We start from the raw sequence: 72,089 nt of genomic DNA on the forward strand, positions 1-72,089 counted from the left end.
TTGCTGTGAAAATGACATGAGAGTAGCACTTGCCAAGGTGAAGCCGCGCACATCTGAACTGGTCTCTCAAAAACAACAGCAGAAGTCACACTGATTTGCAGGTATGTAATTTGTTGTGAGTTCATGCACTGTGTTGGTTTTGTTCTTTGATCAAGGTGATGTTCATGCACGGTTCATTTTGTGTACCAGTAAAAAAAACATATACCTATGTCTTGAATTTGGAAAAAAATCATATTTGATTTATCACTAAAGAAGGGTTCGGTGAATGTGCATTTGAAACTGGTGGGTTCGGTACCTCAAACAAGGTTAAGAACCACTGATTTAGAATGTGTTTCCATGGTGTTGAGGAGGCATATCGGGCCACATATCTAGTCTCTGTCATTTTACAGGGACTCCTTATTATTGCTGCAGTGTTTCATTAACATCCTTAGACCTATAGTCCTGACCGTTATAAGCACTAGTCGCCCGGAGTGGAGCAATATGCAATGGGTGGATCTGAAGGAAATAGCTTGAAGTAGAAAGCATGTCAAAGAAAGAATTAATTAGGACCTGTGCAGCAAGAAAGGGAAGAGGGAGGGGGAGACATTTCCCTGGGATGGATAGATTGTTACATTCATGATAGACACTGGAGCAGCCTGAACAGTATTAATGCAAGAACACAAATCAGATATACTGTCCCCCGAAGATGTACTTTGTGAAGGAGTAGAGGGACAAGCTACTAAATTACAAATGACTCAGCTCCTCCGACTGAATTTGCATGATTCAATTTCAATTGTGACCAAGGTTTTAGTTTCTCTGATGAATCTTTTAATTTGTTAGGGGCAGAAGTGTTGCAGAAAATTGGAGAGCCTGTATAGAATTTGCTCCAAATGGCCCCAAGATGATTACCCCCTTATTCGAAGGCATCCTGTGTAGTCTCTTGTCCCTGACACTTCCTAAAGCCCTGGACAGTACACGCTCTGAACCCCATTCCCTACATACTTGGTTTGAGAACATAACCAGTCAGCTGTGGGCATGTTCCAGACTTGATTTGCGAGAACTATCCATTCCCCGGTGACAATAAAACTTAAACCATGTGTCTATCCCCCCGTATAAGTAGCACCCTATAAGTGCTGTCCAGAATGCGGTGATACATGATAACATCCGAGAGCTCCAGAGAGGAGGTCTTATTGTCCCTATAATCTCCCCGTTTAATATTTCCCCATATAACTATGAAACGCCGTAATGTTCAAAATCCAGCTACACTATTACCAGTGGATTTAGAAAAGGAAGGAGAATATCAGGATGGGATAGAGGGACTGTGAGCCAAAACCTGTCCCTGCTTTTCAGACTAGCAGATGAGGAAGCTCAGTGTGACATTGACACATGAACATGACTGTCAGGCATTGATGGATGCATCTTGTTAGATATCATTGATGTGCCCCTCACTAACCCGTCTGCTGAGTATTTTGTAGATGGTTCCAGAGCTTGGGACAGTTATCAAGGACGGTTCATCACCGGGTATGCAGTAGTCCACAATGGTAAGGCAGTAATAAATGAACCACTCTCCTCCTGCTGCTCTACGCCAGAGGCTGAGCTGAAGGCGCTCGCAGCAGCTTCCAATCTGGGAAAAGGTAAAGAGATTTATGTATTTTCGGACTTGAGATGTTTTAATGGGTTGGACATGACTTTGGCGCCATTTGGCGAAGCCATAATTTTCTGGCCTCTGCTGGCAAACCCATGAGGCAATAGAGCATCTACTCACAGAACCCACCCTTCCCCGAAGGGCAGCTATCAGCGCACACACAGGAACAAACTCCCCTTGCAGAAGGGAATGCCTTGGCTGACCAGGTGGCTAAGGAAGCAGCACAACTACCTCTGACTGGAATACTGATCAAAGCAGATATGGCCCCGCTAGGGGACTCAGTGACCAAAAGTGTGGGAAACCCCCTTTTCACAGAAAAGACTGTCACCGCACCGGCCCCAGTGGTCGTTGATCGTGAACTACTGCAGGTCTTCCAGACCAAGGCTCCACCACACGAGCAGAACACATGGGCCAAAGCGGGTGCTGTACGGTCAGAGTCAGGGGTATGGCAGGTAACACCAGGATTTGCATCCCATGCTGCCTGTTCCCCATGATGGCTGCCATAGCACATTCCCCCAGTGCACAACACAAAGGGTGTTATTTGTGCAGTAGTGCTACAAAACTGGTGCGCCCCTGGGTTCCTGAACACTGCTACAAAGTATGTCTAGTTTGTGCGGAACATAACCCCGTTAGACCTATTCGAGTCCCACAAAAATGCAAGCCAAAACCAGATTACCCGTTTCAGAGACTGCAGGAGGACTACATACAGCTACCTAAGGTGGGTACTTATATAAACCATAGAGAGTGACAGAGACACTCACACTTCACTGGAGGACTGATGAAACAGATCATGGCCATTCTGGGGATCAAACAGGTTTTCCATGTTCCCTATCACTCACAAAGTAGTGGGAAGGTGGAACTCCTTAATGGTACTCTGAAATTAAAAATCCAGAAGTGTATGGAGGAAACACATTTGTCCTGGGTAGATTGCTTGCCCATTGCATTATATTCAGTGAGGACCGCTCCAAGGTGTAGCGAGAAGCTGTCTCTCTATAAAATACTGTTTGGTAGTGTCCCTAAGACAGGGTTGTATTTCCCATAGCAGTTGCAGGCCTCCTACAGTTCCCTCACTGAATATGTCTTGGAGTTGCACAAATATCTGTTACTCATAAGCGTGTTCTTTCCTCCATCCCAGACCCCAACTGTATAAGCGGCACACACATTGGTACCAGGAGACTGGGTCGTGGTCCAGAGACATATGAGGAGACCACTGGAACCCAGATACAGCGAGTCATTTTAAGTACTACTGACCACTGCCACTTCTGTCAAGCTCCAAGGCAAAGACACTTGGATCAACGTCAGCCACTGAAGAAGGTCCCGATCCCTGGCAACAGCAAAGATGATGATCCTGCCCCTTTGGACCATGCTGATAGTTAGGGCAAGAGATGCAATTGCCATCAATGACGTACTAAAGGAGGAGAGGGACAACAAACTGATAAGTATCAGCAAGTCCTGCTTTGAGACATACTTTCTAAAGACATTCCTAAGAACTGTGGGATATGCACCCATAGCTTAATATCCTCTGATACTATATCATATCTCACAGTGACCCTAACACCATATGACACGTAAGGTGTAGGAAAGACTTAGTGCAACACAAAGGGAAGAGGGAAAGGAAGCCCAGACTCTAGGGAAAGGTGGGAGTGGAGACCTCCTGGCTGATAGAATATCACCCTGTCTCCCATGACATCCCTATATTGGCTCTTCACTAATCGCTGCACGAGTTCCTTTCTGTCTTTCCCTAGCGTTTGGCTAAGGCTAGGGAAGGGAGGAGATGAGCACTAGTCGATCCCCACTGATCCTAAAGATAACAAGGGGGGACAAACAAAGGGGAATTGCTTAGCTTTAGACGACTCTAGGCAACTGTTCACACGTCCTTAACACCAGAGAGGAAGAAGTACTGCTCTTCCTCAAGCCTTCACAAGGAGTAATGACTAAAGTCGTCACCTCCCTCTGAAACACAGCAGGTATTTATACACCCAGGCCAGGGTGTTAATTAACCAGAGGAAGGTAGCCGCAGGGTCCTAGAGACAGCCTCTAAGATGTTTGTAATGCCAAACGTAAAGATCTCCTGTAACCAACTGCAGGGCGACTGTCACTTCTGAAACACCCGTGACACCATATGAGGCTTTCAACTATAGCTGTTTCCACAAAGAGACTTTTGATACTGCCCATTATGACAGAGGAAACCTCACCAGCAGCCATGTTGTACCTGTCCAGATTGTAGGGTGGGTGGAGAGCCCACAGGTAGCTTAAAACATTGGCATGAGCCGGACCTAGTACAAGGTAAATTTATAACACACAGGGCTAAGAAGTTTCCAGTAGGTGAAATTCCAGTAAAAGAACTGAAGTTAAGCTTACGATGCCCACTCTCCGAGGACTGGAAAAGGTGTGAAAGCATTTCTATGATTTTTGATGTTCAATGTGTTCAGAAAAATAACCATGGAAATTTGGACAATAACGAGTTGCGGTTTACAGACTTCGCCCAGACTTGTGAACGAATTGACCCATTTAATTACCCTTCTAAGTGCAAGACATGCCAAAGAAATGAGGTTGGTTTCCAAAACAACCGAACTTTGTTATGCCAAACCTCCGATGTAAGGACTTTTGACTTCTATACGTTGTCTTGGGAGACTCAATGACATAATGCTCTGCATATTGCCTAAAGATTTATATCTGGTATGTGGTCACCAAGCCTATAAATGGCAGAGGGAACCTGCACCTTACCACGCCTTATGCCTGCAACCTTCGGACTTCCGCATGGTGATCTAGATACAAATGCTGTCCCCAAACATTACCTACAGTGCATTGTGAAATTATTTGGCCCCCTTGAACTTTTCTACCTTTTGCCACATTTCTGGCTTCAAACAGATATAAAATTCTAATTTTTGGGGGAAGAATCAACAAGTGGGACACAATCGTGAAGTGGAACAAAATTTACTGGATATTTTAAACTTTTAAAAAAAAATAGAAAATGAAAAGAGGGGCGTGCAATATTATTCGGCCCCTTTACTTTCAGTGCAGCAAACTCACTCCAGAAGTTCAGTGAGGATCTCTAAATGATCCAATGTGGTCCTAAATGACTGGTAATGATAAATAGAATCCACCTGTGTGTAATCAAATCTCTCAGTATAAATGCACCTGCTCTGTGATAGTCTCAGGGTTCTGTTTCAAGTGCAGAGAGCATTATGAAGACCAATGAACACACCAGGCAGGTCCGAGATACTGTTGTGGCGAAGTTTAAAGCCGGATTTGGATACAAAATGATTTCCCAAGTTTTAAACATCTCAAGGAGCACTGTGCAAACGATCATATTGAAATGGAAAGAGTATCAGACCACTGCAAATCTACCAAGACCCGGCCGTCCCTCTAAACTTTCATCTCGAACAAGGAGAAGACTGATCAGAGATGCAGCCAAAAGGCCCATGATCACTCTGGATGAACTGCAGAGATCTACAGCTGAGGTGGGAGAGTCTGTCCATAGGACAACAATCAGTCATACACTGCACAAATCTGGCCTTTATGGCAAGAAGAAAGCCATTTCTCAAAGATATCCATAAAAAGTCTTGTTTGAAATTTGCCACAAGCCACCTGGGAGACACACCAAACATGTTGAATAAGGTGCTCTCGTCAGATGAAACCAAAATCGAACTTTTTGGCCACAATGCAAAACGATATGTTTGGCGTAAAAGCAACACAGCTCATCACCCTCAAAACACCATCCCCACTATCAAACATGGTGGTGGCAGCATCATGGTTTGGGCCTGCTTTTCTTCAGCAGGGACAGGGAAGATGGTTAAAATTGATGAGAAGATGGACGGAGCCAAATACAGGACCATTCTGGAAGAAAACCTGTAGGAGTCTGTAAAAGACCTGAGACTGGAACGGAGATTTATCTTCCAACAAGACAATGATCCCAAACATAAAGCAAAATCTACAATGGAATGGTTCAAAAATAAACGTATCCAGGTGGTAGAATGGCCAAGTCAAAGTCCAGACCCGAGTCCAATCGAGAATCTGTGGAAAGAGCTGAAAACTGCTGTTCACAAACGCCCTCCATCCAACCTCAATGAGCTCAAGCTGTTTTGCAAGGAAGAATGGGCAAAAATTTCAGCCTCTCGATGTGCAAAACTGATAGACATACCCCAAGCGACTTGCAGCTGTAATCGCAGCAAAAGGTGGCGCTACAAAGTATTAACTCAAGGGGGCCAAATAATATTGCACGCCCCACTTTTCATTTTTTATTTTTTTTTAAAAAGTTTAAAATATCCAATAAATTTCGTTCCACTTCACGATTGTGTCCCACTTGTTGTTGATTCTTCCCCAAAAAATTAGAATTTTATATCTTTATGTTTGAAGCCAGAAATGTGGCAAAAGGTAGAAAAGTTCAAGGGGGCCAAATACTTTCACAATGCACTGTATGTAAATAAGCTGCAGACAATCTCCCCAGACCTGATATAGTGGAAATGGGGATAGGCAATAAGAGTATATTGATTTACCCTTTCATTACATAAATGATGGTATTACTAGTGTATGTAACCGCAAGAACTGGTGTATTTTTTATGATGAGATTTGCAGACAAGGTATCTGTCAGTGAACGGGATCTGTCCCCTCCAGGCTCCCATAGCATGGGGAAGTAGCTGCTGGATAAATAGTCTGTAAATAATAAAAAGGGAGGAATTGTTGTGGTAAATATTTATACGTTTGCTTTGATTATTATTTTAGACAATTAAATCTACATATATATATATTATATACACACACACACACACACACACACACAGTGTTCCAAATTATTATGCAAATAATATTTTCTCAGATTTTCCCAAATTACTTATATGAATTGCAGTCATTGTAATTTTCCAGTCAAATAATTATTAGGCTATGTGTCCACGTTGCGGAAATGAAGCAGAAAATTTCTGCTTCATTTCCGCATGTCCTCTCCCAGAAAAACGCATGCGGAATTCCACAAGCGTTTATCGCGCGTTTTTCACGCGTTTTCGACATGCGGAATTGCCTTGCGCTTTTTCATGCATTAAATAAGGCAATTCCGCATGCGGAAACGCAAAATTAATGAACATGCTGCGGATTTTTGAACGCAGCATAAACACTGTGGAAAAATCCACAGCATGGGCATAGAACTTGCGGATTCTCATTGGGGACCATGGGGTGCAGCTTACCAAGCGTTTTACAAGCGTTTCCGCTGCGGAAATTCCGCATCAAAAACGCTTGTAATCCGCAACGTGGGCACGCAGCCTGAAAGTACAATTGAAAGGTTTTTGTACAAACTGCCTATGATAACAGTATATTTTTAAAAAAATAAAACACTCAAACTGCACTCAAAATGCATGTTCCAAATTATTATGCACAGCAGAGTTTTCAACCTTTTCATTTTAATAAAGAACAAAAAAATGGTCCTTTTTGAAATTATAAGCATTAGCAGGTTATTACAAACTGAAATCAAACAGTTTTCAACTCAAAACTTTATTCTAGGTGAGGTTACATTTGCACATAGGACCCCTTGTTCGAAAGGAGCTTCTGAACTCTCTCGTCCATTGAATTTGTCAGGTTTTGGATGGTTTCTGCTTTAATTGTTTTGCATGAGGACAGAATACCCTCCCAGAGCTGTTGCTTAGATGTGAACTGCCTCCCGCCATCATAGACACTCCTTTTGATGATGCTCCAGAGGTCCTCAATGGGGTTGAGGTCAGGGGAGCATGGGTGCTACACCATAAGTTTGTCCCCTTTTATGCCCATAGCAGCCAGAGATGCAGATGTGTTATGTGCAGCATAAGACTGGGCATTATCATGCATGAAAATGATCTTGCTGCGGAATGCACGGTTCTTCGTCTTGAACCATGGAAGGAAGGGGTGTTTGAGAAACTCAACATACATTATGGAGTTCATCTTTACCCCTTCAGGGATCCTAAAAGGGCCAACAATCTCTCTCCCCAGGATTCCAGCCCAAAACATTACTCCACCTCCTCCTTGTTAGCGCCATAGCCGTGTTTGCATGGGGTGTCCATGGACCAGCCATCCTCCACTCCATCCATCTGGACCATCGAGATCATTTCATGCATGATAATGCCCCGTCTTATGCTGCACATAACACATCTGCATCTCTGGCTGCTATGGGCATAAAAGGGTACAAACTTATGGTGTGGCACCCATGCTCCCCTGACCTCAACTCCATTGAGAACCTCTGGAGCATCATCAAAAGGAGTGTTTATGATGGCGGGAGGCAGTTCACATCTAAGCAACAGCTCTGGGAGGGTATTCTGTCCTCATGCAAAACAATTAAATCAGAAACCATCCAAAACCTGACAAATTCAATGGATGAGAGAGTTCAGAAGCTCCTTTCGAACAAGCGGTCCTATGTGCAAATGTAACATCACCTAGAATAAAGTTTTGAGTTGAAAAAACTGTTTGATTTCAGTTTGTAATAACCTGCTAATGCTTATAATTTCAAAAAGGACCATTTTTTGGTTCTTTATTAAAATGAAAAGGTTGAAAACTCTGCTGTGCATAATAATTTGGAACATGCATTTTGAGTGCAGTTTGAGTTTTTTATTTTTTTAAAAATATACTGTTATCATAGGCAGTTTGTACAAAAACCTTTCAATTGTACTCTAATAGTTATTTGACTGGAAAATTACAATGACTGCAATTCATATAGGTAATTTGGAAAATCTGAGAAAATATTATTTGCATAATAATTTGGAACACAGTGTGTGTGTATATATATATATATATGTATATATTTTAGATGATTTAATATTTTAAATTAGTGTTATTCATAAAAGCGATAACACAGCATTGTATGTTATATACAGCTGTCTTTCTGTTACACTTTCCTCTGTTTTTTTAAAGTATAGTTAATTGGACAGAGCTAGTTTAGTTCAAGGACATCTGCATCAGTTTCCATAATGTACAACGTTATTTCCAATTATACCTTCTGTATTAGGTAAGGCACGTAGCCATACCCTTACTTCTGGGGGTCTAATAAAATACCTGTTGCTTCGGCTCTGAGGGCAGAGAAGAATAGTACACTCAGACACTGGAAGTGTGTTATTTTCTTTCTCCGATGCATCGTATTTATTTAATTTGAACCAAAAATAGAAGACAGATTTAGAGATAATTTACAGTGGGTACGGAAAGTATTCAGACCCCTTTAAATTTTTCACTCTTTGTTTCATTGCAGCCATTTGGTAAATTCTAAAAAGTTCATTTTTTTTCTCATTAAAGTACACTCTGCACCCCATCTTGACTGAAAAAAAAAAACAGAAATGTAGAAATTTTTTAAAATTTAATAAAAAAGAAAAACTGAAATATCACATGGTCATAAGTATTCAGACGCTTTGCTCAGTATGGAGTAGAAGCACCCTTTTGAGCTAGCACAGCCATGAGTCTTGTTGGGAGTGATGCAACAAGTTTTTCACACCTGGATTTGGGGATCCTCTGCCATTCTTCCTTGTAGATCCTCTCCAGTTCCGTCAGGTTGGATGGTGAACGTTTGTGGACAGCCATTTTCAGGTCTTTCCAGAGATGCTTAATTGGGTTTAGGTCAGGGCTCTGGCTGGGCCAGTCAAGAATGGTCACAGAGTTGTTCTGAAGCCACTCCTTTGTTGTTTTAGCTGTGTGCTTAGAGTCATTGTCTTGTCTCCCATCTCCCTACTGCATCTCTGGAGCTCAGCCACAGTGATCTTGGGGTTCTTCTTTACCTCTCTCACCAAGGCTCTTCTCCCACGATTGCTCAGTTTGGATGGTCGGCCAGGTCTAGGAAGACTTCTGGTGGTCCCAAACTTCTTCCATTTAAGTATTATGGGTGCAACTGTGCTCTTGGGAACCTTGAGTAATGCAGAAATAATTTTGTAACCTTGGCCAGATCTGTGCCTTGCCACAATTCTGTCTCTGAGCTCCTTGGGCAGTTCCTTTGAGCTCATTATTCTCATTTGGACTGACATGCACTGTGAGGTCTTATATAGACAGGTGTGTGCCTTTCCAAAATCAAGTCCTATCAGTTTAATTAAACACAGCTGGACTCCAATGAAGGAGTAGACCCATCTCAGGGAGGATCACAAGGAAATGGACATGCGATTTAAATAGGAGTGTCGTAGCAAAGGGTCTGAATACTTATGACCATATGATATTTCAGTTTGTTTTTTAATAAATTTGCAAAAATTTCTACATTTCTGTTTTTTTTTCAGTCAAAATGGGGTGCAGAGTGTACTTTAATGAGAAAAAAAATGATCTTTTTAGAATTTACCAAATGGCTGCAATGAAACAAAGAGTGAAAAATTTAAAGGGGTCTGAATACTTTCCATACCCACTGTATATCGCAATACAAATTGGCTCTTCTTGAAAGGGCTACCAGGACAGGGTCACGGCAAACCGGAACACTGACGTGTCATATAAAACATCAACACTCCAATATTGCCATGTGAAGGACCAGGCCCCAAAACGTCATCATTTCTACTGCATCTACAGGAGTCCAGTTTCAAAATGATGAAGGGCGGTTTTGTGCCAAAAATTGCTTAGCGTACAAATTAGTTTGGGCCACCATGAGGTTTACAAAATCCTCAGAGAAAAAGACAGTCTTCCAGGGGGGGGGGGGGGGTCAGTAACGGTGGGCACTGGTTCAGTTTCTGTCCTGGGGCGTCTGCGTGGCGGTTCAGCATCACTTAAAGAAGAGGAGGAAAAATAAAGGAAGGTAGGATCCTCTCCCTCACTATCAGTGTCGGAGGCAAGTAAGGCGTATGCCTCCTCCACTGAATACAGTGATTGGGACGAGCTGGACTTTTTCTTTTTTTTTTTTTTTTACATATGTGGTGTTTGTGTGAGTACCAAATTTTATTCAGGTCTGTGTGGGTGTTTGTGTGAGTGCTGGGGGTAAACTTATTTAGAAAACAAAGAGATAAGAGAGAAAAAAGGAACAACCAGAAGTTGATCACGTAGGTGTGCAGGGATCAGCACTCTATGGCTGTAGGACACACGGATGATTCTAACCCAATTCAGTAAAAAAATACTGTAGTAGACAACGATTACTACGGTATATTTTTGCTGTCCTTAATCTATTTTTTTTATCCTCTTATCACAAAAAAAACCCCAACAACCAGAGGTTGAACACTAATGTGTGTCAACGATCAGCGCATGACGGCTGTAGGACGGACACATAGATGATTCTTTTTTTTTTCCGCGCTGACACCAAGTCAATTCAGTAAAAAGTACCGTAGTAAAAGAATAATACGGTATATTTTTACTCTTTACTGACACTATCTCAATTCAGTAAAAATACTGTAGTAGATGACGATTACAACAGTATATTTTCACTGTCTCTATTCTAGTTCTATCAACTAACCAAATGATTTTTTTACTTTTTTTTTTGTGAAAAAAGAACAAACAACTGGAGGCCCTTTAGTAATGTTAGTCACCAACCAGCATTCGACAGCTGTAGGACGCACACACTGATGTGGTGCAAAATGGGTTAAAAAAAATTGACAGGAAAAGCCTTAGTTACTTACCGGTAACGGGATTTTTCGGATCCCATGACAGCACCACGTGAGAGAGAGGATCCGCCCATCAAGGACAGGAAACCTACAGGTTAAAAAGGGCGGCCCTCTCTTCCCGCCTCAGTTTAGTTAACAGAGCATGAGAGTACCGCCAAGGTTAGTTATAACAAAACATAATCACATTAAGTACATTACTTTTCATCAATTTCCCACAAGGGTGCACAAAAAGAAATCAAATCTACAAGAGTGCACAACACCAGTGAAGGGAGGGAATACAAAGGTGCTGTCATGGGCTCCGAAAAATCCCGTTACCGGTAAGTAACTAAGGCTTTATTCGGTTGTCCATGACAGCACCACGTGAGAGAATTACAGAGACGAAGGAAATTAGGGAGGGACCACAGCTTGAAGCACCCTTCTCCCGAAAGTGAGATCTGCAGAGCCACCCAGATCCAATCTATAGTGCCTATAGAAAGTAGAGGGAGAAGACCAAGTGGCAGCCTTACAAATCTCCTCAATGGAAAGCCCTGTCTTTTCCGCCCAGGAGGTTGACACCGCTCTGGTAGAATGTGCCCTCAATCCCTCCGGTATCTCTTTATCCCCTGAGGAGTATGCGAGAGAAATGGCCTCCTTGATCCATCTAGCGATTGGAGCCTTTGAGGCCTTACAACCCTTCCTAGCCCCCTGATAGCAAATAAATAGGGACTTATCCTTTCTAAAGCCATGTGATACTTCTAAGTACCTTAGTACGCACCTCCTAACGTCTAAAGTGTGAAGTCTCTCCTCTTTTTGATTTTTGGGCGGAAAGCAAAAAGTTGGGAGAACTATTTCCTGGGTTCTATGGAATCAAGTGGCCACTTTAGGAAGAAAGGCTGGATCAGGTTTTAATATAATCCTATCGTCCAGAATTTGCGTGAATGGAGGGCATATTGAAAGGGCCTGTAGGTCACTGACTCTCCTGGCTGAAGTTAGGGCTACTAACAGGACAGTCTTTAGGAAAATAATTTTGGGGGAGACTAAATCTAGTGGCTCAAAAGGAGGACTGGTCAAGGCATCTAAGACAAAATTCAAATCCCAGGGAGACATCTTTGCTTTGGTAATGGGTCTACACCTAAAGGCAGGTTTTATAAAACGGCCTATCCAATAGTTATCGGCAATATTGGAAGAAAATAAAGCTCCCAACGCCAACACCTGTACTTTCAAGGTACTGGTAGTGAGACCTAATTCTAAGCCTCGCTGCAGAAATTCCAGAATTTTCCCAATAGGGGGCCCCTCCTCCACCTTAACTTCTGCAAAGGACAGAAACTTCCTCCAGGTCCTGGCATAAATACGGGTGGTAACAGGTTTTCTGCTAGCCAGGAGAGTATTCACTACATTTGCGGGGAATCCTTTGTTGGTCAATAACACCCTCTCAAATTCCACGCCGTCAAATGTACACTCGGGGTTGGAGGATGGGAAAGTGGCCCTTGAGTGAGGCGGTCCGGAATCTCCGGAAGAACCCAGGGATCTGATATGGACATCTTCCGGAGACAAGGGAACCACGGTCTTTTGGGCCAAACGGGACATACGAGTATCACTCTGGACCGGTCTGCCCTGATCTTTCTTATCACCGCTGGGAGCAGGATCATGGGAGGGAAGGCATATGCCAGAGGAAATCTCCAGGGAACCATAAAGGCGTCCACTGCCAGGGGTCCTTCTCTGGGGTCTAAGGAACAAAAATTTTCCACTTTCCGATTGGCTCTTGTTGCGAATAAGTCCACAGTCGGAAGGCCCCACATTTCTACGATTCTGGAAAATATTTGTGTATTTAGGGACCACTCTCCTTCTTTTACAGAAGTATGGCTGAGGAAATCCGCTGTGATGTTTTCCTTGCCTTTTAGATGAGTAGCCGAAAGAGAGAGACAGTGATCTTTGGCTTTCAGCAGAAGTGCATTCGCTACCCTCATCAAGTTTCTTGAGCAGGTTCCCCCTTGGTGGTTTATGTAAGCTACCGTGATTTGATTGTCCGAGAGTACACGGACATGCTGGTCCTGAAAATATATAAGGAACTCGTTGAACGCATGCTGCACCACCAGAAGCTCCTTAACATTTGATGACAACTGTTGCTCACTGCTTGACCAGGTTCCCTGCACTAATTTCCCTTCAAAGTGAGCTCCCCAACCTGTAGCACTTGCATCAGTGGACAAGACTGCAGTTGGACTACATTCCCAGGGAACCCCTTTAGCAAGATTGTCTTGTCGTAACCACCAACGAAGGGACCATATGGCACGAGGACCTACCGTAAACTTACGGTCTAGATGCCCCTCTAAAGCTGCGTTATTGTACAACACATCCCACTGAAAGGCTCTTGAATGCAATTGTGACCAACGAACCGCAGGAAAAGTGGAGGTGAAGGTTCCCAATAGTGACATGGCCTTACGGAGTGACATAGAAGGTTTACGTATACATTGTTCTACCAACTCCCGGATTCTATCAATTTTCTCTTCTGGAAGACAACATAGCTGTTTCCTGGAATCTAATATGACCCCCAGATATTGTTGTACCTTGAGTGGAGATAGTCTAGACTTTTCTAAATTTAGAAACCACCCCAAACTCTTTAAGACCGACATGGTCTCCTGCAGGTGGGTCTCGCATTGAACCAACGAATTCCCCACTATCAGGAGATCATCCAGGTAAGGGATAATTAGAATGTCCCTTTCTCTTATATGGGCCATAACTTCCGCCATTACTTTAGTAAAAACCCGTGGGGCTATAGCTAAACCGAAGGGGAGTGCAGTGTATTGGAAGTGTTTAACCACCCCGTCTATTTCAATGGCCAGCCTCAAGTATTTCTGGTAATCACTATGAATTGGGATATGGTAATACGCATCTTTGAGATCGAGCACTACCATATAGCAGTGGGGAAAAAGTAACTTTATTACGGATTTTAAAGACTCCATTTTAAAGGTGTGTATTTTAAGGAAATTATTCAGGGATTTCAGATTTATAATTGTCCTGAAACTTCCATCCGGTTTCGGAATCAAGAAGAGCAGGGAGTAGAAACCAAGACCCTTTTCAGCTTCCGGAACCTCAATCAGGATGTGCTTTCTTATTAGGGTTTGTACTTCCGAAACGAGGGCAGCCTGGTGTTCTGGGGAAGAACTGGGCTGATTGTGTATCCCCTGGCTTCTGCTCAATTTTTGGAGATGGACCAAAGAGTAGACCTCTACCTTTTCGACCTCTTTCATCAGACTTGTCTTGCTCCCTGAAATATCTCTTCCGGAAAAATTTCCTCTTCCGGAACGATCTCTTAAAGGAGGGTAGAGGTACTGATGGAAACCCCTTCTTAGGGTCCCCCGCTTTCTCCAATAAGTCGTCCATGGTCTGACCAAAGAGGTATTCCCCTTCACACGGGATTGTACACAGTCTGGACTTAGTCTGTAAATCCCCTGGCCAGCTTTTAATCCGAGCCGCATTTGACAGTGCTGCTGACTTTGCTGCCAACCTCACAGAGTCCACAGATGCATCAGCAAGAAAAGCTGCCGCCCCCTGAACCAGTGGAAGGGAAGAAATAATGTCTTTCCTAGAAGTCCCATCCTTCAACTGACTGTCTAGCTGTTCAAGCCACACCATCAGGGCTCTGGACGTACAGGTAGCTGCTACTGTTGGTCTCAGTGCTCCCGCAGCTGTCTCCCATGCCCCTTTAAGGAAAGTATCAGCCCGTCTGTCTAGGGGATCTCTCAATGCACCCATATCATCGAACGGGAGGGAAGTTCTTTTCGCTGCTTTAGTAACAGCAACATCCAGCTTGGGTGCTTTTAACCAGGAGGAACACATAGCATCCTCAAACGGATATTTCCTTTTAAAGGATGGAGGAACACTACCCTTCTTGTCAGGCTTTCTCCACTCCTTATCAATGAGGTCTTTCACCCTTGAATTTACTGGAAAGACCCTTCTCTTCTTTAGCCCCAGACCACCAAACATAACATCCTCAGCTGACTTCTCTACCCTCGAGTCCACTATCCCCATTGTAGATCGGACGGCTTCTACTAGGGCATCGACCTCCTTCAGGGGGAAGCACTGTCTATCTGGCTCACTATCAGAGGAAGAGAAGGCGGAGGAGGAAGCGACCGATAGCTCAGAGTCTGAACCCGGCTGGGTTTCTTGAGGAATATGCCCAGACTCTGAACCTTGCAATGCTTTGCCTATTTCTTCCCTTATTAAAGTTCTTAGGCCTAGGGAAAAATCTGGGGTCTCCTCCGATATCATTTTTCTGATACAAAGCTGACATAACCTTTTGCTATATGAATCAGGGAGTGGACAGCTGCATAAGGCACACTCTCTGTGCTTGGACTTCGAGGAACATTTCTTGCTCTAAAAGAAAGTCATAGATAGAAAGAAGGAGGAAACATTAGTAGAACTTTCACGAAGATTCCACTCACCCCACAGAACCTTCGGTACCGTAGAAGCAGAAGAATCCAGCATGCATGGCGAGGAATCACGCCGCACCGGACCGTCCTTCCTGCTCTTAGTGGTAGCTCTTCTAGCTGTACGACCAGACCCTAGCCGGGAATGACGCTGCGCCACTAGTTGTGAGGGCTCCCAAGAGGGCTGCTCCTGCAGCAGATGTTGTTGCCTGGGTGACAGCTCCTGTGAATCTTCCATAGCTTACAATGTAAGAATGGGCTGGGAAGCACCTCTGTATGTTACCAGACCCTTTATATACTGGCCATACCGGTACCATGTGTGGGTGTATGTTTCCTTTTTTTTTTTTTTTTTTTTTTTTTTTTACCCAGGAGGGCGTTACCTGCTCCTTGGTCTTCCTCCCCAGGTCCAGGTGGGATCCAGGTGGGCTACTCGCCGCCAGGTCCTCAATCCCCCGGCGTTCAGCTGCTCGCGCCAAAAAATTCAAACGAGCCCCGCCCCTTCCAGTGACGTCACAGGGCTTCCTGCCCGGCGCACCGGAAGTCGCGTCAGAAGGTAGCGCCCGTCACGTGCGCCGCCGGCGCGACCTGGATCTCCTGCAAGCGGTAGCGGGAGGGGGGGGGGGGGAAGCCCGCTAGCGGCCCCACACCTGGCGGACATCTACCTCCCATGAGGCGATGTCGCGCCTGCCGCAACGCTCACGGAGGCGCCCCCATGAGCCCTGCCGTGGCGTCTCCAGACGACCGGGACGGACCGGCTCCAACCACCTGCTGTGGCCCTCTCTGGGACAGGAGTCCATCTTCTGCAGGTAAGCCTGCAAGGTCCCCCATCATGGACAGGAAACCTAAACTGAGGCGGGAAGAGAGGGCCGCCCTTTTTAACCTGTAGGTTTCCTGTCCTTGATGGGCGGATCCTCTCTCTCACGGGGTGCTGTCATGGACGACCGAATAAAAAAAGCCCTTGCCAAAAACGAACACAGGAGCTAATCAGTGGTGTACGCCTGATCAACGCTCGGCGACTGCAGGATGCACGTAAGGAGGTGGTGTTAAGGTGGGGAAAGGGATGGACAGGGACAAAAAAAAAGTCCAGGAAAACAGCGTGCACGGATGCTGATCAGCGATTTGCGTTACTAATCAATGCTCAGTGGCTGCAGGACTCATGAAAAAGAAAAAAACCTGCCAAAAATTGAGTGATCAAGTACTGATCAGCGCTCAGTGGCAGAAGGGGGAGGATTAGGAAAGACCAGGCAAGGATTAGGAACTCTTCTTTCTTCTTCTTGTTCTGCAGCAGGAGCACAGACAGCAGCAGTAACAACTGTGAATGCACAGGCTTTTGTGGCACCACAAGGCCAAGCACAGCACGCAGAGGGCCCTGTACAAATTTGCAGCTAGAATGAGGAAGTACAGGACGGTCACTACCAGGTCACCCTCCATATGTGCGCTTTGATTGGTGCGATCGATGTCATCGTCAATCGTATAAAATCAAAGCTGGTGCAGGTGACGCCAGCGTTCCTAGGCTCCAGCACCGGCTTTACAGCACCGATCGTAGGCTGGACATCAGTATTTCAGGCAACCTGATTGCCTGAAACACTAAGAAACCCTGCGATTGGCTGTTCAGAATTCTGAACAGCCAATCACAGAGATCGTAGTTCGGGGGCCTTGCCACCCTCCGGGGCGACGACTGCATGTGGCCAACTGCAAGATGGCACCGGCATTTTAATGCGATCACCGCGCCCGCGCCACATTAAAGATATAACGTATCCATACGTCTAACGTCATTAAGTATCAGGAGACCTGGACGTATACGTCCAAAGTTGTATAGGGGTTAAAGATGGACAGTGCACAGATGGCAATGTGTGCTCTCAGCTGCATTGTTAAGTTTGACCCATGATTAGGATCAAAAGAAAGGTAAACCAAGCACTCCAATTCAAGATGAAAGGATTAGGAGTTTATTAACATCAGCAAAAATGTCTGTGTGCAGTGGGCCAACGTTTCACGGCTAGAAAAGGATACAGGTTGATGTAGCTGCGACAGCATGTATCCTTTTCTGGCCATGTTCACCAAAACGTTGGCCCACTGCACATAGACCTTTTAGCTGATGTTAATAAATGCATAATCATTTCATCTTGAAGTGCCTGGTTTAATCGTTCTTATGTTGACAAATTTACCAAGGAGCACCCACTCTTTAAGCCGCTGAGTGCCAACTCTACCTCACTATCGGATTAAAAGTAGACAAGTATTGATTTTCTTTTTGGTGACCGAGTGGTCCACAGACATATGAATAGCCACACAGACTGTAATGGGTATGTGTTCTTTATATGAAAGACCCACGTAGACCATGTACAGATACAGCCATGGTTAAAAGAACAAAAATGACAGCACTGAGATATCACGATTTAGAAAAATGTAATCTGACACATAATTTGACATCAGACAATGGCTTTTACAATGTTATAAAAATCGTAATCCATGTAAGCAGCAACATAACTTTCTGAGAAAAGTTATCAAGATGTCGCAATATTTTGTAACGTTAAATTTGGATACATCTATACATGAAAAAGGGGCATCTGAATGAGGCTGCATTGACATGTGGCGGTGATGGAAAATCAAAGCTGCAATGTGTAAACACAGCCTAAGGCTTTAGGCGCAGCCCTATTACTTCTCTATTTTGCATGTAATAGAGATTTGATGGGGGAGGGGGGGGGGCACTGGGACAGTTTTTTTTTTGGTCTGATTTAACATGGATGTAAAAGGAAAAAAAATCATGACATGACCCACTTCAAAGAAGCATCCTTCCATAACATCACCACCTAGTGAATTCTTTTGGAAGTCAAGATCACCAAACTTAACCTTTAGGAAGGACGCATTGAGAATCCGTGCATGAGCACTATGGGCAAATTCAGATAACTGTGAACCATAATCTGTATGCAGACCGTCATGTATGGACTGGCCACTGGACTATTGACCCAAGCTCACACCTATGTTGAGTTAGAGTCAGGATACTTGCAGTCAGTCAGCACATAAAACGAGTTTCATCAAAGTCTGAATTGGATCTAAGTCTGAATTATGGTGTGAGAGATACAAGATAGAATTCTAAGTAGCTCCTTCATTAGTACTTGTGTATCCATTCCCATTTGTGGCTAAAAAATACTGCATAAGTGAATTGTCAGTCTGTAAGGCTTGATCAAGCTCCTGGAAGAGTTAGGCATGGCCCCACTATCAGTATTTGGTCAGTATCTTTTCTCAGGAGTGGGAGCCAAAACCAGGTGAGGAACAATCAGAGAAAAGGTATAATAGAAACAAGTCACCAATTCTGCATTTAGCACCCACTCCTAGTTTTGGCTCCCACTCCTGAGAAAAAATACTGACCAAATACTGATAGTGGGGCCGTGGCCTTATGCAGCAATCCGCAAGAGAAACAGTTTTCAAACTGGTTTTCTCTATGCTTGATGTTGAAAGGAGAGGTTTAACGAACCTACAGTTAAACAAACTTAATAGGCGCAATTTAGCAGTCTGCAAGTATGGTAAATTGGTAAATTAAATAAAGGGTATTTGTTAGCTCCCAAACTATTTATATGTACATGTAGCTCTTTCACAGACAAGTCCAGCAATGCCTTTACATGGCCAGTCTGTTCCTCCATTGCCGAATTCTCATGACTAGCACAACTGATCTGAACAAAAAAAAAAGTATAATATTTTTATTGGGAAAAAGATGGCTATACAGCCATACTATTACTTTATGTAGAAATGCATATTTACCTTTAACTAGAATTCATAATTATTTATATTATAAGGATTTTCAACTATGTGTTGTCTTCATTGTATCAAAGCAAAATTGCATAAATATTTCACATAAAGTTAAATTAAATCTTCTAAAACATTGAGAAATCTCTGTATAAAGAACTTCCTGACTGTCATACTAGCTATTGAACCCGTTCTGCGCCCAGGTGATAAGCATTTTTATTGGTATATGGTCTCCCATCCTGTTATGTGCTGCCCCCATCCTATCCTAGTATGCATGGCACCCCTCACCACCAATCCTGGTATGCATGGCACCCCTCACCCCCAATCCTGGTATGCATGGCACCCCTCAACCCCAATCCTGGTATGCATGGCCCCCCTCAACCCCAATCCTGGTATGCATGGCCCCCCTCAACCCCAATCCTGGTATGCATGGCCCCCCTCAACCTCATCCCTATCACGCTGCACATACACAAAAAAATAAACACTTATACTCACCTTTCTTCCCTGTGCTCCAGCGCTGCGTACTGTTCTGCCGGCTATGCGCATATGCCAATTTCGATGCCGCACTCCTCCCCCGGTCTCCGGCCAGAAGAGAGGCGCCGTGGCAACGCTCCTCCCGGTCAGGTAAGTATGGCGCCGGAGATCGTGGTATGCGTTCAGTGACTACGCATACCAAGATCTCAGGCGCCATACACTCCTCTTACCTGTAACGGCTCCATGCGTTCTTCTGTCTGGAGCCAGACTGCGCAGGCGTGTCGCGCTTGCACAGTCTATAAAGGCTTCGGACAGAGGGACGCTTGTAGCGTTATATTATAGATACATGAGAGAATACTGAAGGTAAAAAAAAACTTAACTCTGTTACTGTAATGTATATTGGATGTATTCCCTTTCTTTTGGGACATACTGACTAGCCAGTACTGACAGACTCAGACAGATTACAAAATATATTTACTTTAAAATACAATTTGCAGAATTTAAATTAAAGAACAAAATCACAAATTCAACCCCAGTCTTCCTTAGGTTGAGTCTAGCAGTCCTACTTTTCAGCAATTTTCTCCTCATCCTTTGATGTGATCTTTACATCAAAAGGTATGAAATAGTCCAACATGGCTTTAGTGTCCTCTATGTCTAGACTGTAATCTCCAGCTATTTTCTCTGCTGTCCATGTCTTCGGAGAAGTTTTGTGATTGCTTAAAATAGTCAGTGCCTCAACAATAGAAATCTTTCCCTTGGGAATGTTGTCCAATGAGATTCCAAAAGTCTCATTTCTCATCATATTCTTTGGAAGTCTCAAATCCTCTTGTTTAAGTAAGGGGACTTCAGATTTGATCTAAAAAAGGAAAGTAAAAAAAAAAACGTAAAAACACAACCGCCACAACGTGAACTAACCAAGCCAGAACAAAAGAAGTCATTTATACGAATCCACAAATTTACACTTCGTGAACTGAGGCAAATACTGATTTGTTTCCCAAGAAATCTTAGGAAATGGTCACCTCATTAAATGCCATTTACCTACAGATAACATTATTTATTATTATAGCGCCATTTATTCCATGGCGTTTTACATGTGAAAAGGTGTATACATAATAAACAACCAGTACAATAATCTTAAACAATACAAGTCGCCGATTGACACAGGAGAATAGAGGACCCTGCCCGCGAGGGCTCTCAATCTACAAATAGAGGTAATCTGCAGGTATTGCATTTAAATCATGTCTGGCTACCTTACTAAAGCAGTGGCTAGGAAAACAATATTATAGTCTCCCTGCAGCCGCTCACTTCCAGTCATCAGGGTGGTGCACAGAGCGCTCTGTAATCACTCTCTGGTACATTGACAGCCTGCTCTGCAGCATGTGTCAATCACCGTGCAGGGGAATGGTTGACAACTAACTGTTTCATGCAACACCCAAATGATTGGAAGTGAACAGCTGCAGGGAAAAACAACTTCACTTTCGCTCTGTAGCCACTGCTGAAGTAAGCCGACTAAACAGGATTTATACCCTCTTTACCTGCAGATTGCCACCATATCTATAGGTAAATGGTATTTATTGTGGTCTATTAAAGAAGTTGTCCACTACTTTCACATTGATGCCCTATCCATAGGATAGGGCATCAATGTATGATCGGCCGGGGACCCGCACCCGGCACCCCCGCCGATCAGCTGTTATCGGTGACGGCGGCCGTAAGTGCTTACCTGTGGTGCTTGGCCGCCGTGGGGTACTGCACATCCGCCTCCCATTGAATTGAATAGGAGGCGGATGTGCAGTACCCCGCACCGGTCACTGCAACTTGACGGCCAAACACAAGTAAGCACTTCCTGCCAGCGGCCGCCGCCGACACCGATAACAACTGATCGGCGAGGGTGCGGGTCCCTGGCCGATCATACACTGATGCCCTATCCTATCGATAAGGCATCAATGTGAAAGTAGTGGACAACCCCTTTAACATACAGATTAACCACATACCTGCATGTTAAAACTGTTATTGACATGACAGGTTCCCTTTAAGGATCAACCAGAAAATGTACAGATCAAGATAAAAATGTACGAGTAGCAAATATGGACAATTACAGTGTAAAAATACTTCCAGCCTTGTGAAAATGGTCCCAGTGCCTTATATTACTCAAATAATGCCAAGTAACACCAAGAGAGTGCATTTCACACTTTTACCTACTTCAAGCAAAATCCCAAAGTCTGCCCAGATAAACTGTGCCTAAAGCCTCCATGCACTCGTGTCCTGATAGTATACACTGCTCAAAAAAATAAAGAGAACACTTAAACAACACAATGCACAATTTGTGCAAGGAGGAACAGGAGGAGCACTGCCAGAGCCCTGCAAAATAACCTCCAGCAGGCCACAAATGTGCATGTGTCTGCACAAACAGTTAGAAACCGATTTCATGAGGGTGGTATGAGGGCCAGACGTCCACATATTGGGGTTGTGCTCACCAGGGCTGTGGAGTCGGAGTCGTGGAGTCGGTGCTCATTTTGGTGGAGTCGGAGTCGGTATAAAATGGACCGACTCCTAAAATATATAATAAATTGGGTGCAGTAGATCAATGCAGTTTGTGGGGAATATTTTTTCATAGGAATTTGGGAAAGTTATGAAATGTCCTATAAATGGCTGTTCTATTCCTGATCTAAGGCTACATTCACACACAGCGTTTTTGCTGTGTTTTTTGAGGATACGTTTTTCAGCTGCAAAAGCAGATCAGCTTTTTAAAAAAAACGCATCACCTGAAAGGTTTTTGAGCTCATAGATAATGTTTTCAATAGCAAAAGCAGATTAGAAAAACGCTGTACAAACTGACATGCTCATTCTTTGTGAGGATCCGCTTTTGAGCCAAAAAACGGATCCTCACAAAATGATGTGTCTGAATGTCATATCTTGAAACCCATCGACTTTGCTAGGATGCCCAGAGACACTGCATTTTACTGCAAAAAAAAAAGGATCCGCAAAAACGCTGCGTGTGAATCTTGGCCGTAGCTAGCGAGGGGCGGGGGCAGCTGCCCCCCCCCCCCCCTAGAAGCAGGGGCACGCACCTATCAAAACTCACTTGTATGCTGCAGTGCTCCCGTCCTGCACTGGCTCCAGACTGCAGGGGGCAATCTCCCATCCTCTGTCCTGTCTTCTGCCGTCTTCACCAGAGAGAGGAGGGGGAGGGGTGCCTGCCCTGCACAGGATCCGATTCCTGGGCCCCGAGCTGGAGAAAGTGAAAGTACTACTGCTCATCTCTGTCACAGAAAGGTAACTAATGCTAATATTGTAGGTGATTATTATGTGCTCTCTGTACAATGTGTGTGAACTATATGTGCGATATGTGCAATGTACTATTTGCTGTCTGTAGCTGTCATCTGTCTATCACACACTATCCCTCCCTCTAGCCATCCCTCCAGCTATCCCTTCATATGGCTGTCATCTATCTTTCCATATATTTATCCATCCATCCCTGTATCTATCTATCCATATCTGTCTATCCATATCTTATCTGTACCAAAAACAATGAAAGCCGGGTAGCACACAGATTAACACTCCTTTTTTTTTAGCACCAGTCAGGTACACCTCATAGATGCCCAAAAGGACGCCCAGGACAGGCAATGCTAGTCTTCAGTAACACATCAACATCAATTGATAGTTGGAATAAATAGACTGCATTCACCACATCTTCTTAAGGTGCAGGCCTTATTTTCAAGTGTAGGGGTGTGCAGTATGAGGTTCTGCAGCAGCTGAGGTGTGCAGTATGAGGTTCTGCCCCCCCCTCCCCCCTAGTTTTGATCCTGGCTACGCCCATGGTGTGAATGCAGGCTGAGGATCTAGGCTTTGTCTTAGCTGAGATAAGTCAGTGCTGCACTGTCTCCAGCACCAGTGAAGCTTCTCCTCTACAGACCAGGTTAAAAAGTAAACACACTCAAAGGAGGAAGGCTTGCACTCATCTCAGAAGAATTGCTAGAGTGAACAGGATAACAAGATTAAGGTAATTACTTCTTAAAGCATATTTAAACTTTCAATAAACTGCATAAATCAATAGTCCAGTATACTGTATGTTCTCTCTGTATGCTTGATGCTTGTTTGTTTTTTCTTTGAGCTCATATACTTTTGGGAAGCTAGGCTACTATACAATATACATAAAATATACAGGGAAAATACAGCAACAGGATTGATGAGGACTTATATGAGGACTTGTATAGGTATAGAAGCCAAAACATCAAGTTATTAGCTCCGTTATCAGTTTCTTTGTTCCTGGAGTATGATACACAAAAAACTTGCTCCCTCCCTCCTCCCCTCTTCATAGACTGTGAAGCATTTAGTGAGCTGTACCCTAAGAAAAGCCTGAGATTGGAAATTCAAAGTAAAGCTATCTAATAACATATTTTACAAACTTTATATTTGTCATCTGTACTATTGATTTATGCAAAGTTTGTTTTATTTGTATCTAAAATTATACAGTGGGGAAAGTATGTATTTGATACACTGTCGATTCCCACCTACAAAGAATAGAGAGGTCTGAAATTTTTAATCATAGGTACACTTCAACTGTGAGAGACAGAATCTACAGGAAATGTCTGACCTCTGTAATTGCAAACAAAGGTTTCTGTACCAAATATTAAGTTCTGTTTTTCTATTGTATCAAATACGTATTTCATGCAATAAAATGCATATTTAAATCGTACACTGTGATTTTCTGGATTTTTTTAGTCTGTCTCTCACAGGTGAAGTGCACAATTACAGACCTCTCCATTCTTTGTAGGTGGGAAAACTTGCAAAATTGTCAGTGTATCAAATTCTTATTTTCCCCACTGTACATGGTTCCCTGTTCTTGCTGGAATTATAATATACATTATTTTATAGGACAAAATTATTTTGAGAGTGAATTTATAGGATTACAAAAATGTCTAAGAAGCTCCCCATGAAGTCAGCTGTATTTGAGCATTTCACAGTGACTCAAGATGAAAAATATTGTGTGTCAATGTATGACAAGTGACCCAGAGGAAAACAAATGCTGTGATGCCAAAATCAGCGCATACTCAGGCAGTGATAAAAATGCTCCTACAAGAGCTTCCAATCTAAAAAGACATTTAAAACGCTTCCACCCAGAAGTTTTCAAAGCTGTGACTGAGAAAGATAACAGCAGCACCAAGAACCCCACGCCCAGCACCAAGAACCCCGCGCCCAGCACCAAGAACCCCGCGCCCAGCACCAAGAAACCCGCGCCCAGCACCAAGAAACCCGCGCCCAGCACTTCCTGCCAGGCAAAGGAGGAGGAAAGCATCTCAAACATCATTAACAAGATATTTTGTTAGTGACAAAGTAACTAACAATGACAGCAGATATTTTTAAAAGTCAGCTCACACAGCTTGTTGTGAAGGACAGTGTACCATTATCATTATTTGCACGACCAGCTTTTACAGCTCTTAATGGAGAAATGGCCCGCAAACTTGGTGTTTCTCTGGAAAGAGAAAGTATTAGAAAATTAGTGATTGGAGAAGCCCTTAAACAAAAGGAAGATCTTATGAAGCGTCTTTTGAGAGTCTTTTTGTTTCTTAAAATGGATGCCAGCACACGTCACAGAGTGAACTATTTTGCCATCAATGTTTGATATGTTTGCGACAACAAAGAAATAATTACTAAGACACTGGCAGTAAAAGATACTGAAGCTCATCACACCAACCAGTTTCTCCAGGTCTTAGTGGAAAAAGTTCTGCAAGATTACAAACTCAAAAAAGAACAGGTTCTTGCTATTGTAACGGACAATGCTTCAAACATGATAAGTTCAATTAAACTGATGAATGAGAGGAATGAACAACAGCTAGAAGAAAATGTAGGATTCAGTATGTTTGAGATGGAAGGCCACAGTGCTGTTCATGTAACTGAGGAACAAACAGATATTACGACAGAAGAACAGCAAAATGATACTTTAGAAATAGATGATCTTGTTGAAGCTGCTTCACACCTCTTTCCTATTCATCACATGCGCTGTGTTGTGCACACGCTGCAGCTGGCAATAAGAGATAGTCTGCAAGAGGGACATGCTGGAAATCTGACTGGAAAAGTGAGGAAATTGGTTATTGCCGCCAGAACCCCTAAAATTGATTCCATCTTGAAGAGACGTGCTGGGAAAGGAGCAATTGTCGATCAAGCCACTCGGTGGGGCAGCACTTATTTAATGATTGAGCGATTGCTTGAACTAAAACCGTTTCTTATAGATATGGCGAACCCTCAGGTAACCCTAAATGAAGGTCAATGGACACAGGTGACTGAATTGAAGGAATTGCTTAACCACCCATTTACCATGACTAAAAAATTACAGGCGAGGATTTAACGCCTGGCATTTTCATAAGGAAGTGGAAGAACTTGCTATTTTGCCTGTCCCAAAGAGGAGGTTTAATCGCAGATGGCATTTCTGCTTCAATGTAACGGAGAGAGAGACAGCTATTGGAAAATAACATTTTTCTGGCAGTTGTTTATGTGGACCCAAGTCATCGTATACTGCTTGATGATCAACAGCTTACTAAAGGAAAAGAAGCTCTGACTGAGGTAGCAGTTAGGATGAGTGGCCTACAGGAGGACTGCCAGGCGCAAGAGGACTTGGGTCCTGACAGTGCTACTGCTGCCATATCTTCATTCTGATCAGATGAGGAGTTTGACTTTGACAAGTATTTGGATGACATGGAGCAGGCAAAGCATTGCCGCAAGGAAAAAGATTTCACTCCGTCTCCTATAGCAAGCAGATTGACCATATTTCAGCAAAATGTTTCACTTGCTCTCAAAGAAATAGAAAAATTCAACCGTTCATCAAAACTGACTGCATGAGGCAATTCCTTTATACCCGGAAATTGTTAGAGATGTTGCCCATGTGGTTACGGCTTTGCCTCCAACCCAAGTTAGTGTAGAGAGGTTGTTCTCTAACCTTAAAATTATCAGGTCAGATTTGAAGTCATCTATGAAGGAGGATCTGATGGAGGCAATACTATTTCTTAGAACAAATTCATAGACTGCACAAATGTTATTTAGTATGTTTTTGTTGAAAATTATAATGCACACACATACATATACACATATTTATATATATATATATATATATATATATATATATATATATATATATATATATAATCGATATTACATAGTGTATTAAATATTTACAATTTATTAGTTTTTTGTGTTCTAAAGTTGTATTCCAATAAATATATATTATATTCTATCAAAATATCTTGATTATTGTATCATAAACATGATTAAATGTCTGATGTTCACATTGTACTACAATAAATTTTTCACTTAAATATAAGCAATATATGTGGGAGTCTGAGTCGTGGAGTCGGTGTAAGGGAGAGGTTGTCAAAATTAGGCCTATTTACGTTGGAAAAGAGAAGGCTTAGGGGAGACCTCAAACATGTATAAATACATCAGGGGGCAGTACAGAGATCTCTCCCATGACCTGTTTATACCAAGGATGGTGACAAAGACGAGGGGGCACACTATGCGTCTGGAGCAAAGGAGGTTCCTGCACCAGCATAGAAGGGGATTCTTTACGGTCAGAGCCGTGAGACTCTGGAACTCTCTGGGAGAGGAAGTGGTGATGTCCAACTCACTTAATGAGTTCAAGAGAGGCCTGGACGCCTTTCTTGAGAACAATAAAATTACATCTTATGCTTAGTTAATTAATCCAGGGATTTAATCTGACTGCCAGATTGGTGTCGGGAAGTGAATTTTTCCTCAATGATGTAAATTGGCCTATACCGCATGGGTTTTTTTTTGCCTTCCCCTGGATCAACGCTGCGGAATAGCTGCAGTGCACAAGAAATAGGCTGAACTGGATGGACGCTTGTCTTTTTTCAGCCTTATAAACTATGTAACTATGAAATTGAGGAGTCGGAGTCGCAGGTTTGGCTTACAGACTCCACAGCTCTGGACTGCACACAGCCCAACACCGTGTAGGATGCTTGGCATTTGCCACAGAACACCAGGATTGGCAAAGTCGCCACTGGTGCCCTGTGCTCTTCACAGATGAAAGCAGGCTCACACTGAGCACATGTGACAGACATGACAGAGTCTGGAGACGCCATGGAGAGTGATCTGCTGCCTGCAACATCCTTCAGCATGACCAGTTTGGCAGTGGGTCAGTAATGGTGTGGGGTGGCATTTCTTTGGAGGGCCGCACAGCCCTCCATGTGCTCGCCAGAGGTAGCCTGACTGCCATTAGGTACCGAGAGGAGATCCTCAGACCCCTTGTGAGACCACATGCTGGTGCGGTTCTTCCTGGGTTCCTCCTAATGCAGGACAATGCCAGACCTGCAAGATGAAGGCATTGAAGCTATGGACTGGCCCGCCCGTTCCCCAGACCTGAATCCGATTGAGCACATCTAGAACATCATGTCTCGCTCCATCCACCAACGTCACGTTGCACCACTGACTGTCCAGGAGTTGGCGGATGCTTTAGTCCAGGTCTGGGAGGAGATCCACAGGAGACCATCCGCATCCTCATCAGTAGCATGCCCAGGCGCTGTAGGGAGGTCATACAGGCACGTGGAGGCCACACACAATACTGAGCCTCATTTTGACTTGTTTTAAGGACATTACATCAAACTTGGATCAGCCTGTAGTGTGTTTTTCCACTTTAATTTTGGGGGTGACTCCAAATCCAGGCCTCCATTGGTTAATACATTTGATTTCCATTGATGATTTGTGTGTGATTTTGTAGTCAGCACATTCAACTTGGTACAGAACAAAGTATTCAATGAGGATATTTCATTCATTCTAGCTCTAGGATGTGTTATTTGTGTGTTCCCTTATTTTTTTGAGCAGTGTATATTCCCAAAATATGATGGCTAGACATACAAAGTATTTGGTAAAAATGCTGAGAACTTTTGTTAATATAGCTTGCATAGGTATGAGGTAAATTGTCTTTCAGAATCCATAAAAACATGTTATAAAGTATAAAAATATCCAGTATTTCAAAGAAATGTTAACTATACATTACATAGAACAAGAAGGGAAAAAACAAGTGGCTTCTTTGTCCAAAAGCAGCAGGCTAATTGATAAATGGAGCCGCAAGTTTCCATATTTACTTATTTTTAACCTGAAACAGCAAGAACTCTATTCAATAAAGAAGCAGTGTGACTCAAGAAGCCAATGTGAGAGCAATCCATAATGGCCCTCAAAGAAAGCACGTTAACAACGCACAAAACGAGAAAGCAGGCCACAAACCTGGACCACACTGGTGACACATTATGTTGCTTTCCAGGTAGTAGATAATTGTAAGGAAGCAACATAATGAAAAGGTTAATATATATATTTCTCAAAATATTCTTTAGAGAAAAAAGTAATGGGCATCATTTTCTTCGAATGGGTTGTAACAAAACAATGTTATTTTACAAGACCTTTTTATTAGCACATCATTAAAATACTGAAGACAATCAATTGTAGAAGGAGAAAGGATGCTATTCTATAAAATTAGATCAACTGAAGCAGCCACAGCAAACCTTTTCTATATGCCATATTAGGGCTAAGGGCTTGCTCTCACTTGTGATTAAATTGGACAAATGCAATCCACTAAAAAAATCAGATTGCATTCGTACCAATTGAATTTTATGATGGTGTGCTCAGTGGAGCTTTTTTTTTTTTTTAGCTCCGATCAGACGAAACATTAAAAAAATAAAATAAAAAATAATACTTCGCAGCATGCTGCGATTGCATGCTGGAATCGGATCGCACGCACCCATATAAGTCTATGTGTGCATATGAAACATCGCACTGCACTTGGATATCACCTGAGTGCAGTGCAATTCCCACCGACGCCAGCAACAGTGGAGACGGGGAAATTACTTTCTCCGTTTCCGCCGCAGCTGTGCTGTGATCCTCTAATGCGAGAGGATCGGAGCACAGAACACTGACACTTGGCTCTCGCTTGCAGCAGAGCAGGAGCAGAGTATCATTAGCATATCGCAACCGATGCCATACACTAGAGGGATCCCGGCCTTATGGACATTATAGAACCGCATCTAGAAACAGAATTGGATTTTGGTCAAATCTGTAAATTTTCCCTGCTTTGGGTCCTAAACGACGAGCCCTGGCTTTCCTTTCACCTGTGTTTTTTTTAATCTTGACTCCTGATTCTTGGCTCACTGTTAAACAGGCTTTAACTATTCTGGGGCTGCCCTGTTTATTTAAGAAAAGAGTGCGCAGCCTAAGACTGGTGAATTTTGTAAATAACTGTTTAAGCAGTATTTTTAAAAGGGTTTTCCCATGAACAAAAGTTCATTTTAAAAATTGGCTGTGTCTGACCGTATACGGACCATATTGTCTTTTGCTTCCTCCCCTGCCCAGGAGCTGTGGTATGTTCCCGTATACGGTTGTGACACCCCAGGGGTCTGGTTGCCACAGTGATAGAGATATTACGTCTGAGAGCAGGTGGGAGGTCTCTTGGTCAGGAATCCTACGCATGCCACACCTCCTGCCCAGTCCTGGGAGGGGAAGAACTTCCCCTATATAAACCTAGGGCTGAGGCAGGGTTAGTGAGTAGAGAAGAAGTAGAGACAGAGAAGAGCAGCAGATATAGGAGAAGAACATCAGGAGCTCTGTGGGAACAGTGCTATAAGGAGTCAGGGGCTGGCAGCTGCAGAGCTCGCCCTGACTGAGAAGTTATCACCGGACCCGGAGTCCGAGGCTGTGGGGACTAACTCCTATCCAGCAGCAGAAACCGACCGGCAGGGGATTGCAGGTCCTCTGGCCCAGAAACCCGAAGGCACGGTCACACGCGTGGGACCAGCACCGCCGTCGTGGAGCGGAAGCTACTAGAAGGCCCCGAGTCACCGGCCATACGGGTGAGCACCACACGGTACACTCAGGGACGTGGGCTACTTATACCCGCCTCTAGCAAGGTAGCCGGAAGAGTATCGTTAGTTTGGGAGGCCTACAACTCCGCCTGGCCAGGGGAGATCCCATCTGCTCAAGGACTGACCAGGCCCCAATCGCTAGCCAGTACTCCGGGAGGGTCTATCTTTGTCACCAGTAAAGACCCTGAACTACACCGTACCATCTCCGAGTGGTTCCTGCTACCCCCATCATCCACATCGGTTGCCCTGAGGCCATACCCCTCCCGTTGGGGGTTATACTATCACGCTGCACAATCCTACCACCGGCCTCAGCGGTCTGCCCTGCAGCAGCAGCTCCTTAGCTGTACTCAACGGGTGGCGTAGTCGTCCATCATCTACCGCTAATACAGCGCCACTTAGTCTGACTCCCTGGGCACGGACCGGATCACCGCCACGAGACTACAACCCTCAACAGATCCGGCTCCGGGTAAGCTCCCGTGCGCGCGACGAAGGCCCAGGGGTGCGTCACGGTCAGACACAGTCAATTGTTAGGCTGTGTGCCCACGATGCGTTTTTCAAGCGTTTACACTGCGGAATTTCCGCAGTGTAAACGCTTGGGAAACGCTTGGTAAACCTTCCCCCATGGTCTCCTATGCAATTCCGCACTTTCAATGCCCATGCTGCGGATTTTTCCGCAGCGTTTATGCTGAGCTCAAAAATACGCAGCATGTCCATTAATTTTGCGGACACGCAGGGTAATCGCCGCCATTGACTTGCATTAGAACGCGCCAATTCCACAAGACTGCATCTGTACTTGCGTAATTGGCGCGTTCTAATGTGCGGATGGTACCCAAGTCTGGAGGAGAGGAGAGTCTCCTCCAGACCTGGGTACCATAGAAACTGTAAAAAAAAGAATTTAAAATAAAAAATAAAGTTTATACTCACATTCCGATGTCCTCCCAGTGTTTTGTCCACGCCGTCCGGTCTCTTGCAATGTTCGCGCTGTTGTGAAGGACCTGCCATGACGTCACTGAGTCATGGGACCCATCACATGTCTCAATGATGTCACCGCAGGTCCTTCACACCACCGCAAGCAATGCAAGAGACCGGACACAGCAGAGATGACACCAGGAAGGTGAGTATAATCTTTTTTTTTTTTTTTTTTTTTTTTACCATTCTTATTCTTTTTTTTTAACTATTACTTGGTCACACTATATAAATCCATGCCAGTTGCATGGATTTATATAGTGTGACCAACTTGTCAAGCACTTTCCAAGTGATGCTAAAATCGCTTGGAAAAACGCATGCGAAAACACATGTAAAAACGCTTCTCTCTGGCAGAAAAAACGCATGTAAATCTGCATGCGTTTTTTTCTGCCAGAGAGAGGCAAAAATGCTCTGCATCAAATCTGCTACGTGGGCACATAGCCTTAAAATGAACTTTTGTTCGTGGGAAAACCCTTTTAAATTCTTAAATTGCTTTAGTCAGAAAAGGCAAGTCAATTGCAAACTTGCTTATTTTTATGCTATATACTGCCATTCTCCTGTAATGACAGATTTTATCTTTCATAGTGTACAGCTTGTTTCCATGGAGTTTGGCCTCCAGGCCCTGCCTGGAGGGGAGTTCAGAGGTGTTAATTCTTAACATCCCAGTTAGATCTCTCCAGCTTACTAATTTCTACACAGCATTAAGACGCTCATCTCTCTTATGTTCTAAAGAGATGCAGTTATAAATCACCAGCCTCCAGCTTTCACAGCAGGTCTCCTAATCACAGCTCTCAGTTCTAGCTCTCCAGAGCTGTGTGCCTGTCCAAATGCCCCATTATCTCTATGTGTAAATATAGTGATAGCAGTGCAGACCTAAAACAAACCACCGAGAGCCGAATGAGTTATAGCAGAACTTGTGCGGAGCTTTAAGCTATGTGCCCACGTAGCAGATTTGATGCAGAGCGTTTTTGCCCCTCTCTGGCAGGAAAAAACACATGCAGATTTACATGCATTTTCTCTGCCAGAGAGAAGCGTTTTTACACGCGTTTTATTTAAGCACTTTTCCAAGCGATTTTGAGCATCACTTGGAAAATTGCTTGACAAGTTGGTCACACAATATAAATCCATGCAACTGGCTAGGATTTATATTGTGTGACCAACTTAGATGCTTTAAATGCTGCATCTATAGTATAAGAAAAAAAAAAAAGAATTAGGCTCTGTGCCCACGATGCAGAAATGCTCCGGATTTTTCCTGAGCGTTTCTGCATCTCCCTGGCAGAAAAAACGCATGCGGATTGTACATGTATTTTTCCTGCCAGGGACAAGAGGATATGAAGCATTCTTCACATGCATTTCCGCATGCGGGTTGACAAGCGCTTTCCAAGCGATTTTAGCATCACTTGGAAACTGCTTGTCAACTTGGTCACACTATATAAATCCATGCAACCGAGATGGATTTATATAGTGTGACCCCAAAGAATGGTTAAAAATAAAAAAAATAAATCTATACTTGACTTCTGATGGCCTCCGGAGTCTTGCTTCGCTTCGTCCTGGCTGCCGGCAGAACGCGGTACACTGAAGGACCCGCCGTCACATGACTATGACGTCAGCGCAGGTCCTTCAGTCCATCGCGAGCGGCCGGCATGGGAGGACAAGCGCAGCAGGGGCCGTCAGAAGGTAAATATAACATTTATTTTTTATTTTATTCTTTTTTTCACAGGTTCTATGGTACCTGGGTCCAGAGGAGAGTCTCCTCCCCTCCACACCCGGGTACCATCCGCACATTGAAACGCATGGAATGCGCATCTACATATACAGTGATGCGTAATCCATGCGTTCCAATGCAAGTCAATGGCAGCGAAAACGCAGCGCTTCCGCAAAATAATTGGTAGTGCTGCGTTTTTTTCCGCAATGATAATCCGCAGCGGAAATTTCCGCAGCATGTGCACAACACATGCGGATTATCATTGGGGAACATGGCAGGCCTTCTACCATGCGTTTTTTAAGCATTTCTGCAGCGTTTTTGCCGCTGCGGAAACGCTTAAAAAATGCATCATGGGCACACAGCCTTAGGCTGTGTGCCCACGTAGCATTTTTCAAGCGTATATGCTGCGGAATTTCCGCAGCGTAAACGCTTGAAAAACGCATGTATATCCGCACCCCATGGTCCCCAATGGGATTCCGCAAGTTCTATGCACATGTTGCTGATTTTTCCGCAGCGTTTATGCCGCGTTCAAAAATCCGCAGCATGTCATTTAATTTTGCGTTTCCGCAAGCGGAATTGCCTTAGTCCAATGCATAAAAAACGCAAGGCAATTACGCATGTGGAAAACGCGTGATAAACGCGCGAAAAATGCGCGATAAACGCGTGCGGAATTCCGCATGCGTTTTTCCGGGAGAGGACTTGCATTTATGCAGCAGAAATTTTCTGCTTCATAAATGCAACGTGGGCACATAGCCTTAAGTTAAAAATAAAAAAACCCTGTATACTCACCTCTCCAGTCTCCTCCCTGCGGCGATCCTCTCTTCGGCGTCACGCGGTGTACTGGCAGGACCTGCGGTGACGTCATTTAGTCAGCTGATGGTCATGCGACCATCACCTGACCACTGATGTCAGCGGTCGCATGACCATCAGCTGACTAAATGACGTCACCGCAGGTCCTGCAAGTACACTGCGGGACGCCGAGGAGAGAGGACGCCGCTGGGAGCAGACCGGAGAGGTGGGTATACAGGGTTTTTTATTTTTAACTTTTTTATTTCTTTTTTTCACCGTGTGGTAGCCGGGATGAAGAGGAGTTGTAGTCTCCTCTAAATCTTGGGTACCACAAGCACCGCAATTACGCTACAAATTTGCAGACATTGCATTTAATTGAAACGCAGCAAATCCACATATACCTGCGGGTTTGCTGCGTTTCAATGTTCCTCAATGGCCGCGAATTTGCAGCGTAATTGCGGTAAAATGGTCATGCTGCGTTTTGCAACGCAATGCGAATTCAGTGCGCTAATTAGCGCATCATGTGCACAGCACATCCGAATTCACATTGCTTTGCATGGCAGACTGTTTTACAAGCATTTTCGCAGCCGCAAAAACCCTATGTGGGCACATGGCCTTATAATCCTACTAAAACTACAGCTCTGCTACTCACCAGAGCCGTCACTCAGGGAAGAGGAGAGCTCACGCTGCTAGAATTCTGGAATTGAGGAAACTAAAGAGAATGCATAGCTTTGAATTGATCAAGAGACAATTTCAGAATACCCATTTCATATAAAAGGTCCCTAATGTCCCTGTAAAAGACCCAACTGTCCAGCAAAAGTCAGGTTTCAAGTTCCAAATTGTAGGATCAAGGAGAGAGCAGAATCTCAACCTTCGGCGGCCATCTTCGTTGTGAAAGAGCGAGATTTCCTGAGGTCTCGTTCTTTGCACTAAACCAGCACTTCGATAATGACCTAATAAAATATGCAGCCGTGCTGGATTAGTGCGATGAGCATGACCTTGTTCTTCGACGAGCAAAGAGGACCATGGAGGGTTGTGAGATCCTGCTCTACATACCAAGATCCCACCAAGTTCAGACCACTTCTGCTAGAAAATCAGGTCCATAAGGCCACATTCACACGTTCAGGATTTGGCATCAGTATTTGTAAGCCAAAACTAGGAGAGGGTGATAAATACAGAAGTGACGTGTTTCTATTATATTTTCCCTCGGATTGCTGCATTCCTGGTTTTGGTTTACACATACTGATGTAACATACTACTGACCAAATACTGAACGTGTAAATGTGGCCTTAAAGGCACATTAGGAGCCTCTTTTGTTAAGTGAGATTTAGAAAATTCACCAGTCAGGCTGCCCACCCACGTTTTTAAATAAATAGGGCAGCCCTAATCTGGTAATAGGCAAGTTTTTTTTTTTAAATTAAGGTGGTTTAGATGAGAGAGCCCATTTAAGATTGTATACTGTGGGACCAATATGCCTGCAGTTTTACAGTACAGTTGGGAAAAAAGATAACTCCAATTTTATTGTATGCACTAGTTTTTACAATTGAGGCCCCATGAGAAGTTGAGAACTACTGATCCCTGATGGTTATCTAAGTAATATCTAAACCAACATCTAACAAACGCAGAGCTGGCAAACAGAATCTTTCACTGGGCGTCGGGATTTGCAATCCAATAAATGTTCCCAGTTTATATAAACGACTGCTTTATAAAGGGATACTCTATACTTAAAGGGAACCGGTCATGTAAAAAAATGCTATAAAGCTTCAGATATAGGATTAATCTGCAGGGTAATAGCGTTTTAAACCTGCTCGGGTCCAGCACTTAGACCTCCGCTGCAGGGAGTAAATGAAGTTTATTTGTCCCGTCAGCGTTCGGGTTTCAGTCACGGGGTGGCGCTAGTGACGCGCCCCTGGGCCTGTGTCGCGCAGCGTTGCGCACGCGGGAGCTTACCCGGAGCCGGATCTGTTGAGGGTTGTAGTCTCGTGGCGGTGATCCGGTCCGTGCCCAGGGAGTCAGACTAAGTGGCGCTGTATCAGCGGTAGATGTTGGACGACTACGCCACCCGTTGAGTACAGCTAAGGAGCTGCTGCTGCAGGGCAGACCGCTGAGGCCGGTGGTAGGATTGTGCAGCGTGATAGTATAACCCCCAACGGGAGGGGTATGGCCTCAGGGCAGTCGACGTGGATGATGGAGGTAGCAGGAACCACTCGGAGACGGTACGGTGTAGTTCAGGGTCTTTACTGGTGACAAAGATAGACTCTCCCGGAGTACTGGCTAGCGATTGGGGCCTGGTCAGTCCTTGAGCAGATGGGATCTCCCCTGGCCAGGCGGAGTTGTAGGCCTCCCAAACTAACGATACTCTTCTGGCTACCTTGCTAGAGGCGGGTATAAGTAGCCCACGTCCCCGAGTGTACCGTGTGGTGCTCACCCGTATGGCCGGTGACTCGGGGCCTTCTAGTAGCTTTCGCTCCACCACGGCGGTGCTGGTCCCACGCGTGTGACCGTGCCTTCGGGTTTCTGGGCCAGAGGACCTGCAATCCCCTGCCGGTCGGTTTCTGCTGCTGGATAGGAGTTAGTCCCCACAGCCTCGGACTCCGGGTCCGGTGATAACTTCTCAGTCAGGGCGAGCTCTGCAGCTGCCAGCCCCTGACTCCTTATAGCACTGTTCCCACAGAGCTCCTGATGTTCTTCTCCTATATCTGCTGCTCTTCTCTGTCTCTACTTCTTCTCTACTCACTAACCCTGCCTCAGCCCTAGGTTTATATAGGGGAAGTTCTTCCCCTCCCAGGACTGGGCAGGAGGTGTGGCATGCATAGGATCCCTGACCAAGAGACCTCCCACCTGCTCTCAGACGTAATATCTCTATCACTGTGGCAACCAGACCCCTGAGGTGTCACACTAGCAAGTGTTCAGTCACCGTTTGGTGTATAGAGAACGGCGGCTGTAACAGCTCCCCTGGCACTGACTGAAAGCAGGCTCAGCATTAGGGCCGGCGTCAGTGCCGGGGGAGTGGTTAGAGCCGCCGATCTGTATACAAAGAGCGGTCACTGAACCCATGCAGGGTAACAGGAGAAAATGGAGAGTACAATTTGTTGTGCAATTTCTCCAGAGTACACCTATGCCCCTTATGTGGTGGAAAATTACTGTTTGTGTACACGGCAGGGCTCGGAAGGGAAGGAGCGACAATTGAATTCTGGAGCGCAATTTTGGCTGGAATAGATTGCAGACGCAATGTCACATTTGAAGAGCCCCTGACATGCCATAACAGCAGAAACCCCCACAAGTGACCCCATTTTGGAAACTACACCTCTCAAAGAACTCATCTAGAGGTGTAGTGAGCATTTTTAAACCTCAGGCGATGCACAGAATTGTAGAATATTAGGCTGAGTCAATGAAAAATTACCATTTGTTCCACTAAAATGCTGCTTTGGTCCCAAGTTTTCAATTTTTAAAAAAGGGATAAATAGGAGAAAATGAACAGTACAATTGGTCTTGCAATTTCTCCTGAATATACCAATACCCAATATGTGGTCACAAACTACTTTTGAGGCACATTGCAAAGCTCAGAAGGGAAGAACCACCATATTGTAGTGCAGATTTTGCTGGAATGGTTTGAGGGTGTAATGTTACATTGGCAGAGCCCCTGAGGTGTCGAAACAGCAGAACTCTTCAATAAGTGGCCTCATTTTACAAACTAAATCTCCCAATAAATTAATATAAGGGTGCAGTGATCATATTGACACCATGGGTGTGTCACGAAATAACATTTTCGCCACAAAACAAAATTATTTTAGCCCCATATTTTACATTTTCACACAGGGAAATGGGTAAAAATTGCACAAAACTTGTCACAATTTTTGCTAAATGTAATTGTACAGTACTGCTTAGCCACACAGCGAGACTCGGAATGAAAGGAGAGCTATTTCACTCATGGAGAGCAAGTTATAGTAGAAAGGGGCTCTGTATATGAAATTAGCAAACCAAAGTGCCAGAAGAGCAGAATTCCCCCTCAAGTGACCCCATTTTGCAAACTACACCCTTCTGGGAATTTATCTACAGGTGTAGTGAGGATTCATTGGTGTTTCCCAAAAAACAAGCAGCAGTAAATGTTGCGAAATGAAAAATTGCAACTCTGCCATTGTAGTGTCCATACTTTGTAGTGCCTATAGATTATGCACAGCATGTGCTTCTGGAGACATGGCCCCTGTAAATTAGGTGGTATCTCATCACTACAGAGATGACAAACATGTAAATGCTAAATGTGGTTGAGGCACATGTGACGACACAGCATCTAATCTTAATCAGCCAGACTTCTAGATTTGTTAAGCCAGGAGAAATACACTATTATCTTTGTTGACTTTTGAATGCATGTGTTTCTTTGGCTGGTCAAAAAGGACAGTGGCTCAGGGTTTGGGAACAATGATGTTTGTTAGTATGCTAATTGCATATTATACTAAGCTAGCTAGTTTATTTACAATAGCAGGGGGATTAGCTCAAACAATGAGACCTGAGTGAGCCCTGCACCTTTACCTCTGACCTTTGACTGATGATCTTAGTCACATATGTATATATAAAAAAGTAGTTTTCTATCTTGCTGCAAAGAGAATTGAAAGGGACTTTACAAGGAAAATCAAAAGATCAGACACACTCTTCAGGACATCAGCTTGGTAGCATAGCTTGATCCAGAGAGACACAGATTTGGATTCTACATGATTCCGGGTACACAGCCCTGACTGTAAGGATACGGATCTGCTTCATTGACCATCAGAGAACCCATGGATACATTTGGGGAGACAAGGTTGGGAAGATGAAGTCACCTGGCCCCATGTATATGTTGTTTGGGATTACCAGGTGGGACCCTCCGGTTGCCTGGAACCCATGGAGACATTAGAAGAAGCCAGACTGGGACCAGCTGGTCATCTGACCCCATGGAAACTTTGAGAGGCCAGGGTGGGATCCTCGGGTCTACTGTTCTTGTACCTCGATGGACTGTCAGCTTCCAAAGCTTGCCGCTACCTCCTCTCTGTAGGGGTTCAGCAAAAGCGGGGGACCACTGGTTGAGGTAGTTGGCCCTGGAAGTCCCAAAGTTGCAGCTGTTCTATTCTCGGCGGGCCAGCAGAAGGGTGAGACTGTGTAATATTGTACCATCTTGGGTATTTGCTGGGACTGTTCTATGTGTTTATTGTCCGGTTGATGGTTCAATAAAGTATTGCCACACTGTTTAACCCTCACCCTGTGTTGTCTGAGTGGTATTACGCTCACGGAAGATTCCAGGTCTACACAGCACACTTTAGCGCTCAGAAGGGAGGGGGCAATTTAGATTTGGGATTTGCTGGATTTCTTTTGTGGGTGGGGAGCCATAACGCTTTGCCAGAGCCTTTCTACCAGTAACATGCAAGCCCCCTATATATTTCCATTGACGGATGACAGACCTACGTGGGCTTTTTTGTGGATTGAGTTGAAGCTTTTATTGGGAACATTTTATATAACATTTTGGATCACATTTATCATGCGCTTTACGCTGAGCAGTTATATCTCGGTTTCCATCTAAATCTCTGAGTGACGTGATTCAGATGAAACCCCTGAAGGATCCATTCACTATAATGTGGCACAGAGTTACTCTGGACTCCGTCTGGCCTCTGTTCAGCGGTGTCCTTCTCGTCAGAGGTGCACATAACTGTGGCCGACTGCGCTTTTATGCATGCCTAAAAAGACGGGCATCGTCAAATCATAGGACAGAGAGTCCACAGTGCCTCCATCTGCCTCATTATAGGGAATCTTCCGCCGGGGGTTCTGTCTGAATCAAGTATTTCAGGATTAACATGGAAACCCCGATGTAAGTGCTTAGCGCAGGATGAATGTGTGCCAAGCCATATTGCGATCTTTGGGAGACAAAATGAGAAAAAAAAAAACAACAGCAGGTGAACAATTGGTTTTATTTTTTATGTTGTTCCTTCTGCGGTATAAGTGAAAAAGCGATTTTATTCTTCAGGTCGGTGCGATTACAGAGATACCGGATTTATATTGTTTTTTTTATGCTTGGCTTCTGTCACACACTAAGGCTAAGTGCCCACGATGCACAAATGCTGCGGAGCGTTTCTGCATCTCCCGGGCAGAAAAACCGCATGAGGATATTACACGCGTTTTTTTTCTGCCAGGTGGAAGAGTTTGTGAAGCGTTTTTCACATGCATTTCCGCATGCGGGTTGTAAAGCGCTTTTCCAAGCGATTTTAGCATCACTTGGAAAAGTGTTGAGAACTTGGTCACACTATATAAATCCATGCAACCGGCAAGGATTTATGTTGTGTGACCAAGTTAAGATGCTGCAAATGCAGCATCAATAGTAAAAAAAAAAGAATAAAAATGTTGGAAAAAAAAAAGGATTATACTCACCTTCCGATGGCCCCGGTCTTCACTATGGTGCGTCGTCCGGTGTCTTCGGCGGCTCGCTGTGCTCTAAAAAGGACCTTCCATGACGTCATTTTGTCATGTGACAGGTCACGCGACCGCCGACATCATGGAAGGTCATTTTACACCACCGCGAGCAGCCGAAGAGCCAGCAGCGCCGCCGGGAGCAGAAAGGGGTCATCAGAAGGCAAGTATATGTTTTGTTTTTGTTTTTTTATTTTAATTCTTTTTTAAACTACAGGTACTATGGTACCCGGGTCTGAAGGAGAGTCTCCTTCTCCAGACCTGGGTACCATCCACGCATTTAATCCCATAATATCCGCATGTGTACGTGTAGTCATGTGGATGTTATGCGGTGCAATGCAAGTCAATGGCGGCGATTTCGCAAAATTAATGGTTGTGCTGCGGATTTTTCCGCAATGATAATCCGCAGCGGAAATTTCCGCAGCATGTGCACAGCACATGCTGATTACCATTGGGAAACTTAGATAACTTAACAAGCTTTTTAATGCGTTTTGCGGCAGAAATGGCGCACATTAAATGCGCATCGTGGGCATGCAGCCTAAAAGATGTTTTTTTTAGCAAAACAAAGTTTTTGCATCATCATAGTTTGAGAGCTATAATTTTTCCATATTTCAGCCAACAGTCATGTGGCGGCTTGTTATTTGCAGGATTAGGTGATGTTTTTACTGGTACCATTTTCGGCCACATAACATTTTTTGATCGCTTTCTATTACGATTTTTGTGAGGCAGCATTTTTTTTTTTTAATGCCATCCTCAGTGTGGTAAAAGTGATAAAATAACTATTCTTTGGGTCAGTACGATTACAGAGATAGCACATTTATATATATATTGCCGCTTTTACACAAAAAATATACATATTTTTGCATCGCATTTTTGTATTCTGAGAGATATGGCTCTTCTTTTTAGCTGTTGGAGCTGTATGGCAACTTGTGTTTTTGTGAGACAAGATGACATTTTCAGCAATAACTTATTTACGTTCAACTTTTTAATTGAGTTATATTCCACTTTTTGTTCGACGGTATGATGAAAAAGCAATTTTTTTTTTTTTTACAGTGTTTACTGAAGGGGTTAACTAGTGGGGCAGTTTGATAGGTCAGATCATTCCGAATGCATTGATACCAAATATGTGTACTTTGTTTATTTTTGTGTATGTATTGTGACAGAGTCACTGGTATGATTTATGAGGGGATGAATGTTTCGCACAGGTTGCTAGCCTGTGTGAACTGAAACCAATGGACTTTCTGCCAGCATGTGATGCCCATCGTGTAGGAACATCTCCTCCGGGCGCAGGAAGCTCAGGCGAGGGTGTATAACCGGTCGGCAAGGCTGAGACAGTTCCAGCCTGGGGATCGCGTTCTGGTTCTCATTCCCACTGTCGAAAGTAAATTCCTGGCCAAGTGGCAAGGCAAGTATGAGGTGGTGGAGAAACTCAGTGAAGTGAACTACAGAGTCCACCAGCTTGGCCGAAGAAAGCCGCAACAAGTATACCATGTGAACTTGCTCAAGCCGTAGCGGGACCGGGAACCGGTGGAAACTCCTTGCCTGCGAGCCACTCCTGAAGGCAAAGTGGAAGAGGTCACTATAGCAGAGTCTCTCTGGCCGGCCCAGAAGGAATGTCGAGAACTACTACAGCAAAATTGGAAGCTGCTCTCAGAGTTGCCGGGGCATACTAAGGTAGAGCATGACGTACTTACAAAGCCACATGTAAGAGTGAATCTGAAGCCGTACCGGATTCCGGAAGCACGCCGGAAGGTGATCTCCGACGAGGTAAAGAGGATGCTAGACCTCGGGGTAATACAGGAGTCAAAGAGTGGGTGGTCGAGCCCAATCGTCCTCGTGCCAAAACCCAAAAGGAGAGTGGAGATTTTGTAATGACTACCGCCGGCTGAATGAGGTGTCCAAGTGTGACGCGTACCGGATGCCCCACGTCGACGAACTCATCGAGAGACTTGGACCGGCAAGGTACATAACTACTCTTCACCTGACGAAGGGCTACTGGCAGATCCCCATGTCCCAGACGGCCAAGGAGAAGACAGCTTTCTCTCCACCTGATGGGTGCTTTCAATATACTCGGATGCCGTTCAGACTACAGACGGCCCCAGCCACCTTCCAGAGGGCTATGGATCGGATCCTAGCCCCACATAAGAAGTATGCTGCAGCCTATCTTGACGATATTGTAGGCTTTAGCCCAGACTGGGCTAGTCATCTACCTAAGCTACAGGCTGTTCTGGATGCTCTAAGGAAGGCGGGATTTACTATAAATCCGAAAAAATGTGCCGTTGCAAAAGAGGAGGCCAAGTACTTGGGCTATGTTGTCGGGAGAGGCGAAATAAAGCCGCAAGTTAATAAAGTGGAGGCAATCCAGACCAGGTCGAAACCGCTCTCCAAGAAGCAAGTGAGCGTTTCTGGGAATTTTTTTATTATTATTAATTTATATAGCGCCATTGATTCCATGGTGCTGTACATAAGAAGGGGTTACATACCAAATACAGATATCACTTACAGTAAACAAACTAACAATGATAGAACGGTACGGAGGAAAGAGGATCCTGCCCTTGCGGGCTTACATTCCACAGGAATGGAGCGGAGACATTAGGTTGAGGGGTTGCAGCAGCTGGGAATGGGAATGGTGGGATATTACCGGAGGTTTATCCCAAATTTTGCCATGATGGCCGCGCCACTGACGGATCTCCTAAAAGGCACCAGATCAACCATGGTGAAGTGGATGGAGGAAACAGAGACAGCGTTTCAACTGTTGAAGTCAGCACTGTGTAAAAAGCCGGTCCTGGTCTCACCAGACTTCAAGAAAGATTTTGTGGTACTTTCTCTCTCAAGAGATAAATGGGGAAGAACATCCCATTCTCTATCTGAGCCGGAAGCTTTCATCCTGTGAGAAAAACTACGCAACAGTAGAAAAAAAGAGTGTTTAGCCATAAAGTGGGCCGTAGATACACTAAGATACTACCTGCTAGGCCGGAAGTTTAAGTTGGTGTCAGACCATGCCACGTTGAGATGGTTGAGGGAAAAGAGGGGTAAAAATGCCAGGGTAACTAGATGGTTCCTAGCTCTTCAACTTTCACGTAGAGCATAGGCCTGGGAAGTCACACAGGAACGCTGATGCCCTTTCGAGAATTTCCTGTCTGGTATCGGAAGGTGCCCAAACCCCCGGGCTTTGGGCAGAGGGAGGGAATATGTGACAGAGTCACTGTTATGATTTATGAGGGGAGGTATGTGTCACAGAGGTTGCTAGCCTGTGTGAACTGGAACCAATGGACTTTCTGCCAGCATGTTATATGCTGGTGAGTTAACTCATTTAAAAGGGCGTGGTTTTAAGGGAATGACATTGAGATTGGAGGGACGTCATTCCCCATACCTCCACCTCCGGGTGTGGCTGAGCAATGTTTAAATGTTCAGTCCTGTTTTTTTTACTCTGAGTTGTGTTTGGAGAGGCAAGGTCTCCAGACTGGACAGCCATAGCTCAGGAGGGAGCTGAAGGCTGGACATAACTTGTGTGAGCGACCCGCACACACATACAACCCCTGGCAAAAATTATGGAATCACCGGGCTCAGAGGATGTTCATTCAGTTGTTTAATGTTGTTGAAAAAAAGCAGATCACAGACATGACACAAAACTAAAGTCATTTCATATGGCATCTTTAGGGCTTTAAAGAAACACTAAAAGAAATCAAGATTAAAAATGTGGTACTCAGTAAGGGAAATTTTTTTCAGACCAAGCAGAGGGAAAAAAATTATGGAATCACCCTGTAAATTTTCAATTCCAAAACTAACACCTGCATCAAAAAAGGAGTGATCACACCTTGGAGAGCTGTTGCACCAAGTGGACTGACATGAATCATGGCTCCAACACGAGAGATGACAATTGAAACAAAGGAGAGGATTATCTAACTCTTAAAAGAAGGTAAATCATCATGCAATGTTGCAAAAGATGTTGTTTGTTCAGTCAGCTGTGTCTAAAATCTGGACCAAATACAAACAACATGGGAAGGTTGTTAAAGGCAAACATACTGGTAGACTAAGGAAGACATCAAAGTGTCAAGACCAGAAACTTAAAGCAATATGTCTCCAAAACAGGAAATGCACAACAAAACAAATAAGGAATGAATGGGAGGAAACTGGAGTCAATGTTTGTGATCGAACTGTAAGAAACCGCCTAAAGGAAATGGGATTTACATACAGAAAAGCTAAACATAAGCCATCATTAACCCAAAACACAAAAAAACAAGGTTACAATGGGCTAAGAAAAAGCAATCGTGGACTGTGGATGACTGGATGAAAGTCATATTTCAGTGATGAAACGCAAATCTACATTGGGCAAGGTGATGATGCTGGAACTTTTGTTTGGTGCCATTCCAATGAGATTTATAAAGATGACTGCATGAAGAGAACATGCAAATTTCCACAGTCATTGATGATATGAGGCTGCATGTCAGGTAAAGGCACTGGGGAGATGGCTGTCATTACATCTTCAATAAATGCCCAAGTTTACATTGATATTTTGGACAGTTTTCTTATCCCATCAATTGAAAGGATGTTAGGGGATGATGACATCATTTGTCAAGATGATAATGCACCCTGCCATAGAGCAAAAACTGTGAAAATATTCCTTGAAAGAAGACACATAAGGTCAATGTCATGGCCTGCAAATAGTCCAGATCTCAATCCAATTGAAAATCGTTGGTGGAAGTTGAAGAAAATGGTCCATGACAAGGCTCCAACCTGCAAAGCTGACCTGGCAACAGCAATCAGAGAAAGTTGGAGCCAGATTGATGAAGAGTTCAGTTTGTCACTCATTAAGTCCATGCCTCAGAGACTGCAAGCTGTTATTAAAGCTAGAGGTGGTGCAACAAAATATTAGTGATGTATTAGAGTGTTCTTTTGTGTGTTTGTTTTTCATGATTCCATAATTTTTTCCCTCTGCTTGGTCGGAAAAAAAATGACCCTTACTGAGTACCACATTTTTAATCTTGATTTCTTTTAGTGTTTCTTAAAGCCCTAAAGTTGCCATTTGAAATGACTTTAGTTTTGTGCCATATCTGTGATCTGCTTTTTTTTCAACAACATTAAAACAAGTGAATGAACATCCTCCGAGCCCGGTGATTCTATAATTTTTGCCAGGGGTTGTATATGGACTGTGCTATAGTTTATCTTTTGTTTTGCTGTTTAGCCAAGTAAGGTTGTATTTATTTTACTGGAGTGCAGAGCTTTAGGTTGCTAATAAAGCCTGCAAAGAAAACCTGGGTTCCTGAGTCTACTTCCGGAAGTGGCAGAGCGAGTCGCCCACAGTATATATAATTAATATTTTTTCATTTTTTTCTTTATTTTGTCTTTTTTTATATTTTTACAATTTTTTTTTTAACTATTTTGTTTCCCTTTTTTACCTTTTCCCAGGATCGCAGATCTAATACTCTGCAATGCTTTTGTATTTCAAGGCATTAGATCAGTGCATCGCACACAGGTAGGAGGCGTTTCAGCTCTTGCTCTGAGCAGAAGCTTTCAAGCCACCGTACCTGGCTGACCCTGTGGCCATCTTTCGGCACATGGCCACTTTGGAGATTATTGGCACAAGACGAACACTCCTTCCCTCTGCAACCCAACCGATGTCGGTATTGACAGCGGCATCAGAGGGGTTTAACGCCCGCGATCGGAGCTAGCACCGTACGTGGGCGTTGCCGCAGTGTGTGAGCTCTGATATAGCGTTGACACCCACTTTTGATTGCCTCAGTGCTCAGTGTGAGCTCGCTATAAACGTACTGTGGTTTGCAGGAACGCACCTCCAGCAGCGCAGTACATGTACGGCAGATGTCTTAAAGCGGTTAAATAACAGTTTCACCTTTAGAGAGTCAACTTTGCAAATCCTTTGCTTTACATATCATGTACTGATCCCATATCCGTGCAATATAGCCCTCTCCAATCAAGAGCCGCTTTCACAATTTTGCTTGTTTTATAGGTCTTAAATGGATATTCTGAAATGAATACAGCAATATCAGATTGGTGGGGGCTCAGACCATGACACACCAACCCATCTCCGTTCACAGATGCTGTGGCTCTCATGTAAACGTTGCAGTCTCTTCAACGTTTACACTGCTTTATATGCCTGCAATCTTAGGCCTAGCCTAAGATTAGGCTAGTAATATTGTGATCCCAAGAAACCCCTTTCATTTACACATTCAATCAGTCTTCCTGCCTACATTTGGGATGGGCTGATGTATTCATTATGCACTGCACAATGATCAGATGTAGAACAAACTAAATGTGCAACCAAAACAGAGTTCAGCAAGTGTTGGACAAGACGATTTGTAGGCACTGCCGGTTCAGTAAGGGTGCCAAGGTGGCAGTGGAAATGCACCTAACGTAGAAGAAAATAACCATGGCATTTCAGGAGATGCAATCAGAAAATTAAATTTGGATTTATTGCAGTGTCAGTGTCAGTGTCTGTGACCATGGTCCACAGATGACCGAAAAGTTGGCCATTATACATACTGGACCTTTATGCTGACCCTACAATAAAGCCATCTCACGGAATGCCGTGGTTATTTTCTTCAACTAATTGGAAGAGGCACTAGGAGTGCCAGGAGGTAGGAGGAGGTTTCTAGGGCTTTGGTCCGGTTGCTACAAAGTACTGGTGCGGCCACTGTACCAGGGTCATGCAAATCTTTTTGCTCAACTCCAAGTTCAACTAATCGGTGGCTGTTTCTATTATTGAATTGTAGACTAGTGACAAAGGCTGATAGTGTATCGGCACCCTGCCAACACTGCTCCTCTCTACCCTCAAAGTAAAGAAGCTTTGACCTAAGACACCCACCTATCTTATCTGCCGGGTGCTGCGCTCCTGTACGGCCACAATAGGTGAATGACTCATCAGAGGTGGGCTTCTGGGATAATCTGAACCGTGCGCAGGGGCTAATCAAGACTGATCACTCACTTGGAAGGTCAAATAACATAACTTTGGAAGTTCAAAAGGTGAGTTTACATTTCATAACAATTAAAGCAAAGATGAAACTCTGTTAAACCAAGCAACCCTTATAATCTGTTTTGAGAACTGTCAAAATAAAAAGATACTATTTGTATTCAGGAGGGCATTTAAATCGCCCCAGTAAAAAGTAACCGACAATTACCTGGGGTGATGGATCTGTGGAGTCAACATATACATCTTTCAAATGTGATAAAAGCTGAACATCTTTTTTGTAAATTTTATCCTGGAAGTCAGGGTGATCTGGAAAAAAAGTAACAAATCAATGATGTTAAAAAAAAAAAAAAAAAAAAAAAAAAAAAAAAACACACAACAACATTTAAGACAATGATCCTGGAGAACTGTCAAACCAGGCAGAGCTGTAGAATAAAATATTACAATCAAACATCTAGTTTTATTTGATTTACTAATTGTATACACCCTTCATGACCCAGCGATTTGTTCATTTTCCCTTCCCTTTATTCGTACAGTCATAATCCCCCCCCCCCCACGAACATATCCAAATGAGGGCTTTTTTTGTGGGATGAGCTGCAGTTTTGATATATTTTACCATACAATGTACTGAGAAATTATGACAAATTTTCCAAGGACTGTGAAATGACAAATTTCCTACCCCCAAAATCCTGCCAATTGTTTTGGGGGTTTTGTTTTAACGGATTTACCTCTGCTTTTAAAAACGACCCGTCAGTCTAATGATTTATGGCTATACCAAGCTTCCTTTTTTTTAAAAAAAAAAAAAAAAATGACAACAAAAATATTTGGTAGCGTCACCATTTTCTGCGGCCTGTAAATTTCCCTTTTTATGTGTCTGACAATGGAGCTGTGTGATGGCTTGTTTTATTTTGCATCGAGCTGACATTCTGAATATCATTTTGGGGTAAATACGTTATTTTGATTGCAATTTATAACATTTTTTAGAGAAATCAAAGAAACCCCCCCCAAAAAAAAACAACATTTTTGCAGTTTTGTTTTCCGCCCTCTCACCTCTCTCGTTTCAGTATTCACTGCATGGGGTAAATATTTTTTATATGTTATAAGTTCAAGCAATTACACACACAAATACCAAAATGTTTTTTTTTTTTTTTTTTTTTTTTTTTTTAACACATACACTTTTTTTTTTGAAGGGGGGGGGGGGGTTATTTTTATTTTTTTTTCATTCTTAGTTAGTCTCCTAGTGCAGTTGAACCTGCAATTTCACCTATGTAATATACTGCAATACCATGGTGAAATTGACGTTCTCCAGTGTTAACACACTGCCAGAGGCGGGTCTTCAAAGGAGACCTCATATGGCAAACATAGGGGCATTCAGAAGGCTACCAGCAGCCATGGCAATCGATTGACATTGTCACTGTCTTGAAGACTTTTAAATGCCATAGTCACACTTGACAACAGCAATTAAGATGTTAAAGTTATGTGATCGGAGCTAGCTCTGATCATATCAGTTACGGTCGGGTGCCGGCTATGTAACACACACGATACACATGATACCCCCTCTGCACAGAGCAGGCTCCGCTCCCGAATCCACTCCATACAGTGGTAACACACAGCCACCGTATATGTATGGTGGTCGTCACTAATGGGTTAAGTCAGATCTATGCATTTTTTTATTTTTTTTTTACCGAATCTCTCTTTGTGCCTCTCATAGAACAAAATAATATTGCTTGAAATGTTTGTCACTTGGATAACAACCAGCTTACAGCTGTTCAGTCACATTAGTTCAGCCATGATTAGTCATACTGCCCTAATCATTACTACACCTTCAAGTAAGAAACTGAACGACATTTAGGTTTTGATACCCTTACCTAGTTTTTTCCTCTTTACAATGGTAGAATACTGCTGAGCGCCTTTCTGTCCTCCGCACCATCCTAGGGAACCAGCCAGCACTGTAGGTACAGGTACTTCCTTTCCCCAACATGTATTGGCTAACTAGAAGCCGACAGTTCTTATTGTGGTTCACAACCTAGATTCCCTATCAGTATGTCTTTGGAGTGTGGGAGGAAACCGAAGAACCTGAAGGAAACCCACGCAAACATGGGGAGAACATACAAACTCCTTGCAGATGTTGTCCTTGGTGGGATTTGATCCCAGCGCTGTTAATCAATGAGATACCATGTTGTCAGTTACAGCAGGTAATTACTGCATTACACAAAGACGAGTAATGTTAGCAACTCAATAACTAGGAACCAGGAGCACTGGCTACCCCATATACGTTAATCACCATATATGGTTTTTACGGCTCTGTACGCACATCAAAAACATTTTTGTTCTTAATATTTCAGTCTGCATATGACAGGTTCATCCAATAATTATTCTATTGTGTACGACCAACTTAAAAAGAATCTGTCAGCCGGTTTTTGCCACCTCATCTAAGAGCATCATAATGTAGGAGAAGAGAAGCTGAATCCAGCGATGTATCACTTAGTTTACTGGAGGCAGCAGTTGTGATACAGAGTTCTTAGATGCAGAATGCAGCAGAGCTCAGAAAGCTAACCCCGTCCATGATAGGCTCTGTATGTACATAGTATATTGACAGTGAGCTGCTTATCATAGGAGGGGGTGGAGTTGGACAACTTTACACGAGCCAGCTAGTCACAAAAATGATAATGTCCTAGTGGTAAAACCTTCATTGTAAGTAAACAACAGTACACAGCCTGACATGTGATATACATAATTGAATCCAGCATTTTAACCCCTACCTCACGCTGTCCTCGGATTACATAGCAAAAACCTGCTGACGGATTCCCTTTAAGCTTCTGTATTTCAGAGTAGGCACTCCTTGTGCCTCAATATGGTCTAGCCATAACTGCCTGTTTACTCAGCTAGAAGCAATTGGATAAATACCTTCATAATAGTGCAAGCAGAAATCCGTGTGTAAGCCCGGTTTCACACGTTCGGATATTTCTGGTAACAGAAAAAACGGTACCGGAGATATCCGTGTCCCGTGTGTTACACGTGTGGCAACCGTGTGCCACATCAGGAGCACACATACTGGCACCCGGGAATCAGCGCTACAGTTAGCGTTGTTCCCAAGCGCTGGTGCTGAACGCTACCCTCATCATGGTTCCCTGCCGGCGCTGCAATCAGCACCAGCAGTGACAATGATGAGGATAGTATTGTAATGCACACGCCGGACTGACTGGCGTGTGCGTGTTTAGTGGTTCCACTGTGCCATGAACCGGAGAGTGCCTGGACGGGCGTAACTAAGTATCTGCCCGATCCGACCAAGGTCGCACGACGGCATACGACGCCAGTGCACCAGGGAGGAACCGAGCAGAGGAACCAGGGTCTACTCCAGGTCAGACTCCGGACACGGCTGTTGACCCACACCGGGGAATACAGGAACAAGCAGACTAGAGCGCAGGCTAGGTAGGGTCCAGTACAGACTGGGAGACAAATTCAGAGCCGCAGACGCGGTGGACAGGGCTGAGCAAAGCGAAACCGCAGACGCGGTGGACAGGGCTGAGCAAAGCGAAACCGCAGACGCGGTGGACAGGGCTGAGCAAAGCGAAACCGCAGACGCGGTGGACAGGGCTGAGCAAAGCGAAACCGCAGACGCGGTGGACAGGGCTGAGCGGGCAAGAGCCGCCGGAGCGGTGGGCAAGGCAGAGCAGGAGGGACAGGGCTCTGTACACACGGAACAGACAGGAAGGGAAAGGCAGAACCAGATACCCACAGGGTACTTGCAGTGAAGTAGCGAGTGGACCACAAACTCACAAACGGAAGTACAGTGACAACGAGCAGGAGTTAGGTACGAGTTCAGACTCTGCAGAAAAAGGGAAGGTACGGACATAGAGAAAAACAGGAAACAGGCTAGGAGAGTATTCAGACAAGAACAGACACAGCAGCAAGATACAGGAGCGGGTCTAGGTATGCGGCCCCTAGAAGGCGGAATGAACAGGCTAGGAGCGTGTACACACAGGCCTGGAAATACAGCCTCCAGGATAGGCAGAAGACAACAGGCTAGAAGCTAATACAGACAGGACACAGTTCAGACACGGGAACTGATACCGAAGGCAGGAAACATAAACGGGACCTGGCATATCAGTGACCAGAAGCCAACTGACAGAACACAATGCTCAGGCAGGGTTTCTTGGGAGGAGCTGGGTTAAATACCAAATGACAGACAACAATAGGCTGAGGACGCACAAGGGGTGTGCCCGCAGCAGGTACAAGAAACAGGAAGTGATTGGGCGCCGCCCTTAAGCAGCAGAAACAGAGGCAAACAGACAGCATGGAGGGAAGCCAGGCTAGCAGACTGGACTGGAGATCAAGTGCGCGCTCTTGCACAGTGGGAGATGGCCCACTATGCAAGGACGCCACCAGGTATGTTACAAGTATTAGTCTGCTCCTGCAGTGTCCCCACCTGTAAAAATAAGAATAAAAAAATAGCTGCTCCATCAGTGTTAGGACACTGCTCCTGAGCTGCAGCTCCGGAGCTGCTCATTCTCCCCAGCTCCTGCGGTCAGAGGATTACAGTGGGTGACACCTAGAAGAGGTGAGTATATGGATTCTATTTTATTCTTATCTTTACAGGTGGGGACACTGAGGGAGCAGACACTACCACTACCCTCATCATTGTCCCTGCTGGTGCCGATTGCTGCGCCGGCAGGAACCATGATGAGGGCAGCGTTCAGCACTCGATGCTTGGGAACAGCGCTACCTGGAGGCACTTTTGCGGACCGTGTATCTGCAAAAAAACGGACATGTCAGCATGTGGAGCACATGGACACATAGTTCGTGGAAACACACTGACATGTGAGCAAATCCATAGATTTGAATGGGTCTGCGTGTGTCTGTGTCTCCGGTACGTGTGGAAACTGTCTCCACTCGTACTAGAGATACTGATGTGTGAAAGAGGCCTAAGCATGTGAAATTGGGGGAATTACTTTTCATACACTGCTAAGATATATATCTTATGAATATTTAGAGTCAGCAATAATAATCATAATATATGGTCATTTTTAGTTGAGTCCCCAAACTGCAGTGGTCCTAACTAGAAATACCACCCACAAATCACAGGCTAGACTGCTATTACTCTGCGATCGTACAGCACTGCTATCCCTTGTGAAATTACTTCCCAGTTGCAGACTAAACTTGTGACATTACCCAAAAAAAAAAAATCACAGATTAGACTGCTTTTTTGCTCTTGGATGGTCAAGGGTGTCATCACTGGCCAGTCATAGACAAGACAACTGTAATATAATATCACAGTCCAGAGACTAGACTGCACTCACTTGTTGTAGCATCCCTTGTTAATCCGATCTACACTGCAGTCACTTCTGATATCACTATCTAATCAAATACCAAACTGCTCATTATTGTCCTGAGTAAACTATGAAGTGTGCCATGGCTGTCCAATCAGAGACCACACAGCTCTCCATGCAATATCAGATAGGTGTCGCCGCCCCGTCGAGAGGCCAGACGGCGTCAGCTCGGAGGCGTCGCCGCCCCGTCGAGAGGCCAGACGGCGTCAGCTCGGAGGCGTCGCCGCCCGTTGTCCGGTTAGAGACTAATGGTCATCTGACTATCAATATCATGTGAGAGCTGTGACTGCTGATCAGCCTCAGCCTTTACAGTTCTGTCCAAGTGGAGGAACAGTGTTTCTTCCATTAAAGCGGCAGTTTTCAATTTTAACTGACCAGTGAGGGCACAGCGCTTAGATTGGAGAAATGCTGACAGTCCAGGTGGTCAGTATAGAGATTTATAGTCTGTGTTGCACCCCGGTATTAATTAGGGTTTGTCCAATAGCAGACAACCCCTTTCAGGGTACGTGCCCATGATCAGGAATAGCAGTGTTTTGGGCTGTGGAGTCAGTAAGCCAAACCTCCGACTCCTCAATTTCCTTAACACCGGCTCCACGACTCCCTCACACATGGCTCATGTTTAAGTGATAAGCGTACTGTATCACAGATTCATCTCAGCTAAAAGTCTAGACCCTTAGATCAGGAATAGGACAGACACTTATAGGATATATCATAACTTTCCAAATTCTTATGAAAAAATATTCCCCACAAACTGCATAGAATTACTCTACCCAATTTATTATATATTTTAGGAGTTCATTTTATACCGACTCCACAGCCCTGGTTTTGGACACAGTCCACCTGCGCAGCATCCAAAATGCTGCGTTCTACAGTACAAGCAGTGGATGGGATTTATAGAAACTCCATGCCCTCTGTGCTTCTACTTGACGCCGCATAAACTCACTGGTGGTGCGGCTTTACGAGCCACAGCATGGCAATTTCTGTTGTGGTGACGCCTGATTGTGGGCACATCGCCTTAGAGTCTCTCTCACATGTAAATGAATCATAGAAGTCAGATTGGTAGATCCAGCAGTGAGGACCCCACAATCTGCCCAGCAGAGGGTAATATTCCCATCCCAGCCTCCACCTATGGAGGTGCTATTACATTATTAGACGGGGGAAGGTGAACCCTGCAGGTACTGCAACGCCATAGTAATAAGTGGGGGTTATGGAACCAGTGTAGTCGGCCATCTCCATTGGGCAAGGCAGGGTGAATTAATCCCTTACAGGCGGAGATGGGAATAACCCTTACAATGGTAACGGCACTTCTCTCCACTGATAATGAGGACCAGGACCCCTTAATGCTAGAGACGGGGATGCCAGTATTCCCCTCTTTCACCTGAGCTGTAGGAATAGTTAACATTCAGGAAACTGAATGTGTGCCCACTATGGCTGTGTGCCCACTATGCGCTTTTCTAGCGTTTTTGATGCGCATTTTCCGCAGCGTAAACGCTTGGTAATCCGTGCCCCATGATCCCCAATGAAAATCTGCATGTTCTGTGCCCATGCTGGGAATTTTCTACAGTGGATTTTCCTTGCGTTAAAATCCGCAGCATGTCCATTATTTGTGCGTTTCCGCATGCGGATTTGAGGTCCCAATGCACTTGAAAAACGCAAGTCAAATCCACATGTAAAAACGCATGCAAAATCCGCAAGCGTTTTTGACTGCCAAGCCCATGCAGAAACGCTGCAGAAATTTTCTGCTTCATTTCTGCATAGTGGGCACATGCCCTTATTGTAAGTGTATGACCTCCACACACTGCACACAAGGACTTCATCTCCCAGCATGCTCTAGTACTACGATGCTTCCGGGTGGTGGAACGCAGCTCATTGTATACAGAGCGTACAGTCCTCAATGAAGAGCATAGAGCTAGCCTGTGCAGCGCCCCCTGGTGTCTGTGACGGGGAAGGTCATGCACATGACGCTACACTTACTAGACGTAGCAGCCTGTGCGGCCTCTTTGGTGCCCGGGTGCATGGGCGCCACGCTGGGCTTGTCCTTGGCTATCAGTCGGTGTGCCCGGCTCTCCACATTGAAGTTCTTGAATGCGCGGACGAGGTTTCCTCCCATGTCTGTCACAGCAGCAAGGACCCGAGCGCTGCATGCCACACACAGCAGCACACTTGTGCCGGGCGGGCTGTGATTGGCTGCGCTGGGATGATGACTTCCTGCCCCTCCTCCCGACACTGCTTCTTGTGCCAATAGGACCGGGCTGGAGGGGGCTCAGGGGTCACCACTGCTGGATAGAATGCCAGGCTGGGCTGTGTGCACATGTGTCTGCAGATCTGTAACAAAATCCGCAGGTATTGTCTATGGCTTCTGTCCTGGACAGTGATAATCCGCGTCAGCAGCGCTGGTGAAGGTCCAAAAATGATCTGCAGTGTGTGAATGAGATTCTGGATAATATTCATTTCACTGTAATCTGCTGTGGACCTTACATCCCCAAATACAGAGGAAAAATCTGCAACTTGTCATCTAGATTTGGTAATGGAAAGTCCACAGCTTATTACAGAATCTCATTCACACACTGCAGATAATTTTTGGACATTCACCAGCGCTGCTGGCGCGGATTATCACAGTCCAGGACAGAAGCTGTAGACAATACCTGCGGATTTTGTTACAGATCTGCAAAAACAATATATATAGATGGAAAAATCTGCACCATGTTCATTTCCAGCTCTTGGTTGATATATTATATAGAGGGATTATGGATTGTAAAAAAGCTTTCTAATGATTTCTGTATCTTCCACGGTAATTAATGTGCAATAGATCCGGCCATGTAACAAGCCACTGGGGACACTATCTCTTTACTTTTAGGTAAACTTACAGGACTAATGCAGTGATGCAAAATGGTCGTGGTCACACGTCATCTGATGGTTCCTGAGTGTTCATAACGTTTTACAGCTTGTAGATCAGCTGACTGCAACCTTTACCTAGATATGGGTTTCAAAACCTCAATGTATCCGGTCACACCATACCAATGACCCATCCCCAGGAAAGGTTATCAGTAGGAGATCAGTGGGGTCCGACACTTTTCCGGCATCCCCACCAATCAGCTGAAGGCAACTCTGGCCACATGTTAAAAAAGAGCAAATAACAGCTGATAGTTGGTCTGCTGATCTCATATTGATCACCTAGCATCAATATGGACAACACCTTAAGGCATGTTCACACATAGTAGATTGGTTGTGGATTTTTCTGCCTTAGGGCTGCAGCAAAATCCATTTTGTGATTGTTGTACATTTCCCCTTTGCATTGCAATGGGTGACATCCGCAATGAACACCACACAAAGCATGGACACATTGCTGAAACCTGAAGGCTGAGGCACCTGTCAACTTTTGCTATCAAAGGTTCACCAAACTCCACATATGATCGGCACAGTGGATTTTCCATGGAAATCAATAGGAAGACTTTTCCTAGCTTTTTTGAGGAGGATGTTGGAGTTGATGTCCTCAAAAAAATTCTGTGTGAATTACTCTTGGGATATGATCACACATAGGTGTTAGAGGCTGTCAAATCCAAAGTGGGTTTTCAAAAGACATCCCTCTGTGGAATCCAGGTGTTTTTCTTACAAGGTTCTCGAATCTTACAGGGTTTTGAAGAGTTTTTCTTTTGCCATGTGTTTTTTTTTCAGTCCTTCAAGAATATTGGGCATCAAAGGAGTGACATCTTACCTCCTTTTTATCTCAGCGAGGTTTTCGGCAAAGAAAAACTCACAAAAAAAGTATTCAAAGAGTATTTGAAACAGTTTTTGATGTGGATTTTGAAGTGCATCTGCTTCAAAAGCTATGTTAAAAAACCTTGTGTGAACTTAACCTAAGAGTATGTGTGCGTGACATCTTTTTTAGGTGGGCGAACCTGCCAGGTTTTCAAGCGAAAGACACTTGAGGAAACCCTGATGGGTTTTTTTCTAACGCGTCTTTTTCAGTGATTTCATCCTGACATATTGGAAGTATCTAGTTCATATAGAGCAAATGACGTACAAGAACGTAATGATACATAAAAATGCAAAGTTTATTGAACAATACAAAATTACTGACATATTTATTTGACATAATGGCGCAGATACATTAGTAGTGGGCTATATAAACAGATACTCAAGGCTGAGTCAAACACATGGTGCAAGGTAATTATGAAAAGGTAGCTAAAATGGGACATATGTAAGTATGGATATGTCAAACATATCCCATAGCCAACTTAGTGGTATAGAAACTATCAAGAAGGCTCCAATGAGCCGCTAAAGTGCACAGTGCATGGCTACATATAAGAAAAACGATCTCCATTTAAGCATACAAAAGTATACACAAAATAATATAACTCACATGTGTTGATGTCAGAAAAGTCAGCCCAGGTATCGTCACCCCTACGCGCATTTCGGCACTGTGCCTTCTTCTGGGGGTAATGACATGCTAAAGCCGCTATCATTTTTATAGTGCAATTAGCCAATCACTATAGAGGACGCAAGATAGGTTTAGTAACTGACCAATCATTGATCACGATGCATCCTAACAGATGGACGCATATCCGCATATTAGATCCTCCCCTCCGGAAGTTCATATTGCTGTTAATAGCAACGCAGCATTGGATCCACCCCGCGCATCACGTGATTGCAAGGAGCTGGTAACACCCCTCGCATCACGTGATTGCGAGTGTGGGTTCCGCCCCACGCGTCGCGTGATAGTATGTCCAGCCCCAAGTCAAATGGACAGAAATAGTCACCGTGCATCACGTGGTTGCGAGGAGCTCACCGCCCCTCGCATCACGTGATCGCAAGTAAGGCACCGCCTCCAGCGTCACATGGTAGTGTAGTTATACCCCCATATCAGATGGGCAGAGATACCTACGTAATCACAGTATAATTAAAGGGGGAGGACCAGGAAAAGACGCATAATAGCGGTGCGGTGGGTGGACAAAACTGACACCTAAGGGGCTGATAAAATGCAAAGTGCACATTTGTGATGACCACCACATAATATTAAAGTAGACCATATATAGCAATACTTTTTGCATATACCTTGTAAATAACAAAACGATGGGGTAGTCAAAAAGTCAGGAGGACAAATGATACATCAAAATGTCAGACTATCAATACATAGTAAAGAAGACATGTAACACACTCACAATGTCATTATAACGGATTGATATACTGATAACCACTATGTAATAGATCCCATACAACGCATAGTTGTTGAATCATGTATCTTTGTAAAGATGCTACTGTCCGTGGGAGGCATGGTACCTTTGCCCCCACGGAGAGAGGCATTGAGGAGTAAGGGCAATGAAGTGTCCAATATAAACAAAAGCAAATGGAACACATAGAATGAATATACATCATATGTATTGTTGCACATAGGACGATATATAAATATTCATGATAAATAATTCATTGTAGGATGGGCCTTTCTCCTGCAATGTGTATACTCAGATAGTCCCAATGGCTCAATGCTTCAAGAACAGCCACAAAGTTATAGTTTTCAAAGTCGTCCTCATACATTCGTCCTCGTAAATAAAGGGAGGGAAGGGGAAGGAAAGACTGCAGTCCCAGGTAAATATGCACGTTACTAAGAAAGAAACGAAAGCAAATGAGACAGAGAATAAAACCAATAAAAAGAGATTAAAATACCGAAAAAAACAGACAGCTGCAGAGCAGAAACGATCAGAGGAATGGTGAAAAATTTAAAGACTCATTGAGTCCCTGGGGATGTAGTGTTTGTAGTGACCAAATCCACCTAGATTCTTTCTGTGCAAGTACACGACTAGTACATCCACCACGCAGTGTGCTGTAAACGTGGTCAATACCCTTGACTTGAAAGCCAGATGGATCACAAGCGTGATACCTCTTGAAATGCCTAGGAATAGTCTTTAGTGATTCAAAGTTGTCCTCAGTTGCGGCCTCCATGATATCACGCACGTGTTCCCTCACTCTAGTTTTAAGCATTCTAGTGGTAAGACCAATGTAGATCAAAGAGCAGGGACACGTAGCGTGATAGATGACGTTACACATTGTGCATGAAATGGAATGTAAGATAGTAAATTCCTTACCATTGGATGAGAGGAACTTCTTCGCACTCACAATATTTGGGCATGAAATACATGAGCCACATGGGGTACACCCCCACGTTCGTTTTCTCTCAATGAGTCCAATGTCTCCAATTTTCCTCTGAATATTAGGGGTAAGATAGCTCCTAACTAGGTGATCTTGGAGGCTCGGACTCCGACGAGCCGTAACTGATGGATGATCGGGTAAATATTGCCGCAATGCCTGATCCGCAAGTAGGATAGGCCAATGCTTCTTCAGCACATCGTACATCTTACGCCATTGAGAGTGATATTGTGTCACCATCCTGACGCAATTCTCTTGTTTGTATTTTTGATTGGGGTACATAAGATGCTCACGATTGCTGTTCCTTGCTCGATTGTATGCATGTTTAATACTTCGTCTGCTGTACCCTCGGTCCAAAAACCTGTGCTTCAATTCCTCAGCTCTTCTCTCAAAATCACTGTCTGTGGAACAGATACGTCTAATGCGTAGGAATTGGCTCACAGGTACAGCATTGATAGTCTGAGTTCGATGGGACTACCAGGTTTTCAAGCGAAAGACACTTGAGGAAACCCTGGTGTTTTTTTTTCTAAAGCGTCTTTTTCAGTGATTTCATCCTGACATATTGTAAGCATCTGTCCGGCGTAGAAAAAGCAGTCTTCTCCTTGGCTCCCTGGGACATGGAGATCTGCCAATATCCCTTCGTCAAATCCAAGGTGTCTTTGGGTTGATATGCACATGTCGAACCAAAGCACGTTCATCTCTGGGACACAGAACCCGTCCCCTTCCTGAGCGGGATGATGGCTGGACATTCCCATCTTGTTTGTACAGATGAACGAGGCACCTTCTGGTATCTTGAAATTGTACCCAAGAAAAGCAGACTTGTGCAAGTCCACAATTCTCTTCCTGATATCTTGGCTGATTTCTTTAGACTCTCTCATGATGCTTCACAAAGAATCAGTGTTTTTCAGGTGTGCATTAAAATACATCCACAGGTGTGTCTCTAATTAACTGAGACATTTAGCTCAGAAGCTTCCAAACACATGACATCACCATATAGGCAGTCCAGAATTATTTAAAGGCATAGTAATCTTAGTGTATGTAAACTTCTGACTTTGCAGTAAGTAATAAAAATGCCATAAAACATTCTCTCTCTCTCATTATTCTGGCATTTGGCAAATATTAAAAATTATGGTAATCCTAATTGACCTATAACGGGAAAGGTTTATTCTGATTTCATGTCATTATTATTAGCGTTATTCTGCTCCAAACTAGGCTCTAGTTTGCAAAAATCTGCTTCAGGAAAAAGACTCCTCAGAACCATTTCAGGAAATTAAAATCTCCACAAAGAAGGAGCGTTTCCTTCTGATCGCCTCAAAAACTCCATGTGAACATAGCCTTAGGGAGTACTTTGTTATGGGGATACTGTGCCTAGACTAAAATAATGACAGATTAATATTTTTTTTCTAATGTATTGTTGAACAATTTTTTACTTTTTAAGCTCTGACTCATTTTCTCCTTTCATCTTGGAGATGCATGCCCTGACCTCAAGCCAAGTGATTAATCAGCCAGTTGCAAGAAGGTAGCTACTTTTACTTGATTGTATCAGTAATCCATAGCAATTTACTACGATTCTACTGCTAATTACTTTTAGCTCCTTTTTTACAAGGTCCCTGATTCTTTATCCTCAGCTAAATATTAATGTGGTAAAGAATGAAGGTTGGTTTTCCAGCAGTTGGTTTTTTATGAATTGTTAATTAGACACCAAGGGGGAACAAGTAGTGATCTAATAGCTAGCACCCCACTAGTCTGAGAAATCAGGGGTGCCAGTCCCTGTTCTTATTGGGAAGTGGCTTTGCATGTTCTGTGGTTTTCTTAAAGTGTACTTATCATTTTCAGGCTAAGTGTCAAGGGGATACCACGACAGAGAGGGGCCAGACTATTGCAGTGTCTAGTTTCACAAACTCCTGCACTGGTTAGAAGTACTTCTCCATATTATTAAACAGTGCAGTTTTTTTCCTTGCTAGCAGTGCAAGGGTTAATCTGTTCAGTTAAAGCACCTAGAGCTTTCCTATCTGGATTGTCTCAGCTGTTCAGTGTTGGCCACTCCCCTCTGCTATGTATGCTCACCTCTGGCACTTAGGAATTGACAGTGTTAGTTCTTACTGCCTGGTTCTGGAGTTGGAGGTGTAGTTCGTCGTTGGAGTAGGTGCTTGGAGATTTGTTCAGGAGATTGTTGTTTGGAGTTTTGTTTGTGTGCATATCCCCATCCTCTCCTATTTGATTTCTCCGTACTTTAACTCACCTGTGTTCCACTCTGTTTGGTGAGTGTATTTTGTGTGATTGTTATTTTTATTTATTCCTGTCCGTCTTCCCTTGTTTGTATGGTTAGTGTATTCCTATACACTTTGGCTTCCCACCTCCCTGGGTGGGGTAGGGGACAGATAAGGGTTAATATAGGAGCATAACAAGGCACATGAACCCAGCGTCTCCACCTTCAGGAGTAATCCGGGGTACAAGGATAGACTAGGGCGCCCCTAGATCTAGGGACCTGGTTAGCGCCCATAGTCCCAAGGAACTGCGTGACACTAAGCTGTCATGCATGTGCACGTAAGAACACTTTTCTGTCCATTATATGACTTGTTTTCAATGGATTTTTGCTCTTCAGTCTCTGTCTGTAATTTTCAATTGTCTCTAAGCTAGTGAGTGGCAATTGCTTGCTATGATGTCTCCCATACGTAGTACACAAAGGTATGAGAGTCTCCTGCTCTACTGTCTCTATGTAGCACGCTCCAGTATGGAGGACATTATACAGCAGTACTGAGCAGAGTGGTTGAGAATCCAGCACTGGGGTGAGATAAAAGATATCAGCTATAAATATCAACCAGCAGCAGCACTTTATATGTGTCTGTGCTTCTGTCATATATTTCACTTCTCACTCTTTTCCTACTACCTCCTCTCTTCTCCCCTCCCAATAGACTTAGTAAAAGTATATAGCTCTGATCAGATGTATTACAGAGTTCCTTAAAGGGAATCTGTCACCCCCTGGCACTTACCTGACCTCTATTATGGGCATACAAGTGATAGAAATGTAAATCTATACCTACCTGTTTGCCTCATATCTTGTTCTTGAGGTCTTGTTGCTGTGAAATGTCTTTTTATTCAATCAAGTTTCTGATGCTTGCAGGCCCGGGGACTAGAAGAAATCCCGCCTCCTGTGGTAATTATAATGTTTCCCCCCCTCCCCTGCGTGTCACAATGCCCGGATTGGGCTGTGGAAACTGCACATCACAGGGCACTGTGACATGCAGGGGAGGGGGAAATCATTATAATTACTACAGTAGGTGGGATTTCTTGTGGGCCCCGGGCCTGCAAGCATCAGAGACCTGAAAGAATAAAAAGCAATTTCACATCAACAAGACCTCTAATATGAGGCATACAGGTAGGAATAGATTTACATTTCTATCACCTGTATGTCCATATTACAACCCCTGGCAAAAATTATGGAATCACCGGGCTTGGAAGATGTTCATTCATTTGTTTAATGTTGTTGAAAAAAAGCTGATCACAGACATGGCACAAAACTAAAGTAATTTCAAATGGCAACTTTAGGGCTATAAGAAACACTAAAAGAAATCAAGATAAAAAATGTGGTACTTGTAACATACCTGGCGGCGTCCTTGCATGGTGGTCCATCTCCCACTGTGCAAGAGCGCGCACTTGATCTCCAGTCCAGAATGTCTCTCTGGCTTCCCTCCTTGCTGTCTGTTTGTCTGTTTTGGCTGCATAGGGCGACGCCCGCTGAACTTCCTGTTTCTTGTACCTGCTGCGGACACGCCCCTGTTGCACCTTCAGCCTATTGCTGTCCATCTTTGGGTATTTATACCACCTTCTTCCTCAAGATGGCGCCTGAGCATTGTGTCCTGTCAGTCGACTTTTTGTCTCTGACGTGCCAGGTCCTATCCTGTTTTCCTGCCTGTTCTCCAGTTCTGTGTCTGAACTGTGGTCTGTTCTTGTGAACACGCTTCTAGCCTGTTCTTTCGCCTTCTAGGGGCTGTATTCCTAGATCTGCCTGTCTCTGCCTTGCGGTATCTGTTCCCGTCTGAACAGAGTCCTGTTTGTGTCCCAGCCTTGCTGTATTTGTTCCCGTTCCTCGGTTCCTAGTTGTCTGTGCCTCGTTTCTACTTTTGCCTTTTCTCCCTTTTCCCTCTTTGTCTGTTTTCTGCGTCTTTCTGCAGAGTCTGTACTTGCTCCTAAATTCCTTCTCGTCGTCTCTGTACCTCTGTTGTGAATTTAGTGTACGCTCGCTACTTCTTTGTAAGTACTGTGTGTGCTTCTGGTTCTGCCTTTCCTTCTCCGTCTGTTCTTTGTGAACAGAGTCCTATCCCCCTGCCTTGTCTGCCGCTCTGCAGTTTCCGCTCTGCTCCTGCCTTGTCTGCTGCTCTGCGGTTTCCGCTCTGCTCCTGCCTTGTTCGCCGCTCTGCGGTTTCCGCTCTGCTCCTGCCTTGTTTGCCGCTCTGCGGTTTCCGCTCTGCTCCTGCCTTCTTAGCCGCTCTGCGGTTTCCGCTCTGCTCCTGCTTAGCTCGCCGCTCTTGCGGTTTCCGCTCCGCTCTGCTCCTGCTTAGCTTGCCGCTCCTGCGGTTTCCGCTCTGCTCCTGCCTTGTTTACCGGTCTGCGGTTTCCGCTCTGCTCCTGCCTTGTTTACCGCTCTGCGGTTTCCGCTCTGCTCCTGCCTTGTTTACCGCTCTGCGGTTTCCGCTCTGCTCCTGCCTTGTTTGCCGCTCTGCAGTTTCCGCTCTGCTGCGGCCTTGTTTGCCGCTCTGCGGTTTCCGCTCTACTGCGGCCTTCTTAGCCACTCTGCGGTTTCCGCTCTGCTCCTGCCTTGTTTACTGCTCTGCGGTTTCCGCTCTGCTCCTGCCTTGTTTGCCGCTCTGCGGTTTCCGCTCTGCTGCGGCCTTCTTAGCCGCTCTGCGGTTTCCGCTCTGCTCCTGCCTTGTTTACCGCTCTTGCGGTTTCCACTCTGCTCTTGCCTTGCTTGTCGCTCCTGCGGTTTCTGCTCTGCATCTGCTCGCTGCTCCGGCAGTCCTGTCCTGCTCTGCTTCTGCTCGCTGCTCCGGCAGCCCCGTCCTGCTCTGCATCTGCTCGCTGCTCCGGCAGTCCTGTCCTGCTCTGCTTGTGCTCGCTGCTCCGGCAGCCCCGTCCTGCTCTGCATCTGCTCGCTGCTCCGGCAGTCCTGTCCTGCTCTGCTTGTGCTCGCTGCTCCGGCAGTCCCATCCTGCTCTGCTCTTGCCCACCGCTTCGGGCGTTCCCTCTCTGCTGTGTTTGGCTACCGCATCTGCGGTTCTGTTTCTGTGACCCAGTCTGTACTGGGTCTTGTCCTCTCTGTGCTCCAGCCCGTCCTTTCGGCCAGTACCTCCCTGCCTGCATATTCGCCTGTATCCACCCGTCTGCATACCTGCCGTGTTCGCTTATATCCACCAGTCTGTGCCAGCCTAACCTGCCTGTTCCAGTAATCCCTGTGTGGGTCAACCCCCGTGTCCGGAGTTTGACCTGGAGTAGCACCTGGTCCCTCTGCCCGGTTTCTCCATGGTGTACTGGCGTCGTATGCCGTCGTGCCACCTTGGTTGGATCGGCCAGATACTTAGTCACGCCCCTCCAGGCACTCTCCGGTTCATGGTCCAGTGGAACCACTACTCCCGCACACGCCAGTCAGTCCGGGCGTGTGCATAACAGTACTCAGTAAGGGTAATTTTTTTCAGACTAAGCAGAGGAAAAAAAATGATGGAATCACTCAATTCTGAGGAAAAAAATATGGAATCATGAAAAACAAACACACAAAAGAACACTCCAATACATCACTAGTATTTTGTTGCACCACCTCTGGCTTTAATAACAGCTTGCAGTCTCTGAGGCATGGACTTAATGAGTGACAAACAGTACTCTTCATCAATCTGGCTCCAACTTTCTCTGATTGCTGTTGCCAGATCAGCTTTGCAGGTTGGAGCCTTGTCATGGACCATTTTCTTCAACTTCCACCAAAGATTTTCAATTGGATTGAGATCCGGACTCTTTGCAGGCTATGACATTGACCTTATGTGTCTTCCTTCAAGGAATATTTTCACAGTTTTTGCTCTATGGCAGGATGCATTATCATCTTGACAAATGATGTCATCATCCCCAAACATCCTTTCAATTGATGGGATAAGAAAACTGTCCAAAATATCAATGTAAACTTGGGCATTTATTGAAGATGTAATGACAGCCATCTCCCCAGTGCCTTTACCTGACATGCAGCCTCATATCAATGACTGTGGAAATTTGCATGTTCTCTTCACGCAGTCCTCTTTATAAATCTCATTGGAACGGCACCAAACAAAAGCTCCAGCATCATCACCTTGCCCAATGCAGTTTCGTGATTCATCACTGAATATGACTTTCATCCAGTCATCCACAGTCCACGATTGCTTTTTCTTAGCCCATTGTAACCTTGTTTTTTTGTGTTTAGGTGTTAATGATGGCTTATGTTTAGCTTTTATGTATGTAAATCCCATTTCCTTTAGGCAGTTTCTTACAGTTCGATCGCAAACATTGACTCCAGTTTCCTCCCATTCATTCCTCATTTGTTTTGTTGTGCATTTCCTGTTTTGGAGACATATTGCTTTAAGTTTCTGGTCTTGACGCTTTGATGTCTTCCTTGGTCTATTAGTATGTTTGCCTTTAACAACCTTCCTATGTTGTTTGTATTTGGTCCAGATTTTAGACACAGCTGACTGTGAACAACCAACATCTTTTGCAACATTGCGTGATGATTTACCTTCTTTTAAGAGTTTGATAATCCTCTCCTTTGTTTCAATTGACATCTCTCGTGTTTAAGCCATGATTCATGTCTGTCCACTTGGTGCAACAGCTCTCCAAGGTGTGATCACTCATTTTTAGATGCAGATCTAATTTGATGCGGGTGTTAGTTTTGGAAATGAAAATTTACAGGGCGATTCCATAATTTTTTCCACAGAATTGAGTGATTCCATAATTTTTTCCCTCTGCTTGGTCTCAAAAAAAATTACCCTTACTGAGTACCACATTTTTAATCTTGATTTCTTTTAGTGTTTCTTAAAGCCCTAAAGTTGCCATTTGAAATGACTTTAGTTTTGTGCCATGTCTGTGATCAGCTTTTTCCATAATTTTTGCCAGGGGTTGTAGTAGGTCACATAAGTCCCAGGGGGTGACAGATTCCCTTTAACTTTCTTTATATTTATGCTAATGATTTGAATGCCATTGAAAAAGGTAACATAAGTAACATTTACCAATTATCCACTGTCCAGACTTGTCTGTTTCTCAGATTCCATAGTGCTGTATGGAACAACATCACCCATACACAACCAGTGATCCATACAAACTCTTCAATGTAATCATGTGGTGGAGGTGGGACGCTGGATGTGATCCCCTGCACTAGTAGTCTGTGAGATTTGTGACCAGTTTAACATTTATAACAAATCCATGCTGAATGAATACCAAACTCCCATCAATCTCACTGGAGTTAGGTCAACCTTCATTTAGCAGAGATGCTTTGTCGAAAGCTGTAGTTAAACTCAGTTATTGGTTTAAACAAAACCTAAAGTTCTCTGACTCCAGGACGCCAACATAAGAGCCATTATCTCCAAATGAAGAGAACATAGACTACTACTACTACTACTAGTAAATAATGTCAGGAATGGCTGGACTAACAGAGATGCTTCTGCAGAAACCAATGTAATCCTTAATGTTTTTACTATTCTGTTCCATGGTACCAGATATGTTGTAGAAATGTTGGTGACTTTTCCATACATCTGATTGCGGTGTGTATAATCCATGCATGTGGTGAAGACATATGTGACTGTTGCTCACCTGTCCGGCTACCTTTTCCTAATGCCACCTCTTTTTGCTGTGGCTTAGACCATATTTTTCAAGTAATCTGGCGAACTCCTATTACATCAACAACTAAGGCCATTTAAAGAGGTTGGCCACTACTTTTTTATTGATGGCCTATCTTTAGGATATACCATCAATATCTAATTGGTGGGGGTGTGACACCCAGCACCCCCACTCAGCTGTCACCGGCGGCAGCCAGAAGTTCTCGGAGGCTGCCAGAACACAGCCGCTCCGACAAAACTATCGTGGCAATGGCTAGGTACTACAAATCCCCAGGTGGATCTGAAGTAACTGTCCATAGCCACTATAGAAATTATGGCGCTGCTGTGGTCTATGTTCAGCTAAGGATAGTCCATCAAAAAAAGTAGCCAAACCCTTTAATTAAGGGTGACTCAAACAGCTATGTGTGCTGTATGAGTGTTCAGTAAGCTTTACATTCAGTTCCATGTGTACTTCAGAAGCTTGCCTCACCATCCATTTCTCTCAGCTGGCTATTCATCTATTCAGATAACTCCTGCTTGTTTATCTTCTATCTGTATTTACCTCCTGGCTCAGACTTGCAGTTAACTATTTGTCTGCTGTAAGCATAACAAACTCTTCTTTGCTAATATTGGTGCTAATTAGTGATGAGCGAGCATCTCAGTACTCGAGATGCTTGGAGCTCGCCGAGTACTTACGAGATGCTCGGGCGGATGCTCGGGTCCTCTCCCTGCATGTTTGGTGCTCTTTAGAACATGCAGGGATTGCCTGCCACTCATTGTAATGCCGCAGCCATGGTGGTTGTGGCATTACAGTGTTGGCTAGCTGCACAGCGCCATCAGGTCTATATCAGACCTGGCGCCACTGTGCTCGTCACAGTTACTCCGGAATCAGGGAGAGTAGGGAGAGGTGCTGCTGCGTCAGGGAGAGATTTGCTTGTGTATTAGGTAGTGTAGGGAGAAAAAACGTATATTACACATAGCCATCTTAACAAACAGTCCTTCTGAGGACTAATCCATCTGCAGAGATATCAGGCAGGCAGGGTATATAGGCAGGCAGTGTATATAGCAGACTGCAGTGCATATAGCACAAGAGGCTCCATTCCAATTCTGCCTTCTGCTGCTGTTAGATATTTCTATACAAAGGCCCAGGTCTCAGGGGCCAGGAATACTTTTTTTTGGATCTTAATCCTCATTATTTGCTTAAAAAGCAATCCAGAGAACACCGTTTTTCTGCGCCATTTGCTTGTTGGCACTGCAAAATACAGCCAGGTCCTTTCCATATTACAGCGCTAGAAATCCAGCTATTTAAAACTGTGTTTTCTCCGTCACACAGATCACATATACAGTGGTGGCCAAAAGTATTGGCACCCCTGCAATTTTGTCAGATAATACTCAGTTTCTTCCTGAAAATGATTGCAATCACAAATTCTTTAGTATTATTATCTTCATTTAATTTGCTTGCAAGGAAAAAACACAAAAGAGAATGAAGCAAAAATCAAATTATTGATCATTTCACACAAAACTCCAAAAATGGGCCAGACAAAAGTATTGGCACCCTCAGCCTAATACTTGGTTGCACAACCTTTAGCCAAAATAACTGCGAACAACCGCTTCCGGTAACCATCAATGAGTTTCTTACAATGCTCTGCTGGAATTGTAGACCATTCTTCTTTGGCAAACTGCTCCAGGTCCCTGATATTTGAAGGGTGCCTTCTCCAAACTGCCATTTTGAGATCTCTCCACAGGTGTTCTATGGGATTTAGGTCTGGACTCATTGCTGGCGCTGGCCACCTTAGAAGTCTCCAGTGCTTTCTCTCAAACCATTTTATAGTGCTTTTGGAAGTGTGTTTTGGGTCATTGCCCTGCTGGAAGACCCATGACCTCTGAGGGAGACCCAGCTTTCTCACACTGGGCCCTACAATATGCTGCAAAATTTGTTGGAAGTCTTCAGACTTCATAATGCCATGCACACGGTCAAGCAGTTCAGTGCCAGAGGCAGCAAAGCAACCCCAAAACATCAGGGAACCTCCGCCATGTTTGACTGTAGGGACCGTGTTCTTTTCTTTGAATGCCTCTTTTTTTTTCCTGTACACTCTATGTTGATGCTTTTTGCAAAAAAGCTCTACTTTTGTCTTATCTGACCAGAGAACATTCTTCCAAAACGTTTTAGGCTTTCTCAGGTAAGTTTTGGCAAACTCCAGCCTGGCTTTTTTATGTCTCGGGGTAAGAAGTGGGGTCTTCCTAGGTATCCTACCATACAGTCCCTTTTCATTCAGCCGCCGACGGATAGTACGGGTTGACACTGTTGTACCCTCGGACTGCAGGGCAGCTTGAACTTGTTTGGATGTTAGTCGAGGTTCTTTATCCACCATCCGCACAATCTTGCGTTGAAATCTCTCGTCAATTTTTCTTTTCCGTCCACATCTAGGGAGGTTAGCCACAGTGCCATGGGCTTTAAACTTCTTGATGACACTGCGCACGAAAGACACAGGAACATTCAGGTCTTTGGAGATGGACTTGTAGCCTTGAGATTGCTCATGCTTCCTCACAATTTGGTTTCTCAAGTCCTCAGACAGTTCTTTGGTCTTCTTTCTTTTCTCCATGCTCAATGTGGTATACACAAGGACACAGGACAGAGGTTGAGTCAACTTTAATCCATGTTAACTGGCTGCAAGTGTGATTTAGTTATTGCCAACACCTGTTAGGCGCCACAGGTAAGTTACAGGTGCTGTTAATTACACGAATTAGAGAAGCATCACATGATTTTTCAAACAGTGCCAATACTTTTGTCCACCCCCTTTTTTAGGTTTGGTGTGGAATTGTATCGAATTTGGCTTTATGACAATTCTTTTTGTGTTTTTTCATTGAAGACAAATTAAATGAAGATAATAATACCAAAGAATTTGTGATTGCAATCATTTTCAGGAAGAAGCTGAGTATTATCTGACAGAATTGCAGGGGTGCCAATACTTTTGGCCACCACTGTACGTTGTCAGAAAATACTGCCATTTTTGGCCTCCATTACAATTTTTTTTCACTGTGTCACCGAAGTTTTTGACACCGGTTTGCTGTTCAAACTAGTTACCTACAGGCCTGGTATTTAAAACTCTGTTTTCTCCGACACACTGATCACATATACGTTGTCAGAAAATACTGCTATTTCTGGCCCCCATTAAAAATTTCTTTCAGTGTGTCAGTGAAGCAATTCACACGTTTTCTGTTCAAACTAGCTACCTACAGGCCAGGTATTTAAAATTCTGTTTTCTCCGTCACACGGATCACATATAAGTTTGCTCCAAACTCAGTCATTTGTAGTGAGCGTGGAAGATACTGTCCTCCATTTAAATTGACCAAGACACATGGCGAGGGACGGGGAACTGGACGTGATGGTGCTGGTGCATGTAGAGGCCGAGGATAAGGCCGTGGGCAAGCTGAAATTGTGCCACAACAAACACCCACATCTTTTACGCCCGACCTTCCTGTCCCAATTCCTAGGGGACCGCAGCACACCACTATTGAACCCAGAGCAGTGTCAAAAGGTTGTTGGTTGAATAGCGGATAATGCTTCCAGTCACTTAGCCACCACCACCACCCTGTCTTCCACACGGTCAAGTCTCAGTAGCCGTGAGTCTGGACCGCATATTCCTCACCCTGATCTTCCTTCCTCCCACCATGCTGAGTGCCCAGAGACAACTGATCCCACACTTGGACACTCTGGAGAGCTGTTCACTTTTCCATTTATAGATTCGGGCCTCTTGCCTGGTCCACTTGAGGCGGGGCAAGAGGAGATCGCATGTAGCGATGCCCAAATATTTGAGCAGCCACAGTCTCACGAAGACGACGGAGGGAAAGTGTCACAAGACGTGGACGATGATGAGACACAATTGCCAGAAAGTCAGGAGGAGGACCAGGGTGCGGAAGTGGAAAACGAGGTGGTGGATGATATAGTAACTGACCCAACCTGGCAGGAGGACATGCAGAGCGAGGAGAGCAGCACACAGGGGGAGGGAGGCAGAGCACCCCAACAGGCAGGAAGAAGCAGTGTGGTGGCCGCAGACAGAAGGCAGGCAACCGTTCCCCGTAACACCAACATGAAGGAAGTTGCCAGTACAACTGTTAGGTCTTCCCGAGTCTGGTTGTTTTTTAAAGACTCTGCCGATAGCCCCAAAAAGGCCATTTGCACCACCTGCCAAGCCAGCATCAGCAGGGGTGGCAAAACGACCAGCCTGACCACCACCAGCATGATCAGGCACATGGTAGCAAAGCACCCGACTTTGTGGGCCGAACTCCAGGGTCCAGGAACAGTGTCTGCGGGTGGCACCATTGCTTCTTCCGCTGTTGTGCATGCAAGCCAATCCCCTGTCCATGGTGCATGCGAAGATACCTCCTGCCCTGCACCTGTCGTTGCACACTCTCAAGTAGCAGCATCAGGAAGCACGTCCATGTCCTTGTCCCAGCGCAGCGTTCAGTTGTACATACCTCAGTCCTTGGAACGCAAGCGCAAATATACAGCCAACGGCCCACAGGCCACACTACTAAATTCTCACATTTCACGACTGCTTGCCCTCGAAATGTTGCCTTTTAGGCTCGTGGAGACGGAAGCATTCCACAACCTAATGGCAGCGGCCGTCCCTCGGTACTCGGTCCCCAGCCGCCATTATTTCTCCCGGTGTGCCCTCCCCGCATTACACAAGCACGTTTCCCAAAACGTTAGCCGTGCCCTCAACAACGCAGTTACCAGGAAAGTCCACCTAACCACAGACACGTGGACAAGTGCTTGTGGGCAGGGACGGTACATCTCGCTGATTGCACACTGGGTTAACATAGTGGAAGCCGGGACCCAGTCGGACCTTGGGATGGAACACGTCCTCCCGACGCCAAGGATTGCGGGTCAATCAGGGTTGCCCCCACGGTCTACAGCTCCTGCACCTCATCCTCCTCAGCCTCCTCCTCCCCTTCAGCCTCCATCTCCGAAATAACAAAGAAAATGACCGCACTTCCACTATAAGAAATAGGTGTGAATAGGTGCTTACTAAGAGGACCTCCATATACAATGAAAAAACAAAGTAGCACTCTGTAACGCTGAGTATGTAAATATGAAGTATGAAATATGAATAGCATTACTGCTGTAGAAAATAGAAATAAATGAAAAATATTTGAAAAATTTTAGCGCATGTAAATATGAAATATGAAATATGAATAGCATTACTGCTGTAGAATATAGAAATAAATGAGAAATCTTAGCGCATAAATTGGCCAATTCATGTGTACCTGACAGCCGTGATAAGGCTTTTCTCTATGTCAGGGCCTACCAATGTGAATACCTCTCTAAGGGACATCCGTCTGCTTATGTGTGGGA

General features: G+C 44.4%; 1 protein-coding gene across 1 annotated transcript; it reads right to left on the reverse strand.

Moving 5' to 3' along the window:
- Window positions 1-19,714: 19,714 nt before the first annotated feature.
- On the reverse strand, window positions 19,715-54,967 carry NDUFAF4 (NADH:ubiquinone oxidoreductase complex assembly factor 4). The gene is made up of 3 exons (XM_073673169.1): window positions 54,735-54,967; window positions 47,642-47,739; window positions 19,715-20,607 (listed from the first exon to the last, which is right to left on the reverse strand). Exons 1-3 carry the CDS (start codon window positions 54,868-54,870, stop codon window positions 20,314-20,316), a joined length of 528 nt encoding a protein of 175 aa, XP_073529270.1. The 5' UTR covers window positions 54,871-54,967; the 3' UTR covers window positions 19,715-20,313.
- Window positions 54,968-72,089: the final 17,122 nt, after the last annotated feature.

Source organism: Phyllobates terribilis, unplaced genomic scaffold (assembly GCF_046119375.1).
Source record: "Phyllobates terribilis strain yellow unplaced genomic scaffold, ASM4611937v1 Scaffold_3__8_contigs__length_932513732, whole genome shotgun sequence".
Taxonomy (NCBI): Eukaryota; Metazoa; Chordata; class Amphibia; order Anura; family Dendrobatidae; genus Phyllobates; species Phyllobates terribilis.

Excerpts from the sequence above, each read along its gene's own strand:
- NDUFAF4 (XM_073673169.1), bottom strand. The coding sequence starts at position 54,870 with ATGGGAGGAAACCTCGTCCGCGCATTCAAGAACTTCAATGTGGAGAGC. Across the intron at positions 47,740-54,734 it reads CGCACAGGCTGCTACGTCTA|ATCACCCTGACTTCCAGGAT; the intron begins GTAAGTGTAGCG and ends CTTTTTTTCCAG. Across the intron at positions 20,608-47,641 it reads CCACAGATCCATCACCCCAG|ATCAAATCTGAAGTCCCCTT; the intron begins GTAATTGTCGGT and ends TTCCTTTTTTAG.